We start from the raw sequence: 72089 nt of genomic DNA on the forward strand, positions 1-72089 counted from the left end.
GATATGTGTGATAACATGTGAGATGAAAGTTCATGTTACGATGAGTACCTATGCTTGTTTGATATTCATATGATATTGTGCACTTAACTTGTTTGAATAAGTGAATGTGATAAAAACAAATTCATAAAGGTATGAATAAAGGTTTACAATATCATGTTAGGATAAAAATGTCATTGTCCTGATTGGAAATTGAACGTTGATGGATTGCAATGATATCCATGAGTGACATAAAGGGATATATTATAATGAGTTTATCTATGTTTAATTGATAGCCCTACGATGTATGTGACTGATTTGCTCGAGTGAACGTATGTATTTGAGTAACTCACCAACCTTATTGATAAAACGAATGTTCGTGTATGCTCGTTTGAATAAGTATGTTTGGCAAACTCGCATAGCTTAAATAAATGTGCTAAGTTGATTGAATCAAGTTATATGACTATAATGATATGTATATGATAATATGCTGGATGAGAGCTTAGATTGTAGTACACTCATCTATGTTTGTGAAAATGTTACTATAATGATGAAATAGTGTCATATGTATATGCGTATAAGAGACAAGTTAAGGATCTTATGACCCCACCCCCTTACCAGAGTGATGTTTATAAAGGATTTTACGAGATCTGTGGGATAAGCTCCCAAGTGTTAAACCAAAGAGTTCAGCTGTGGAACGATTATAAATATGGTCATAGTTTGTGAATGAATTGATAAGTAAAGATAGAACTAGAAAGGTATCAGGTTGATTTAAAGATTATTCGGTTTACGAAATATCGTAATGAGAGGAGAAATTAACTTTGGTAAATCAACTGATTCAGACATGATGTTGAAAGAATGTGGTAACCAAAATTCCTTTTGAACTTATTTTCTTCAGTGAAAGAAATAATACGGGATTAGTGATGACAGAAATAGTTGAAGAATAATAATTAAAATGTATGACATTTGAGTGTAACAGCTTACAGTGAGTGGATTATGACTGTTTCTCATGAGGTACCCTCAGGATTCATTTGTTCTCGGAAGTGTTATTATGACTATCTATCTTCTGATAAATTGTTATTGTACAAGGATGTTTTCTAATCTTGATGTTTGACGAAAGAATTGATAACCTGATTGGTTTATAATCAGTGTTGTTCTATTTCTCTCGAGTATTCTGTTACATTTCGTTTATTGAGACTTTATGAGAATATACACATGACGTTATGATTCTATTTCTTCTAATTATTACTCTATCTGATATATATACATATATGGAAAGTACATTGTTCTTGTCGTATCAATTCCCAGTTGGTCTGTATGATGTATTCTTCTGGATTTCTTGTCTCTAAGGAATTATCAAGATCTTTCATGTTTTCTTATGAGTTTTGTCCATGATCTACTGATATGGTATTGTAACTTGGATTTCTGAATCTTGAGAGTTTCTTTATCTTGGATTTCTCTGTCTCGGACTTCTTTATTGGGTTTTATTACCATAACTATTCCATAATTTATTAATCATAGCTCGTTCCTAAAGTGCATCCTTTGGCTTACGATAACTATGTCAATTATGATTATGTTTCTAGTTTGATTATAGCAACATGATTATTCCAGTATATGGATTTCTATTCTCAAGTAAGTTAATCAAGTTAATACTTTTAGTCGGGATATTCTTGTAATTATGAGTTAATACGGTTGAAAAGGACTTTGATTGGCATGAGAAGTGAATTTTGAATGATTTCATGTTGAATCGTTCTATCGACTAGAAGGGAGGATTTCTTGAAATATCATCATTGATGATTGAGACTGACTTGGTTGTTAAATCGGTATTGGTTATTATTTGAAAAATTAAATAGGATATTAACGTCTAAGAATGAGATTTTATTTCTTTTTAGGTAAAAAAAAAAGTCTGAATGAAAAGTGTATATATCCTAGAAGATTTCGATATGATTAAAAGCTGCTTTGAATGATAAAATTTTCATTTTGTGAAAGTCGCAAGGTTTATGACATGTTAGTAAAGCTTTGAATAGACGAGAACATTGTTAACTGAAGCCTTAGAACTAGTTCTGTCTGCATTGGGCAGAGACTTCTGGATTTTCAGCGATATGTTGTTAAATGGTATATGATGCATTATAAAAAAAAAGTAGTGTAATAACTCATCATATCTAATGTTATAGCCAGATTTGAGTTGTGATAGCGAAGATGACTTGAGTTAGTTATCGTAAGGTCTTTGAGAAAAGAAAATGTGATTTCAAGTGCTTGGACAGAAAATCCCGAGCTTATACAGAGGGTTTGCAAGAAAATTCACAAGAGTGATGTGTTGGTGCTCGAGTGTGGAACTCGACATTTCTGATCTTTGTATTTGGATACATGAATTGTTATTAGGATTATTCTTATCTTTGAAAGAGAAAGATATTTTGCGGTTGTTGTTGAATGTTTGATGAAATCTGCAAATCATTTCGATATGTGTTGAATTCTCTCTTAACGAATCAATGGAATCATGTATCTTCGAGATTGTCTGATTTCCTAGTATGTTAGTTCTCTTTAACCAGATTGAGATCAAGATCCAGTTGATGTGTCGTAATGGTGAAGAATTGCTAATGAATCTAGTATGAGAAATTAAAGAGCGAAGTGTTAAGCATAGCCTGAGTAAAAGTTCCTTAGCAATGATTATGTGATAGTGGAGTTTATGTGAAAACCAAACCACTCTTTTGGTAAGATTTTCGAGGACAAAAATCCCTAAAGGGGGGAGAATTGTAACATACCGAATTAGGGCCTAGTCGAAGCAGCGGTTTGGGGACCACAAATTCGACATAAAAAAATTTATTTTTATTATATTTTTATGGTCTATGTTTTTATGGAATGATTTCGTGAAAATTTCGTTCGAAAATTTTGACGTTTGGGCACTCAATTTGGTCAAAATGACCAAATTGTAAAAAGTGCAAAAGTTGAGTTCCACATGTTAGAAGTGTCCAATTGTTATGATTTTTTAAATTGGAGGTCTTTAAATGGTAATTAGACCTTTGGCTAATTTTTGGACAAAAATAGACATGAAATGGGTGTAATAAAATATTTTTAAATTAGGGGCATTTTGGTAGTCTAATAATTAAAAGAATTAAAAAGGGAAAATAAGCCAAAATTGGCCATCATCTTCTCCATCCAACCGAAACTAGCATGGACACCATAGCTAGAGTCTGGTTCAAGCTTCCAAGCTCATTTGTAAGTGATCCCCAGCCTCGTTTTTAATGTTCTTTACATTTTTGAAGTCCCGTTAATATGAATTACTCATTTCTACCATTATTTTGAGCTAGGGTTTATGTTTAAAAATTTACCCATGAGTGACGTGATTCTATTTTGATGTATAATGGTAGAAAATGAGTGTTGGGTGTTAAATAAATGACTTTTACTAAGCGATTTTCGACGAAAACGTCTGAAAGGACCGTTTTGTAAAAGTTGTAAAAATGGTATAAAAGGGTGTTATGATGAGAATTATAGTTTGCTATAGTTATGAAAATGGTTTGGCTAGGCCTGTAGAATGGTAAAATTGAATAAAAATTACTTTACGAGCCTAGGGCAAAAGTGTAATTTTGATAAAGTTTAGGGGAAAAAATGTAATTTTGCCAAAATATGATTTTGGATCAATTTGAATAATGTGAGTCCTAAATAGACTATATTTGAAATGATAGATCAAGGAAATTGAGATTCAAACATAAATCGGGAAAATACAAGTTTTGAACTAAAATGGTAATTTTGCCTTTTCCGTAATCGAGGTAAGTTCGCGTAATTTAATAAGCATATTATTCATGTTATTATTGTTATACATGAAATATATCTTGCTATGATTGTATTGAATTTGACGTTAATGGACATTTGATGGAAATTGACATTTTAAATGAAATAAATAAGTTTGTATGAAAACTAGGTGATATGTTAATTTTATTGTATGGACTAATACCCAAATAAACATTAGAATGTATTGAATTGAATGTACATTGCATGATCATCTATGCATATTGATTTACTTGATGAAAAAAGAAAATTCCCGGTTGAATAAAAAGGGATATCTAATGGATAAATCATTGTTTCATGATATGAGATCCTGCATGTGTTGTAGAAAAGGGTTTAGCTGGGACGGGTAATCTGTTGATCTCAATATAGAAAGGATCTAGCTTGGACGGGTGTTCCTTAAGTGGTCGAGCCTCCCGAAGAATATGGGTGCATTAAGGATTTAGCTCGGACAGGTAATCCGATTAAGGACTGAATTTAGCCTGGACTGGTGATTTAGATCTGAGCTTATGAGAGTGTATGTCATTGTAAGAGATTTAGCTTAGATTGGTAATCCTGACAACACTTTGTGAGTTATGATATAGGGGATTTAGCCTAGACTGGTAATCCCGCCGTAATGAGTAAGGTTTGCGAGAGTGCATACTTGAAATGATCACTTGCATGACTTGATGATAAATGTGATATCCATCGAGATTCTAAGGAATTCAACGAGAATTAATATGAGAAATGGAATGGAAATACTGGAAATGATAAACTCATCTATGCTTAGATGATACTAGTATGATGTATATGATTGTCATGCTTGGATGAGTAGTTGTGCTAAAAGATAGTACAAGTACGTACTCGAAACCCATGAGCATGTGTTTTCCATGTGAAATGAAATGGACTTGTTATAAGAGTGCAAATGAATGAGTGATATTTATAAGAATAATTTCTATGACAAATTTGTGTTGGTTATCATTATGTTGCACTAAGACAGATTAGTACAATAGCAATGGTCCGAATTTGAAAATCCACCAAAAATATTAGAAATTGAGTTAGTGGCTGAGTAAAATATGAAAATAAATCTTATCGAGTCTAGTTTGAGATAAAGGAACTGGTGTAAGCAAAGGAATCTCATATGATGAGATATTCAAATTTTTGTTAAATAGGGTCAAAGTGATCTCAGATTCCCCTGTCTTAACTTTGGAAAATCATTAAAAATTTTAGAAAAATGATTATGGGTTATAATTTATATGCTTAAAATCCTTAATGAGTCTATCTTCAAGGAAAATAGACAGAAGTGTCATCTGAGTCCCGTACTATGATATAATTAATTCATAGTGAAGAGAGGTCGGAACTGCCAGACATCGAAAGAGGGGTAAATTTAAGGAATAAGCTGTACTAATTGGCTAGACTAAAAATTTCGAAAATTTTATGGTACAAAGATATGTGAGTCTAGTTTCAAGGAAAATTAACAGTTCTCAATTCGAAGCCCTGTAGCTCCTGATACGAATAATTTAGCGGCCGTGACTATGGAAATCAGCTTGACTGGACTTTGAATAAATAGAAAGAAATTAAAAATAGCACATTATCATATTGCTTATTATTTTTATGCGAGCTTACTAAGCGTAAAGCTTACTCCCTCCATTCCATTTCCTTAGTGTTTTCAAGTCGGCTCGGGATTGGAGATCGTCGGAGGCATCATCACACTATTGAGATATCATCTTTGGAATATTAATATATATATGCTAGCAATTCCAAGTGTGGCATGTGTAGGGACTTAGTTTTATGATAGATGTTGTTATGAGTAGCCAAATGTATTGGCTTATAATGATTCATTGTATATAGCCATGAGATGTGGCTTGTAATGATTACAGCATGTAAGCCTATTTATCCATGTCAAGTCCTAATGTTTGTGATGTGGATATGCTTGTTGAAAGTGCATGTTGGTGTATAACATGTGTGTATGATGAATGCTTCGTGATCAATCGAACTAGTCATTGCTATGAGAAAATGCATGATATAGAAAAAAAAAGATGATGATGTTGATTGAACTTTAATGCTCAAGGTCTAATGACACAAATGATAAGTGAATAATTCTAGACTATTAGTAAAGGTGGTGTAATAGTAAGATTAATGGTCATGGATGTTTGCATCTAGACTTAATATTGCACGAGTATGCGAAATACGCTAATAATGACAGGTTAATGTTAAGACTATATCTTAATGAAGGTGGTTAAATAATTAAAATGATGCCATGATAGGTGTCCTTAATATATGTAATGAATTGTGAAATTTAAGGGTAACAAAAAAGGCTTGGAAAATAGCCTAAGTGTTAGTCACACGAGCAGAGACACGACCATGTGTCTCAGCCGTGTGGAGGGCACAGCCTAGCACACAGGCGTGTGGCTTGGCTGTGTGGTTCATTTTGCGTGATGACGTCATGGTCAGAGAGTTACACGGCCTGAGGACATGGGCGTGTTGAAGACACACGGGCGTGTCCCTGTGTCCACACGGGCATGTGGTTCTGCTTCATGCAAAAAAATTTCATAAATATTCCTGAACTTTCTAAAGTTCCCGATTTAGTCCCTAATTACTTTAGTAGCACGTTTAAGGCCTCGTAGGCCGAAATTTGGGACTTTAAGATAGAAATTGAATAATTTTAGATTTGAATAAAATTTTATAGCTCGGATTGCTTTATTGTTTGCGTTTAAGTCCAATAACGCCTCGGATCCTGTCTCGGTGTTGGACACGGGTAGTGTAATACCCGAATTAAGGCCTAATCAGAATAGTGGTTTCGTGACCACAAATCTGAGATATAAATAATTATTTTATAATTATTTTGAGGTTTATGATATGATTGCATGATTGTGTGAAAATTTCGTGATGGAATTCTATGTATAAAGTGCTTAAGTTTAAACTAGGGACTACATCGAATAATTTGAAAAACTTGTATTCTAGAAGTTTTTAGTATGAAATTGCTTTGGAATATTAATGAGGAGGTCTTAAATAGCAATTTGACCAATTTCTAAAATTTTCAAAGAAAGGTATTAAGGGTATTTTAGTCATTTTGTAATTAAAATTAATAAAAATGGAAATTAAGGCTAAAATGTGTAATTGAAAAGAATCCCGTTTGAACCTTGGGAATAGATTAGGGTACAAGTGACATGTCACTAGGATGGTTGAGTTTTGAACTTGTGGAGTTGACTCCGAGTTCGTGAGATGTAACTAGGCATCCGAGCTCGTTGAGTTGAGTCCGAGTTCACTTATGGATGCGAACGCCCGAGCTCGTTGAGTTGAGCCCAAGTTCGTTTATGGACGGGTTATATGGTAGCTTGGCTACATAGATTTCAAAAGCTATTGAGCTTGTTCAGTTATGAGTATAGCACTTACGTGCACACTATCCGCATAGCTGAAATTATATTCCGATGTGTTCAACAGGAGAATCCTAAGAGAATATGGAGAATACTTAAAACGAAAGTGATTCAATGATGAATGTGTTGAAGAAGTGAAAATGGACAGGTATGAGTTTAATTCTTGGTTGAGAACTTGGTGAGACAAAATTGTCGTAAGATATTAAGTATTCTTATGTTATGTGTGTCTTAATGATGTTTATGTTGGATTACATGATCATGTTACTTATTATTTGCATGTGAACTTACTAAGCATTTATGCTTACTCCTTCCTTTTCACTTATTGTAGTTTTGACAAGCCGGCTTGAGAATCGGGATAGGTCGAAGGTTCGTTCACACTATCCGAAGACCTAAATTGGTAAAATGGCTTGTATATTTTGAATGTGGCATGTATAGCACTATACTCACTTTGTGTAAATGATCATATGATATGGTTATGGTTTGGTAAGAAAAGGGTTTGTAAATGATTAGCTATTGGAATGACTGATCAGGTTTACATATGATAACATGTATGCTTTATGTCTTAACTAAACCATGAAAATCCTTGGAAAGGTAAAATTGGCCACAAAATAGAATCAGACTGCAGCAGTGACGTGAATTTGAAAAATCACTAAAAATAGTAGAAATGGAATTAAATGATGAATAAGTTATGAAATTTAAGCTTGATGAGTCTATTTTAATATGGATGGAACAAAATAGGTAAATGAGTTATATTTATGAGATATTTAAGTTTTGGTGGAACAGGGTCAGAGTGGTCTCTAAATCCCCTGTTTTGAATTTAAAAATTTACCATAAATTGTACAAAAATAATAAGGAGTTTTACCTTACATGTATAAAATCCTTATTGAGTATAGTTTTATGAGAAACAAACGGCATAATCATTGAAACTCTGTAAAGGGAGATATCTGATTCGTAATACACAGGGGTCAGAGTAGTCAAACCCTGAAATAGGGGAGACTTTAACTAATAAAATTTACTAATTGGCCTGAACAAAAATTCTATAAAAAATTTAGTAGATAGATATATGAGTCTAGTTTCAGTAAAAATTTACGGATCTTAATTTTGAGTTTCATAACTGCAACTGTGATGCAGTTAGCCAGCTTATCTGGAAATTTTAAAAATAAATTGTTTGAGCTATTTAATTAATGAATTAAGTTCGTTAACACCTCGTGCTTGACTCTAGAAATGGTCTAGGGTACGAGGGCGTTACAGGTAGGGGGTGTTACATTTAGTGGTATCAGAGCTATGGTTTAGTCGGTTTTCGGACTAACCTAGCATGAATGAGAGTCTAGCTATACATGCCACCGATCTGTGACAGTGTGATGTCTCCCGGCGTGAATGAGAACCTTCTTGTTTGGACAGAGGTCCAATCGAGCTACACCGACCATGTTAAATGCGATGCTAAGGTATTCGAGTAAAGTATAGTCATGATAAGCCTGGATTCAAAAAATTATGAATAAAAGTTTATGATATGTGTGATAACATGTGAGATGAAAGTTCATGTTACGATGAGTACCTATGCTTGTTTGATATTCATATGATATTGTGCACTTGACTTGTTTGATTAAGCAAATGTGATAAAAAGAAATTCATAAAGGTATGAATAAAGGTTTACAATATCATGATATGGATAAAAATGTCATTGTCTCGATTGGACATTGAATGTTGATGGATTGCAATGATATCCATGAGTGAGATAAAGGGATATATTGTAATGAGTTTATCTATGTTTAATTGATAGCTCTATGATGTATATAACTGATTTGCTCGAGTGAACGTATGTATTTGAGTAACTCACAAAACTTATTTATAGAACGAATGTTAATGTATGCTTGTTTGAATAAGTATGATTGGAAAACTCGCATAGCTTAAATAAATGTGCTAAGTTGATTGAATCGACTTATATGACTATAATGATATGTATATGATAATGTGCTATATGAGAGCCTAGATTGTAGTACACTCATCTATGTTTGTGAAAATGTTACTATAATGATGAAATAGTGTCATATGTATATGCATATGAGAGACAAGTTAGGGATCTTACGACCCCACCCCCTTACCAAAGTGGTGTTTATAAAGGATTTTTCAAGATATGTGGGATAAGCTCCCAAGTGTGAAAACAAAGAGTTCAGCTGTGGAATGATTATAAATATGGTCATAGTTTGTGAATGAATTGATAAGTAAAGATAGAACTAGAAAGGTATCAAGTTGATTTAAAGATTATTCAGTTTATGAAATATCGTAATGAAAGGAGAAATTAACTTTGGTAAATCGACTGATTCAGACACGATGTTGAAAGAATGTGGTAACCAGAATTCCTTTTGAATTTATTTTCTTCAATGAAAGAAATAATACGGGATTAGTGATGGCAGAAATAGTTGAAGGAATAATATTTGAAATGTATGACATTTGAGTGTAATAGCTTACAGTGAGTGGATTATGATTGTTTCTCTTGAGGTACCCTAAGGATTCGTTTGTTCTCGAAAGTGTTATTATGACTATCTATCTTCTGATAAATTGTTGTTGTACAAGGATGTTTTCTAATCTTGATGTTTGATGAAAGAATTGATAACCCAGTTGGTTTATAATTGGTGTTGTTCTATTTCTCTCGGGTATTCTGTTACATTTTGTCTATTGAGACTTTATAAGAAAATACACATGACGTTATGATTTTGTTTCTTCTAATTATTGCTCTGTCTGATATATATACAAATATGGGAAGTATAGTGTTCTTGTTGTATCTATTCCTAGTGGGTCTGAATGATGTATTCTTCCGGATTTCTTGTCTCTAAGGAATTATCAAGATCTTTCATGTTTTCTTATGAGTTTTGTCCACGATCTACCGATATGGTTTTGTAACTTGGATTTCTTAATCTTGGGAGTTTCTTTATCTTGGATTTCTCTATCTTGGACTTCTTTATTGGGTTTTCTCACCATATCTATGCCATAAATACAAGTTTTGGACTAAAATGGTAATTTTGTCCTTTCCATATTCGAGGTAAGTTCACGTGATTTAATAAGCATATTATTCATGTTATTATTGTTATACATGAAATATATCTTACTATGATTGTATTGAATTTGATGTTAATGGACATTTGATGGAAATTGACACTTTAAATGAAATAAATAAGTTTGTATGAAAACTAGGTGATATGTTATTTTTATTGTATGGACTAATGCCCAAATAAACATGAAAATCTGTTGAATTGAATGTACATTGCATGATCATCTATGCATATTGATATACTTGATGAAAAGAGAAAATTCCCGGTTGAATAGAAAGGGATATTCGATGGATAAATCATTGTTTACATGACATGAGATCCTGCATGTGTTGCAGAAAAGGGTTTAGCCCGGACGGGTAATCCGTTCATCTCAATATAGAAAGGATCTAGCTTGGACGGGTGTTCCTTAAGTGGTCGAGCCTCCTGAAGAATATGGGTGCATTAAGGATTTAGCTCGGACGGGTAATCCATTTAAGGACTAAATTTAGCCTGGACTGGTGATTTAGATCCGATCTTATAAGAATGTATGTCATTGTAAGTGACTTAGCCTGGACTGGTAATCCCACCGTAATGAGTAAGGTTCATAGGAGTGCGTACTTGAAATGATCACTTGTATGACTTGACGATAAATGTGATATCCATCAAGATTCTGTGGAATTCAACGGGAATTAATTTGAGAAATGGAATGGAAATACTTGAAATGATAAACTCATCTATGCTTAAATGATACTAGTATGATGTATATAATTGTCATGCTTGGATAAGTGGTTGTGCTAAGAGATAGCATAGGTACGTACTCGAAACCCATGAGCATGTGTTTGCCATGTGAAATGAAATGGACTAGTGATAAGAGTGCAAATGAATGAGTGATATTTATGGGAATAATTTCTATGACAAATTTGTGACGGTTATCATTATGTTGCACTAAGATAGATTAGTACAATAGTAGTGGTCCGAATTTGAAAATCCACCAAAAATAGTGGAAATTGAGTTAGAGGATGAGTAAAATATGAAATTAAAGGTTATCGAGTCTAATTTCAGATAGCGGAAACAGTGTAAGCAAAGGAATCTCATATGATGAGATATTCGAATTTTTGTGAAACAGGGTCAGAGTTATCTCGAACTCCCCTTTCTTAACTTTGGAAAATCATTAAAAATTTTACAAAAATTATTATGGGTTATAATTTATATGCTTAAAATCCTTAATGAGTCTATTTTCAAGGGAAATAGATAGAAGCATCATCTAATTCTTGTAATATGAGATAATTAATTCATAGTGAAGAGAGGTCAGAACTGCCAGACAGCGAAACAAGGGTAAATGTAAGGAATAAACTATATTTATTAGCTTGACCAAAAATTTTGAAAATTTTATGGTAAGAAGATTGTGGGTCTAGTTTTAGGGAAAATTAACAGTTCTCAATTCAAAGCCCCATAGCTCTAGATACGAATAATTTAGTGACCATGACTTAGAAAACAACTTGACTGGACTTTGAATAAATAGAAAGAAATTAAAATTGCACGTTATCACATTGCTTATTGTTTTTCATGCGAGCTTACTAAGCTTAAAGCTTACTCCCTCCTTTCCATTTCCTTAGTGTTTTCAGGTCAGCTCGGGGTTGGAGATCGTTGGAGGCAGCATCACGCTATCGAGCCATCATCTTTGGAATATTAATATATATATGCTAGCGATTCCAATTGGGTGGCATGTATAGGGACTTAGTTTTATGGTAGATGTTGTTATGAGTGGCCAAATGTATTGGCTTATAATGATTCATTGTATATAGCCATGAGATGTGGCTTATAATGATTATGGCTTGTAAGCCTATTTACCCATGTTAAGTCCTAATGTTTGTGATGTGGATATGCTTGTTGAAAGTGCATGTTGGTGTATAACATGTGTGTATGATGAATGCTTCGTGACCAATCAAACCAGCCATTGCTATGAGAAAATGCTTGATATAGAAAAAAAAAAGAGATGATAATGTTGATTGAAGTTGAATGCTCAAGGTCTAATGACACAAATGATAAGTGAATAATTCTAGACTATTAGTAAAGGTGGTGCAATAGTAAGATTAATGGTAATGGATGTTTGCATCTAGACTTATATTGCACGAGTATGTGAAATACATGAATAATGACATGTTAATGTTAAGAATATATCTTAATGAAGGAGGTTAAATAATTAAAATGATTCCATGATATGTGTCTTTAATATATGTAATGAATTGTGGAAATTAAGGGTAATACAAAGGCTTGGAAAATAGCCTAAGTGTTAGTCACACAAGCAGAGACACGACCATGTGTCTCAGCCGTGTGGAGGGCACGACCTAGCATATGGGTGTGTGGCTTTGTCGTGTGGTTCATTTTGCGTGATGACGTAATAGTCATAGAGTTACACGGCTTGAGGACATGGGCGTGTTGAAGACACACGGGCGTGTGGCTCCGCTTCATGGAATTTTTTTATTATAAATTTTCCTGAACTTTCTAAAGTTCCTGGTTTAGTCTCTAATTATTTTCATAGCATGTTTAAGGACTCGTAGGCCCAAATAAGGTACATTAAGATAGAAATCGAAAAGCTTTAGATTTGAACGAAATTTTATAGCTCGGATTGCTTGATTGTTTGTGTTTAAGTCTGGTAACGCTTCGTATCCTGTCTCGGTGTTGGACACGGGTAGGGGGTGATACCCACCACTCTATTCTCGGAAGATCACTCTTGTAACCTGCATAGCCACCGCGGACAAAACCATCACAGTCACGAATAATAACCCCAAAACCAGATTTGTTATTGCAAACAGTGGCATCCATATTAACCTTCATAAAACCAATCAAAGGCTTCTCCCATTTCTATGGATTAGGGGACCAATGAAGAATCAAGTTATGAATTCGGAAGTCCTCACCAAGCGTTTTTGCCCTTTCCCACACAATTTGATGAATGAACCCTTAGTGGATTGAAAATGAACTCTTATGGGAGGATGAGAGAGTTGTACTCTTAGTGAAATGGAATAAAAATGAACTTGTAACAAACCTTGCTCGACCTGATAATTGGATCCGAGTATGGTATGCCACAACTTAAAATCATAGAGTTTAATAAAAGTATTTGTAATTTATAAAATCTTAAGATATATGCCAAGAAAAGTATTTTAGACAAAACATTTAGCGAAAACCTTATAAAAGTCGTTAGAATTATTCCCTTTACAAAAGTTTCAAGTGCATCATTGGTAGTTAGCCTTCATTCCAAATAGTTGGCATACAGGCCTAAAATATTATATCACAAATCATAGCTCATTGGATAAAAAACACATATATAGATACTGATGGAGTTTACAAAAGATTTCATAAAACAAAGTTTAACAAAAAAATTCAAATCAGTACAAGAGGTAATACAAAACGTTTCTACATACACCCTACCCACGATATGCATGATGTAGAAATTAACAGAAGGTTCACAATCAATAGTGCTCTGGTGTAGTCCCTTCAAAATTCTCTCCCTTCAATCAACATTCCTGATAAGGAAAAGTTAACAAAGTAAGTTCAAATGAACTTAATGAGTTCCAGTGATAAAGAAAACACATATAAATCATACATAACAACACCCGAGCTGATATCAAACATTTCAGAAGCGTTTAAACGCAATGATCATAATACCCCTACTAGCGTTCATAGAATACAGATAGATTCAATATATCCACCAAACATTACATGTAACATCTCGAATTAGGGCCTAGTCAGAATAGTGGTTTTGAGACCACAAATCTAAAATAAAAATAATTATTTAATGATTCTCATGAGGTCTATGATATGATTGCATGCTTGTGTGCATGTTTTATGGAGAAATTCTATGCATAAAATATCCAATTGAACTTTAGGGAACAAATTGAATACGATGCAAAACTTATGTTCTAGAAGCTTTTAGAATGAAATTGTTTTAGATTATAAATTAGAAGGTCCTAATTAGAAATTTAAACAATTTCTAAAAGTTTGGACAAAAATGGACATGTGTGGGAAAAATTTTAAAGAAAGACCTTAAGGGCATTTTGGTTATTTGGTAATTAAAAGAAAAAAAGGAAAAATAAAAGCAAAAATATGCTCATCTTCTTCACACTTAGCTGAAACTCTCAAGACACCATAGCTAGGGTTTTGTTCAACTGTCAAGCTTGATTGCAAGTGCTCCCGAGACCCATTTTTAATGTTCCTTACATTTTTGAAGTCCTCGTAGCTTGATTTACCTATTTCCACCCTTATTTTGAAGTAGGGTATATTTATGAAAATTTACCCATGTGTGACATGTATGTATTTTAATTATAGAGGAATATGAGAGTTTAGTGTGTGATAAACATCTTCTACTAGGTGATTTTCATGAAAACACCTAAAAAGGATCTTTTTGTAAAAGTTATAAAATAAGTGGTTAAAAATCTAATTTGAAAGAAAATGTGGGCTGATATGAGTGTGTTATAAGTTCGGCTAGGCTTGGGTATCAAAGATAATGAACACATTTCATTTTACGAGCCTAGAGACTAAGTTGTAATTATGTGAAAATTGAAGGGCAAAATTATAATTTTGCCAAATTGTAATTTATGGATTACTATGAACAATGTGATGATTAAATGAGCTGAATTTTCTATTATAGATCAAGAAAAACGGAGTCTGAACCTAGACCAAGGAAAGAACAAGATTTTGGACTAAATCATATAAATTATCCATATTTTGTACTGAGGTAAGTTCATGTGTAAATAATGTAATGATATATCATGTTTTTATTATTTTGTTAATGTATGAGTTTATATGATTACTTATTATGTCAAGTGTATGAATGATGTTGTAACCTATGAGCATGAGATTGTGAATAAATTTGATGAACATGAGATGTTGAGAAAATCCCGTTTGAATCTTAGGAATAGTTCAGGATACAATGTGACATGTCACTAGGAACTATATGGATATAAGCTCATGAATATGTGTGTATATGTGATATGTGAATCCGGGTGCTAGTCTTGTACGTCCTACCAGTGACTGGGTAGCCCAGCATGTGTTGCGGGTACCTGTCAGCTTGTGTGAGCAGTTCGAGTAGTTACGTCTTGACTGTCAGCTTGTGTGAGCAGGCCCGTGAGTAGCTCATGAGCAAGCAATATGTGATTGTGATATGAGGTAGCATGTAGCTACATTTGATACACTATGTGCAAGTCTTCCGTCTATCCAATAATATTCCGAGTGTTCAATGGGTAAACTTGTGAGTTAATCGACAAGTAAATCAATGAAGAGAGAATATGGCAGTGTGATTTGAGTTGGTACAGGTATGTATGATAAACTCATCTGAATGAGCTCGATATGTGATGAATGTTTGGTACGATTGAAAACATATAAGTTATGTTTACAAATTTGAGTTATATCTATGAATTCATGATAAAACTTAAGTAAATCTAGGTTATGTCATAAATGTGTATATATATATGACCATGTTGTTATTTATTTGCATGTAAACTTACAAAGTTTTATGCTTACTCCCCTCCCTTTCTTACTTTCTTATAGTATCAGCAAGCCAACTCAGGGATCAAAGGACGTCGGAAGCTCGATCACACCATCAACTGGACATTTAGGGTATAGTTAGTTTCAATATTTTGAGTATGGCGTGTATAAGGACTTGGTCTTTTTGTTATATGTCATATTGGTCTAGTCAAATGTGTTGGCTTATGGAAATATTTGATTTATTTTGTATATGGCCAGTGATATGGTCCATATTAATCATTTGGGTTGTAACCCTAATCAATTATACATGCATGTAATGTTTTATGTTTGATGTGTTTGTTTGTGGATGAGATGCGTGATGAATGGCACATATGCTAAGTGAATGAATCATGGTTAATAAGTATGCCAAATCTATGGTATGATTAGGTAATTTAAAAGTAGGGTTAGCCTAATGAATGAATATGAAATTAGTGTGGAATGCCATCTGAAAGTATGATGTTTTGGATAAGTGACATGTTGTCATTACAAAGGCATGAAATAATCATGTTTATGAGTTTTCAAGTGACTAAATATACTAGGTTGCATGTCATCTTAGATGAATAAGCAAATGAGCATTTAAGGGTGACAAATGGCTTGGAAAATAGCCTAAAATTTGTCCACATGGGTAGACACACGGGCGTGTGTCTAGGTCGTGTGTGACACACGGTCTACCCTATGGGTATGTGGTTAGACCGTGTGTCCCCTTCACCCTAATTAATGCAAAGAAAATGCCCAGTAGTAAACACACGGGCAGAGACACGACTATGTGTCTCAGCTGTGTGGCAGGCACGACCTTAGAACTTGAGCGTGTGCCCAGGCCGTGTGAAGTCTACACTTATTTTCGAGAATTTATTTCACCTCACGGCCTAAGCACACGGGTGTGTGACTTGGCCATGTGACCCTAATTGTATGATGACGTCATAGTTAGAAAATTGCACGGGCTGAGGACACGGGCGTGTCCCAAGCCACACGGGCGTGTGTAACCACATGGCCTACCCACACGGGAGTATGACTCCCCAAAGTAGCAATTTTTTCTAAGTTATCCTAAAAGTTTCTAAAGTCCTCAGTTTAGTCCAGAACCACTTTCGATGTATGTTTTGGGCCTCGTAGGCCTTTATAAAAAACAATTTGAATGAAATTGAAAAGTTTTAAAAATTGAACAAAATTTTATGGCCAGTTTTGTGTGAATGTTAATATTTTAGCTCGGTAATGCCTCAAACTCTGTCCCAACGTAGGATACGGGTAAGGGGTGTTACATTTAATGGTATCAGAGCTACAGTTTAGTCGATTCTTAGACTAACATAGCATGTGTACGAGTCTAGATATACATGCCATACATATATTAAGATAGTGTGATGACTCCTGAAGATTTTAAAATGTGTTTTCATATAGTCAATGGATCCCGATAGAGTAGTGGCGGATGATGTAGAAAGTAACGCACTTGGTCCCGTTGAAGAGGCAGTGCCAGCTAAGAGTAGACCCAAAACTGTTATTAGAGGAGAAGGAGGCAGAGAAACCTTTCTCCATATGATGGACACTTGATATACGGAGATCCTTTGAACGAACCCAAATGCTCAACCCCCTCCACCCCCACCTATTCCTCAACCTATCCCTGTAGCACCTCAAGGTATGGACTTTGTGAGACTGAATAGACCTCCAGTGGATAAGATTCGAAAATAAGGAGCCGAAGAGTTCCGGGCTAATAAAGATGATGACCTTGAGAGGGCAGAGTTCTAGCTCGAGAATACCATTAGGGTGTTTGATGAGTTATCATGCACTCTTGAGGAATGCATGAAGTGTGTTGTGTCCCTCTTGAGAGACTCGGCCTACCAGTGGTGGAACACCCTTGTGTCGGTGGTACCAAGGGAGAGAGTTAATTGGGAGTTCTTTCAAGAATAATTTCATAAGAAGTACATTAGCCAAAGATTTATTGATCATAAAAGGAAGGAATTCCTCGAGTTAAAGCAGGGCCGAGTGACGGTAACAGAATATGAGTGTAAATTCGTGAGACTAAGCAAATGCGCTCGAGAGTGTGTATCGACTGAGGCCATCATGTGTAAAATATTTGAAGATGGATTAAACTAAGACATCCTATTGTTGGTGGGTGTACTTGAACTAAGAGAATTTGTTGTGCTCGTGAATAGAGCCTGTAAAGCCAAGGAATTAGCTAAAGAGAAGAGAAAAACATAATTAGAGTTTCGAGATTCAAAGAAGAGACAGATGGGTAAATCATTTCAGTCCTCAACTAAGAAACCAAAAGAGTTTAATACTCGATCGAGTGTTTCGGATGGGTTTTCAACCAGGAACCATGGGAAACAGAATTCGAGTCATCAGGCCCAGACAACCTCAATAGCGAGTGTGGGTAACGCTCGACCTAATAGATCTGAGTGCAAACATTGTGGCAGACGTCACCCCGATGAATGCTGGATGAATAACCGGGCATGTTTTAAGTGCAGTTCACATGACCATTTTATCAAGGATTGTCATGAAATGGTTGAAAAGGAAAATTTTCAAAGTGCGAGGTCGGGCAATACTGCTTTTAGAGGAAGACCACAGAAGAATTTGGGAAATGGAACGAGTAGTAAGGGTGCACTTAGAGAACCATCTGGGAGACCTGAGTGAAGAGCACCTGCAAGGACATATGTAACACCCCAAACCTGGCCCAGAGATCACGATCAGATCTAGCGATGTTACATTGAAGCGTTTTTCAAAATCTAAAACTCGTCATTTAAAAACCTCTTTTTTAACTAGACTTTTTATATAGTCTGAAAAGCCGATTTAAAGTCTTATTGCTAATTGATAATGTGGGACTTGTACTTTTAAAGGTTGCTTTTTATTAAACCGTTATTAATTTTGTAAACAGTTCATTATTTGCGGAAGCTTTGAAAATGAGTTAAGTATCTGTGGTGGTTTTCAAAGGTTTGACTTTTTGAAAACTCGTGTTTTTCCTACTGCTAGCAGTTGTAAATCACAAACAAATTTGAGTAAAATACCAAAATTAAAAATAAACCCAAGAGGCCTTATTACATAATGAAAAGCACGAATAAAACCTTAATTACAATATTAAAAGATAGCTAAGTCGAGTGGCCACTACTAAGTCCTCCGTCGCATCGATCCGCCTAAGTCTGAGGATTACCTGGACAATTAACAGATGGGTGAGTTCACGAAAACTCAATGTGTAATCCCATAATAGCAATCAATTAGAGTAAATACAATTTCGGCCTAAGCCGTTACAGTGTCAGTACAGTATGCAACCAGAATATCCTACCCAATCCAGCCTCTACACACCATCTCCGTACCAACCTTACACACCATATGGGGATAAAATCGACCCACCCATCCCTACACTCCAAGTAGCACCGGTTGCGGCACTATAATAGTATTTGCAGTAGAGCTGCCAATAATAGGCTTATAGCCTTTCAATATACTTCCTCCAAAATCATATATCCCACCACATGCAATGCAACATAATATAAATGTATATACAGTATAGATGGCATGCTCAAACAGTCATACATCACATAGGGGTATATCAGTCATTCACAAAAGTAAGGGTCCAGGTACACTTACCAGCCCAACAGTAGGTCCACAGTCGTCTTGGGCGACCTGTGCAACCTTAACAGTCAATTGGTGATAATGGGCCCGTGGCTCATATTACGGGCCCATGTGGCCCACACGCTCGTATGACCTACAAATCATAAAAATGGCTTTGGCCGTGTCGTTTACACAACCTAGCCCAATATTTAGCACCATTTTGTGCGATTTACCTGTGTGGGGCCCATAGGACCATTGGGCCCACTTGACCCCGTTCGGCCCAAAATAGCCCAATATCATTTCGACCCATGAAAATGCTCATGGTCATCACATTGACCCCAGGGCCATTTTTTGTTTCACGGCCTGCCATACGGGCGGCCACACGCCCGTGTGGTGTCGACAACCCACTTTTCGACTTTTCAACTTCTCAGCTTTTGCCGTTCCACATCTAATGGTAGTGTTACACACCTGTTGTGATGTCGTAGCTGAACCACTTATGAGATCGAGAACCTATGGTCAACTATAGCCCCTCATTAGACTAAATCCATCGTTATTCTAAACCACAATATTGAAAAGGTTTCGATTGATTCATTGACACTTACCAATCCAACAATTGCAGAACCTCACTAACTTAACATCCACGTACTGCTCCAAAACTTTGACCTTCATAAGAAACATTTGATCGACTGATAAGTATTTAAAATCCAATATTAAATACATCGCACTTAAAGCACTCACCCCAAAAGTGGATAGACCACTTGCAATGAGAAGAGTAATCGGCCTAAGCTTCTATAATAGAATCCACACTCTAGCATGATTTTGCAGATCATAAGTTGTTAGATGAAAAACATATATTCGGCACCAAAGAGAAAGAAAAGGGAAAGCCGAAACTTGATAGTAGAGCCAAAACAAATTCGGCTAGGAAAAGAAATAATAAAGCGATTGTAACACACACTTACCGATAAATCAAATTAATTTCGGCAACAGTCAATCAAGGAGATTCGACCAAAGTAAGAAGAACAAAAAGATTTGAGAGAGGGAGAGTATGTGTATTCAGCCCAGCAGAGAAAGGAAGAACAAAATCGAAAAAGAAGTATTCGGCTTCAGAGAAGAGGAGAAGAAGTAGAAGGAGGAGGTACTCAATCAGAACAATCGGGCTTCATTAATGTCAGATAATTGGTTTGAAGAAAAGAAAAGATGAAGAGAAAAGGTCACTAAGGTATTCTGCCAAAAAGAGAAATCAAGAGATTGAGAAAAGTTTATAGGATTATTCAACTAAAGAAGATAAAACAAAAGAAATGAAGTTGCCAACTTGAGATATTGAGAACGAAGTCGGCACTCAGTTAGCTAATACACAAATGGACACCCAAAACAGAACCAATTTCGACACCCATTTACTATAGCCTAATTTTTGACCAAATGAACTCATCAGATTCGGTCAGTCTTTAACACACTAAACACCTGCCAAACATTCCTATACTATCGAAACACTAAGTGCCAGGGTTCAAACCCGGTATGACTCTCCTCCAAATTCGAAGTTACTAGATTTCCTCTTTAATTTCCTCCTGAAAACCCTCCTGCTCACAAACCTCAACAATTGAAAATCCCCCTTTTTACTCCTCAAATTCAGCTAACAACAACCCTATTCAAACTCATTCAAACTCCTCGGTGTTTCGGTCAAACACAACTTCCTCCTATGGCCACCAGTAAAAATAATCTTTATTTACACAAGCAGGGATTCGAACCTCAAACCACTAGCTCAGGGTCCAGAATACATCGCTCACCCAGCTCAATCCAACATGAAGGACTACGGCACCTAGGACTATATAGTGTTTCATAAGGTGCCGTCTGTATGCTAGACTGGTAGATATTGTTGTAAGCAAACTCTGCTAGTGGCAAGTAATCCTCCCAACTGCTTTGGAAGTCAATCACACAACTCCTTAACATGTCCTGCAGTATCTGAATTACCCTCTTTGACTTACCATCTGTCTGAGGATGGAGCACAGTACTGAAGTCCAACAGTGTACACAGAGCTTCATGTAACTTCTTCCAGAACTAAAACATGAAGCGAGGATCTCTGTCAGATATTATGGAAACTGGTACCCTATGCAGTCTCATTATCTCGGATACTTACAGCTTAGCCAGTTTCTGTAACGAATAATCATTGCGAATCGGTATGAAATGGGCAGATTTGGTCAACCAATCCACGATGACCCATTTCGAATCATTCTTAATAGGCGTTAAGGGTAGCCCACTCAAAAAGTCCATAGTTACTCTTTCCCACTTCCACGGTGGAATCTTAACTGGCTGAAGCAACCCAGAAGGCAACTGATGTTCTGCTTTAACCTGCTGGTAAGTCAAACATTTCCTCACAAAGTCGGTAACCTCATTCTTAAGACCTGGCCACCAATATAACTCACGAAGATCTCTTTACATCTTATTTCCACCTGGGTGTATAGCATATGGGCTACTATGCGCCTCTCGCAGTATAGACTGCCTCAAATCAGTATCCTTAGGTACATAAATTCTACCTCGAAACTAGAGTACCCCTTCACTGTTCAGCCCAAAATCTATAGTATTACCATTTTTGACCTAACGGAATCGAAGACCGAATGACTCTTCCTCCAACTATTTATTCTTAATCTGTTCAATCCACAACGGTCTCACTTGGAGCTCTGCCAACAAAATCCCGTCGTCAAATAAACTAAGGAGAGCAAACATCACCCTCAGATCAGTCATGGCTCTACCACTCAACGCGTCAGCCACCACATTGGCTTTCTTAAGATGGTATTCGATCGTACAGTCATAGTCTTTAGGCAGCTCAATCCATCTATGCTACCTAAGATTTAACTTTTGAGTGAGGAGGTACTTGAGGATTTTGTAATCCGTGTAGATGATACACTTCTCACCGTACAAGTAATGCCTCCAGATTTTTAGTGGGAATACCACCGTAGCTAACTCCAAGTCATGTTTCAGGTAATTCGCCTCACGAGTCTTAAGTTGTCGAGACGCATACACTACCACCTTACCCTTTTACATCAACACACATCCCAAACTGACATGTGATGTATTGCTGTACACGGTGAACTCCTTCCCAGACTTTGGCTGTATTAAGACAGGGGCCTCTGTCAGATTTTCTTAAGCTTATCAAAGCTCTCTTGCTGCAAATCAGTCCAGTTAAATGGCATACCCTTACGTAGCATCTTGGTTAAGGGCGCGACAATCAGTGAAAACCTCTCTACAAAGTGTCTATAGTACCCCGCCAATCCTAGGAAACTGCGAACCTCAGATACCGTCTTAAGTGGCTTCCAGTCCAACACTGCCTCAATCTTTCAAGGATCAACCCTAATCCCCTTAGCAGATACCACATGACCAAGAAGCGTTACCTCATGTAACCAGAATTCACACTTCCTGAACTTGGCGTAAGTTGTTTCTCCCCCAAAATTTGCAGAACTACTCGGAGATGTTTATCATGTTCATCGTCAGTCCTCGAATACACCAGTATGTCATCGATAAATACTACAAAAAATCGATCTAGATAAGGCTGAAACACTCGGTTCATCAGACCCATGAAAGCTGCCAGTGCATTTTTCAATCCAAATGGCATTACTAGGAATTCGTAATGACCATAACGAGTCCTAAATGCCATCTTGTGCACATCGGCCTCTTTAACCCTCAGTTGATGATACCCCGATCGAAGATCTATTTTGGAGAATACCGACGCTCCTCGCAGTTCGTTAAACAGATCATCAATCCTTGGCAGAGGGTACTTGTTCCTATAATTGATGCACATTCTCATGGATCCATCCTTCTTTTTCACGAACAAGATTAGTTCCTCACGGAGACACATTAGGTCGGATGAACCCACAGGCCAGTAGCTCTTGAATCTAAGCCTTAAACTCCACAAGCTCTTTCGGTGCCATCCTATAAGGGGCAATGGACACCAGAGCTGTACCAGGAAGGAGCTCAATCCCAAACTCAACTTCACGTTCTAGAGGTAACCCAAGTAGCTCTTTAGTAAAGACGTTCAGAAAATCCTTAATTGTTCTGATATCCTTTACCAAAGAATCCCCAACATTTGAAACACTGATGTATGCCAATAACACCTTACAACCCTTGCGTACCAACTTGTCGACCCTTAACACTGAAATCACATTCTACAAATAGTTTTGGCATTCTCCAATGACAACTACCTCGTTGTCATCATCAGTTCTCAGTTTCATCCTTTTAGTTGCACAATCCAAACTCGCTTGGTGTTTGACCAGCCAATCCATCCCTAGTATTAGGTCAAATTCTACGAAAGGCAATTCTATAAGATCATTCGGAAAGACGAATCCTTGCATCTCTAAGGGAACATCTTTAAACATCTTGTTTACCAGGACAGACTACCCTAACGGACTTAATACAGTAATCTCGCTCGAAGAACTCTCAATCATAACCCCCAAGTTTTCAGTAATTGAGTAGGCAACATAGAAATGAGCAGATCCTATTTCTATCAATGCAATGTAAGGTACATTGTAAATAAAGAACGTACCCGTGATGACGTCATGAGCGTCTGCCTCCTCTCAGCGACGAGCAGCATGCATTATAGCTAACTACCTCACTTTAGCCTGACCAGCTCCTCGGGCCGGTGCTCTCTGACCATGGCCTATACTATTTCCATATCTGGCCAGTCCATGGCCTGTCGGTAGCTGCTAAAAAACCCTCTGAGGTGCATTACCAAAACTAGTAGCTAGCACCTGATCCGTCCTCCACAGACAATCTCTGATACGGTGCTCCATAGAACCACACCTCAAACAAGCCCCAGTCCATTTCCAGCATTCGCCCTGATGGCATCTCCCACATTCAGCACAAAACTACGGTCCAGTAGTAGTAGCAGGGGCCCAATTCTGATCGGCACATCAACTCTAGCCTTTTTCCTAGGCCTCTGAAATGAATTTGAGGGCTCAGCATCCTTCTTACCTCTGCCTTTCTCTCTGTTTTGGTGCTCAATGCGCTTTACTTCCTCAGTGATCTTCACACTATCAACTAGTGCTACAAAATCTCACTCCCTTTGAGGAGCCATCAGAACCCTTAAGCCATCCCTGTGGCCATCCTCAAAACGAACACAACACTCATATTCAGTTGCCACCATCCCGCATGCATAGGGCTTAGTCGTAAAAATTCAGCCTCATATTCAACCACTGCCCTATCTCCCTGAGTTAAATTCAGAAATTCCCTCCTACGGGTATCTACATGACTGGCACCCACATACTTAGCCTGGAAAGTAGTCTTGAAAAACTCCCAGGTTAATCAATTGGCTTGAGTGCCCTCTTTGATAGTAAGCCACCACTGGTAGGCCTTATCTCTCAACAGTGATACTGCACCCTTTAGTTTCTATTCGGGGGTACAGTCGAGGTCATCCATGATCCCCTCTATGGCCTCAATCCAATATTCAGTCACATTAGAGGCCACTCCAGCAATACCCCTGAATATCTCAGCGCCATTAGACCGGAGTCGTTCTGTAACTGACCCACGACCTACTATACCAGTACTAGGCCTAACAACCCTTTCCAGAATCCTCAACATCTCTTGGGACAGTGCGTCGTACCCAACAGCTCAATTTTGAGACCCTATCTCAGTCATAGGTGAAGATGATACCTCTCTAGCTTCCTCATTAGGCTAATGTCCAGATGACGAAGACCCGGCCCGAGCACCTCCACGAACTCTTCTGTGGCCTCTTCCACGAGTACCTCTGGTGCTCAATATCAAATGTGCTTAGTCTGTATTAACAGTTTTATGCCAGTCAGTTTATTGTTCCAGTGCTTATTACAGATATTTTATGAACAATATTATCTCAGAGTTTGTTTTCACAGTTCGCAGTCTTACTACGGTTTGTAGTTTACTCTAACTAGAGAGTTTCAGTACAATTTTACTACTTAAAGTAGTCTCAGTAATAACATTTCAATATAATCCTTTTAGTATAAACAATCAAAAGACTTTAAACTATTTGAAACAATTTTGTTAAAATTTCCACGTTTTTTACAAAAGCCCAAATCCACAGTCAAGTTTTACAACCTGGCTCTGATACCACTAAATGTAACACCCCAAACTCGGCCCAGACGTCACGATCGAATCTAATGATGTCACATTGAAGTGTTTTTCGAAATCTAAAACTCGTCGTTTAAAACCCCCTTCTTTAACTAGACTCTTTGTATAGTTTGAAAAGCCGATTTAAACTCTTATTACTCATTAATAATGTGGGATTTGTACTTTTAAAGGTTGCTTTTATTAAAACATTATTAATTTTGTAAACAGTTTGTTATTCGTGGAAGCTTTAAAAATGAGTTAGTATCTGTTTTGGTTTTGAAAATGTTTGACTTTTTGAAAACTCGTGTTTTTCCTACAGCTAGCAGTTGTAAATCACAAACAAATTTGAGTCAAATACCAAAATTAAAAATAAACCCGAGAGGCCTTATTACATAATGAAAAGCCCAAATAAAACCTTAAGTATAATATTAAAAGATAGCTAAGTCGAGTGGCCACCACTGAGTCCTCCGTCGCATCGATCCGCCTAAGTCTGGGGATTACCTGTACAGTTAGCAGATGGGTGAGTTCAGGAAAACTCAATGTGTAATCCCATAATAGCAATCAATTAGAGTAAATATAATTTGGGCCTAATACATTTCAGTTTCAGTTAGGGCCTTAGCCCATTTCAGTAATAGTAGTAGTCTGGGCCTGAGCCCATTTCAGTAACAGTATTAGTGGGGCCTAAGCCCATTACAATGTCAGTACAGTATGCAATCAGATAATCCTACCTAATCCAGCCTCTACAAACCATCTCCGTACCAATCTTACACACCATGTGGGGATAAAATCGACCCACCCATCCCTACACTCCAAGCAGCACCGGTTGCGGCACTATAATAGTATTTGCAGTAGAGCTACCAGTAATAGGCTTATAGCCTTTCAGTACACTTTCTCCAAAATCATATATCCCACCTCATGCAATGCAACATAATATAAAAGTATATACAGTACAGATGGCATGCTCAAACAGTCATACATCACATAAGGGCATATTAGTCATTCACAAAAGTAAGGATCCAAGTACACTTACCGGCCCAACAGTAGGCCCACAGTCGTCTTAGACGACCCGTGCAACCCTAACAGTCAATCGATGATAATGGTCCCATGGCTCATTTTACAGGCCCATGTGGCCCACACACTCGTATCACCCATAAAGCATAAAAATGGCTTCAGCCGTGTCATTTACACAGCCTAGCCCAATATTTTGCACATTTTTGTGCGATTTACCAGTGTGGGGCTCATAGGCCCATTAGGCCCACATGGCCCCGTTTGGCCCAAAATGGCCCAATATCAATTCAGCCCGTGAAAATGCTCATGGCCATCACATCGACCCCACGACCATGTTTTGTTACACAACATGCCACACGGGCAGGCACACGCCCGTGTGGTGTCGACCGCCCACTTGTTAGCTTTTCGGCTTTTTAGCTTTTATCGTTCCACATCTAATGGTAGTGTGTGTTGTGATATCGTAGCTGAACCCTTTCTGAGATCGGGAACCTATAGTCAACCACAACCCCTCATTAGACTAAATCCATCATTAATCTAAACCACAATATCGGAAAGGATTCAATTGATTCACTGACACTTACCAATCCAACAATCGCAGAACCCCACTAACTTAACATCCACGTACTGCTCCAAAACTTTGACCTTCATAAGAAACATTTGATCGATTGATAAGTATTTAAAATCCAATATGAAATACATCGCACTTAAAGCACTCACCCCAAAAGTGGATAGACCACTTGCAGTGAGTAGAGTAATCGGCCTAAGCTTCCACAATAGAATCCATACTTCTAGCATGGTTTGGCATATCATAAGTTGTTAGATGAAAAACATACATTCGGCCCCAAAGAGAAAGAAAAGGGAAAACAAAACTTCATAGTAGAGCCAAAAGAAATTCGGCTAGGAAAAGAAATAATAAAGTAATTGTAACACACACTTACCAATAAATCAAATAAAATTCGGCAACAGTCAATCAAGAAAATTCGGCCCAAGTAAGAAGAACAAAAAGATTTGAGAAAGGGAGAGTATGTGTATTCAACCCAGCAGAGAAAGGAAGAACGAAATCAGAAAAGAAGTATTCGGCTTCAGAGAAGAGGAGAAGAAGAAGAAGGAGGAGGTACTCAATCGGAAAAATCGACCTTCACTAATGTCAGATAATCGGTTTGAAGAAAAGAAAAGATAAAGAAAAAAGGTCACTAAGGTATTCTGCCAAAAAGAGAAATCAAGAGATTCAGAAAATTTTACTGGAGTATTCGGCTAAAGCAAATAAAACAAAAGAAATAAAGCTGCCAACCCGAGATATTGAGAACGAAGTCGACACTCAGTTAGCTAATACACAAATGGACACCCAAAATAGAACCAATTTTGGCACCCATTTACTATAGCCGAATTTTTGACCAAATGAACTCATCAGATTCGGTCAGCCTTCAACACACTAAACACGTCCCCAACATTCTTACAAAGCCGAAACACTAAGTGCCAGGGTTCAAACCCGACATGACTCTCCTCTAAATTCGAACTTGCTCAATTTCCTCTTGAAAACCCTTCTGCTCACAAGCCTCAACAACCAAAAATCCCCATTTTTACTCCTCAAATTCAGCTAACAACAACCCTATTCAAACTCATTCAAACTCCTCGGTGTTTCGGTCAAACACAACTTCCTCCCATGGCCATCAGTAAAAATAATCTCAATTTGCACAAGTAGGAATTCAAGCCTTAAACCACTGACACACTCCACATGCCACTATCCACTAGACTAGCAAGCTCATTCTGTCATGTTTTTACCAAAATAAACTTATAACCCTATTGGCCAAAGATAGGGGTTTTATCCTTAAAAAGCAAATTTTTTGTGGAAGCCAAGGCTTGAACCCATGACTTCCCAGACACTTCCAGAGCACACAACCACTAAGCTAGACATACTTTCACATCACAAAGACACATAAAATTTTTTATCAGGGATTTGGGGATTTAGGGCGTTACAACTTACGCCATTTGCGCTCGCGAAGAGGCTTCATCCCCAAATGTGATATACTGGTACTTTTTCTCTCTATGATACTTCTTTTGTTGCTTTGATTAATTTGGATCTACCCATTCGTATGTATGTGTGAAATTGGCTTCTAGTATCAATATGCCTGTAGAATCTACAACATTTGTGGTAAAAGTGTCAAACCCTCTTAGTAAGCATGTGATAGTTGACCAAGTATGTAGGAATTTCCCTTTAATGATTAGAGGTCATTATTTTTCGGCTAATCTCATGCTTTTTCCATTTGATGAATTTGATATAATACTTGGTATGGATTGGTTGACCATGCATGATGTAGTGGTAGACTGTGGAAAGAAGATTATTGAGTTGAAATGTGAAAGTGGTGATATCCTTTGGGTAGAATCAGATGAATCGTATAGCTTGCCTGTAGTAATTTCTTCTATGACTACTCAGAGATATATGAGAAAAGGTTGTGAAGCATATCTTGCATTTGTGTTGAATACGAAGGAGTCTGAGTTGAAAATTGAGTCAGTACCGGTAGTATGTGAATATCCAGATGTATTTCCGAAAGAGTTGCGCAGATTGCCTCCAATTAGGGAAGTTGAGTTTGGCATCGAATTAGTTTCGAGCACTGTACCTATTTTGATTACTCCATATAAGATGGCTTCAATGGAGTTAAAGGAGTTGAAAGTTCAGTCACAAGAGTTCACGGACAAAGGTTTCGTGAGACCCAGTTATTTTTTATGGGACGCACCGGTGCTATTTTTGAAAAAGAAAGATGGTTTGATAAGATTGTGCATTGACTACAGATAGCTCAATAAGGTAACCATAAAGAACAAGTACCCCTTACCAAGAATTGATGACTTTTTTGACCAATTGAAGGGGCCACAGTATTTTTGAAGATAGACTTAAGGTCCGGTTACTACCGGTTGAGAGTTAAAGATTCAGATGTACCGAAGACTGCATTTTAGACGAGGTATGGCCACTACAAATTTTTGGTTACTCCTTTTGGTTTAACAAATATGCCCACTATATTTATGGATTTAATGAATCATATTTTTCGACCATATCTAGATAAATTTGTCATTATTTTTATTGATGATATCCTGATTTATTCTCGTGATGAGACTGAGCATGCCGAACACTTGATAACAGTTCTGCAAACCTTGAGAGACAAATAGTTGTATGCTAAGTTTAGTACAAGTGAGTTTTGGATACAAGAAGTCGAATTCTTGGGGCATATTGTTTAGGGTGATGGCATCCGAGTCGATCCGAGTAAGGTTTTGGCTATTATTGAATGGAAATCGATGAGAAATGTGTTAGAGGTTAGAAGCTTTCTAGACTTAGCTGGTTACTACAGATGGTTTGTTAAAGGATTTTCCATAATTGCTATTCTGATGACGAGACTGTTACAGAAGGATGTTAAATTTGAACGGACAGAAAAATGCCAACAGAGTTTTGAAAAGCTAAAGGTATTGTTGACTGAGGCTCCAATTTTAGTACAACCTGATCCGGGAAAGGAATTTGTGGTGTATAGTGATGCATCCATAAATGGATTGGGTTGTGTGCTTATGCAAGAAGGTAAGGTAATAGCTTATGCCTTGAGGTAGCTGAAACCGCACGAGAAGAATTATCCAGCACACGATTTGGAGTTGGCTACCATTGTGTTTGTGTTGAAGATTAGGAGATATCATTTGTATGGTGAGAAATTTCGGGTGTATACTGACCATAAAAGTCTGAAGTATTTGATGACTCAAAAGGACTTGAACCTACGGCAACAGAGATAGTTAAAGTTGATAAAAGACTATGAGCTAGTGATTGATTATCACTCGGGAAAGGCGAATGTGGTCGTTGATGCCTTGAGTAGGAAATCCTTGTTCGCCAAAAGATATTTATGAAGCTCAACAAAGTGACAGTGAATTGCAAGCCAAAATTGTCCAATGTGAATCGGATATAGAATCAGGTTTTCAAATTAGTTTCGATGGTTGCTTAATGTTTCGAGATAGGATTTGTATTCCTAAGAATAATGAGTTGATTCAGAAGATTTTGCATGAGGCCCATAGTAGTTGTTTGTCTATGCACCCGGTAGTACGAAAATGTACAATGGTTTGAAGAAATTTTATTGGTGCCCAAGTATGGAAAGAGATATTTTTGAGTTTGTTTCGAGATGCCTGATTTGTCAACAAGTAAAAGCTAAACACCAAGTACTTTTAGTTTTACTTCATCCTATCATGGTTCCTGAGCGGAAATGAGACCGTATTACTATGGATTTTGTGATGGATTTGCCTTTGACACAAAGAAAGAAAGATGTCATATGGGTTGTGGTTGGCAAATTGACTAAATCGACTCATTTTATACCGATACGCATCGACTATTCACTTGACAAGCTAGCCGAGTTGTATATTTCTAAAATAGTGAGGTTACATGGAGTGCCTTCATCGGTTATATTGGATAGAGATCCGAGGTTCACTTTGCAATTTTGGAAGAAGTTGCAAGAGGCTTTAGGTACAAAATTAAATTTTAGTATCGCTTTCTATCCACAAACCGACGGTCAGTCTGAGTGAGTAATTCGGATCCTTGAAGATATGTTACGATGTTATGTCCTTGAGTTCCAAGGTAATTGGGAAAAGTATTTACCGTTAGTAGAATTTGCCTACAATAACAGTTTTCTGTCGAGTTTGAAAATGGCGCTTTATGAGGCATTGTATGGGCGTAAGTGTCGAACGCCTTTGAATTGGACCGAACTCAGAGAGAATCAGATTTATGGAGTTGAATTGGTTAAAGAAACCGAAGAAAGGTAAAAGTGATTCGAGCTTGTCTAAAAGTAGCTTCGGATAGACAAAAATCGTACGCAGATTTGAAATGGAAAGAAATTGAGTTTCAAGTCGGTGATGAAGTACTTTTGAAAGTTTCCCCATGGAAAAATTTTTTTAGGTTTGGTAAGAAAGGCAAATTAAGCTCACACTTCATTGGACCATATGAGATTACAGAGAGAGTAGGGCCAGTTGCCTATCGGTCAGCCTTACCATCTGAATTGGAAAAGATTCGTGATGTGTTCCATGTGTCTATGTTGCACTGACATCGATTCGATCCTTCGCACGTGATTTCACCAACAAAGGTTGAGATCTGACCTGATATGACTTATGATGAAGAGCCGATTAAAATTTTGGCTCGGAAGGTCAAAAAGTTGAGAAACAAAAATATTACCCTTGTGAAAGTTTTATGGCAAAGACATGGGGTTGAAGAAGCTACATGGGAGACCAAGGAAAACATGAGAAACCAATACCTGAATCTTTTCACCGGTAAGATTTTCGGGGATGAAAATCCCTAAGGGGGAGAATTGTAACATCCTGAATTAGGGCCTAGTGGAAATAGTGGTTTTGAGACCACAAATTTGAAATACAAATAATTATTTTATGATTCTCATGAGGTCTATGATATGATTGCATGCTTGTGTGCAAGTTTCATGAAGAAATTCGATGCATAAAATGTCCAATTGAACTTTAGGGACGAAATTGAATAGGATGCAAAACTTGTGTTCTAGAAGCTTTTAGCATGAAATTGCTTTAGATTATAAATTATAAGGTCTTAATTAGAAATTCAACCAATTTTTAAAAGTTTGGACAAAAATGGACATGTGTGGGAAAAATATTAAAGAAAGACCCTAAGGGCATTTTGGTCATTTGGTAATTTAAAGAATAAAAAGGGAAAATCAAAGCAAAAATATGCTCATCTTCTTCTTGCTTGGCCTACACTCTCAAGACACCATAGCTAGGGTTTTGTTCAACTTTCAAGCTTGATTGTAAGTACTCTCGAGCCTCGCATTTAATGTTCTTTACAGTTTTGAAGTCCTCGTAGCTTGATTTACCTATTTCCACCTTTATTATGAAGTAGGGTTTATGTATGAAAATTTACCCATGTGTGACATGCATGTATTTTGATGATTTTTGGAAAAATATGAGAGTTTAGTGTGTGATAAACATCTTCTACTAGGTGATTTTTCATGAAAACACCTAAAAAGGATCTTTTTGGTAAAAGTTTTAAAATAAGTGGTTAAAAATCTAATTTGAAAAAAAATGTGGGCTGATATGAGTGTGTTATTAGTTCGGCTAGGCTTGGGTATCAAAGATAATGAACATATTTCATTTTACGAGTTTAGGGACTAGGTTCTAATTATGTAGAAGTTTAGGGGAAAAATTGTAATTTATGGATTACTATGAACAATGTGATGATTAAATTAGCTGAATTTGCTATTATAGATCAAGAAAAATGGAGTCTGGACTTAGACCATGGAAAGAACAAGATTTTGGACTAAATAGTATAAATTATGTACCGAGGTAAGTTCATGTGTAAATAATGCAATGATATATCATGTTTTTAATATTTTGTTAATGTATGAGTTTATATGATTACTTATTATGTCAAGTGTATGGATGATGTTGTAACCTATGAGCACGAGATTATGAATGAATTCGACAAACATGAGATGTCGAGAAAATCCTGTTTGAACCTTAGGAATAGTTTAGGATACAATGTGACATGTCTCTAGGAACTGTGTGGATATGAGCTCATGAATATGTGTGTATATGTGAATGTGAATCCTGGTGCTGGTCTTGTACATCCTACCGGTGAATGGGTAGCCTAGCATGTGTTGCGGGTACCTGTCAGCTTGTGTGAGCAGCCCAAGTAGTTACGTCCTGACTGTCAGCTTGTGTGAGCAGGCCCATGAGTAGCTCGTGAGCGAGCAAATTGCGATTATGATATGAGGTAGCATGTAGCTATATTTGATGCACTATGTGCAAGTCTTCCGCGTATCCAATAATATTCTGAGTGTTCAACGGGTAAACTTGTGAATTAATCAAGTAAATCAATGAAGAGAGAATATGGCAGTGTGATTTGAGTTAGTACAGGTATGTATGATAAACTCATTTGAATGAGCTTGATATGTGATGAATGTTTAGTAAGATTGAAAACGTATAATTTATGTTTACAAATTTGAGTTATATCTATGAATTCATGATAACACTTAAGTAAAGCTAGGTTATGTCATAAATGTGTATATATATATGATCATGTTGCTATTTATTTGCATGTGACCTTACGAAGTTTTATGCTTACTCCCCTCCCTTTCTTACTTTCTTATAGTATCGCCAAGCCAACTCGGGGATCGAAGGACATCGGAGGTCCGATCACACTATCAACTGGACATTTGAGGTATAGTTAGTCTCAATACTTTGGGTATGGTATGTATAAGGACTTGGTCTTTTTGTTATATGTCATATTGGTCTAGTCAAATGTGCTGGCTTATGGAAATATTTACAACATGTTTGGTTCAGTGTATTACCTAATACAATACAGGCCGAATACGCGCGTATTACATGACGCCTCTAATCCGGCGTTTGGTTCGCTGTAATAGGCATTACGGGCGTAAACCAATCCCGACCTAATCCCCTTTTTCGCTGCTTTTGTAATCCCTTCCCAAATCCCTGTAATACCTATTACGTCCGCCTTCCGTCCCCTGCTCTCTGTTTTACCCTCCCTCCCTACCCGACCCTCTCCTATTCTGTCCTCAAAATTTCTCCTTCCATCTCCCACCGTTTTTGTTTATTATTCTGTCCTCATCGTTTCTTCAGTCTCTGTCTCCTCCCATTTCCTCCCAACCCTATCTGCAACTCTCTACTGCTCTTCAATATTTTCACAAAATTGGAAATACCTGATAGCTGAATCCATTGAAAAAAGAGTGAAGCGTTTTTCGGGTCATCATCTTTAATCCAATATCGGGTGAGTTTTATTTCGGACCGAAATTAATCTGCCAATTCTTTTGTTCGACAATCTTTTATCAAATATTTTTGCATGGTTATGAATCTTTAGTCTTCAGTAGTTTCTGTTGAAATTGCTATTTTATTTTATGAAATTGTTGCTGATTTCATTGGAATTATTGTATAATTGCACTTGTGGCTTTTTATTCTTCAGTAGTTTAATGCTGATTTCATGGTTATGAATCTTTTACTCTTCTGTAGTTTTAGTTAACGAAAGTTTTTCTGGGTTTAATATCCCTTGCTTTCTGATGGTGATTTCATATAAATTATGTGCGGTGTAATTTATAAATCCTGATTTTTGAAAGAGCAACATCAAAAAGTTTAAAGCATATACTTCTTTCAGTAAATCATATTTCCATTTTCGTATGACAAATTTTACATTTTGCTGTATAAAATTCATTACAAGATGAAGAAAAGTTTGGAGGTTTTGTTCTATATTCTTAGGTTCCAAGATTAACTAGAAGCAGCAACAGGGTTTTTGGATTAGTTTATCTTATTTCTCATTTTGTTTCTTCCAACTAAGCTTGTCTTTGTTTCTAAGTTTAGCTTCGGTGTATTGGTATTATAGGGAAGAATTTGGATGACAAGGGCGTCGAGGCTGCGGTCTTCAGTTTGGAAAGTCAGCCATAAGCATCCAGGTTCACCTCTGTAAATGTTAGTATCTTCATCACCTTGTAAGTGATAATTTCCTAATTGTTTGAAATTTGCTGTTTGCTGTGGTGGGTCTTTTATCAGGTTATAATGCGAGTGATTCAGATTCGGATGAAATCAAGGGTGATTCGTGAGTTTAACATACTTGGTCTCTGCATTTCGAACATTTAGAATCGTGAGTGCCTTATTGCTCTGCTCTGATCTTCGTTTCATTAATTTGTGTTCTTCACTGCTGTGAATGTTGTATAAGAATAATCCTATAAGATTTAGAGGTGTGAGTGCCTCATTGCTCGACTTTGGTCTTCATTTGTGTAGCTCACATTTTTCACTGCGCTGAAGATTGTATAAAGAATAGTCATAAGTTCTGTTGCTGCTAGTTTGGTCACACAATTAAGTCTCTATCCCTGACTTTTGGGTGTGTATTTGACCAGAGAGTGCTGAAGTTGCACATTTTATATTCTTAGGTTTAGGACTCGGTCCTGTTATGTAATCATTGAGCATGGATAATTTATAATCTAGTTATTTCATATTATTTGCTACAAATTCACCCAAATCTGCACATGTTCTGTGATGAAACTATTTATATCGTAGGTTTGGACTATGGTCAGTCTAGACTATTTTCGTACCTAAATTCATATTCTTCTGTTAGATGATGTTTGTTTTATGTCATTCAGGGACGTTGGTTCTTGTGCTTGAGCCAGCCATGGATTAACTGTTATTTTTCCCCTTATCCCACTCATAGGACACTTTACTAGGCCTGATATGAATAGCACTTGTTTAATGGGATTTACTTGACTAAAGATGAATGGCAAGAGCCTCCATTACTTGACTTGTTTAATGAGCAAACATCTATCCTCATTCTAATTCCTTTTGAGGAATGTAGGGAAAGGGGAATGATGGGTTTTAATTGTGATAAGTCAAGCTGAGCTCTTTCATATACTTGTATTTTGCTCATTTACAAGCTAGATCAAGTAGGCTTACTATACTAAATAGCTTGACTTCATGCATTAGTGATCTCAAATAATGAGGTGAGAACTAATTACAAATAATGAGGGAAATGAGGAGGTTGTTCTGTGCTTTGATATACTATATTTAGCTATAGCATAAATATTTTCCCCAAAAAAAAAAGGTTGATCCGAGCACTTTTCTCATTACAGGTAACATTTTTCCAACACTTCCACATCGCAGTCGTCCCAGATTTGAGCATTACAGGTTAGTATTGATGTAGCAGGTTCTGTTGTTTCCCAAATGAATATGGTTTTGTTTGTATGTTTGTAATGCTCATTAAAGCTTTTGTTCGTATGGTTATGGTTATTGTTGCATGACCACTGTTCTTTTTGAATTTATCAGCCAAGTTATATGTTTTTACTATTAGGTAACATTTTTTTAAAGAGCATTATGCCTACAAATAATGGGCTTCAAATCACAATTATTTGTACATGTAAATACAATATTGTTAATAATAAATTTGTACATGTAAATGAGATAAAAGTTATATATTTTTTATGAAATTATATTACCATATAAATGCTCATGGATTATAATTAACCTTTTATGCACGCAATACATGTTATTTAAAACAAATGTTAATTGATTCAAACATTATTTTTCCCCTATAATGGAAATAATGTTATCTTAATTATAAAAATGGATAAATGGACTGAAATTTATTATTGTCTAATTCTATCTTAGATTTTAAGTCAATTACATTATACATAAAATATTCCTCATTCATAATATGATTTCCCTATAATACATAAATTATAATTGTGAAAGTGTAAGGAAGTTTTTAAAATTAACGTATATATAATATGATAAATAAAATTATACAAATTTTACTTAAAAAGTCAAATTTGGCTGTTAAATTAATAAATTCTATAGAATTCTGAAATTTTAATAATAATAATTTTTTGATGAAAAAATGCTAAACATGTATTTTAAACTTGATACTAGAAAGATAAGTAACAATTCTTGTAAAAAATAAGTCCTCTTCAAAGTTATATATATTTTTACAAAATGAAATTACCATTTAAAATGTTATAAAAGTTATAAAACTTCAATTTCATTATTAAACCAAATCCTCATTCTTCATTTTACTTATTTTGAAATAAGAAAACCTTAATTAAACTAATCATCAGTAATTAAATATACTCTTTCATTATTATTTGGGTGATTGATAAAGAAATGAAATTAAAGTTGCAACGATATCATTTAGTAGATAATTTTTTGCTTCGTGTGTTCTAAATTTGTGCTGTTTATTTTTATTTGATAATGTGTAATTGCAACTTCAATTCTTTGATAGTGTGTTCTAATTTTAAAATGTTGCAGTAATGGCTCGTCTGCCTTTAATTGCACAAAGTGTGAGGCGTAAAAGGATTAGTATTGCTGTGACAATATGGTTGGAAATCTGTAGAATCGTGATTTGGTTCTTATTTAGAATGGGTGCCAGCCTTAGCCTACATAGACCAAGGATTAGGTCCTATACCGTAGATTTTTATGCAAAACGGGATTATGTGAATAGGCTTGTATATGCTAGTGACGAGACCTGTATTGAACAAGTTAGGATGAATAGAGCTGCCTTTTTTAAATTATGTGAGATGTTAGAATCGATAGGGGGATTGAAGTCGACAAGGTTCATGCTTGTTGACGAGCAAGTAGCAATGTTTTTACATATCATCTCCCATCACCTGAAAAATCGAGTTATCAAGCATCACTTTAGAAGGTCCGGGGAAACTGTTAGCAGAGCATTTCATAGTGTTTTAAATGCTGTCATACGCTTGCAAGATGTGTTATTTAAAAACCCGGAGCCAATTACAGCCGATTCTTCTGACACAAGGTGGAAATGGTTTAAGGTATAGGACTAAGTTTTATATATAGCTTCAACAACATTTACTTGATTTAGATTTAAATTAGTATTCTAACTCAAGGTTTTATATCATGTGATATAGAATTGCTTAGGTGCTCTTGATGGAACCCACATCAAGATTAGGGTTCCAACAGTTGATAAACCTAGATATCGGACGCGAAAAGGTGACATAGCAACAAATATGCTAGGTGTTTGTACACCTGAGATGCAATTTGTTTATGTTCTTCCTGGTTGGGAAGGTTCAGTTGCTGATGGACGGGTTCTTCGAGATGCCATTAGTAGAAGACATGGATTAAAAGTTCCTCATGGTAAAGTGTATAGTTAGAGGACTTTGATTTATTCATTAAGATCACACTTTGTGTGCTGAATTAATCATTTTTTAATATGAAACTTATTTTATAGGTTGTTATTATCTAGTTGATGCTGGATACACAAATTGTGAGGGATTTCTTGCACCATTTAGAGGACAACGATATCATTTGAACGAGTGGCGTCAGGGTTATCAGCCAAGTTCTCCGCAAGAGTTTTTTAATATGAAACATGCCTCAGCACGTAATGTCATTGAAAGATGCTTTGGCTTATTAAAACTTAGATGGGGAATACTTAGGAGTCCATCGTTCTATCCTGTAAGGGTGCACAATAGAATTATTATTGCATGTTGTTTGCTCCATAATTTTATTCGAACCCATATGAGTAGTGATCCCATTGAAGTGGAGGTGGGAGAAGGATTACCTACAATTAATGTGGTGGATAACGATGAACCGAATATCACAAATATTCATCCATCGGATGCTTGGGCTACTTGGAGGATGGAACTAGCCAACCAAATGTTCGATGAATGGCAAGCATCTAGAAATTAGTTTGTGAAACTTTTGTGAAACTTTTGTATTGATTTTTGTATTGTACTAAACTACAGAAATTATAATATAATTTCTTCTAATTCAGCATGTGTTATAATTTTAAATTTTTTGTGCTATGGAACTTTTGATTCATGATATTCAACTTAATTACTTAGATTTTATAAAGTGTTGACCTTTTGAATCATGATATTAAAATAGTAATTAATATAATTTGTTTTTTTTTTGTTCTTAAGATCATTATGTCAGGTGTTCCAGAATCAAATGCTCAAGCTTCTCGAGGAAGCAAAAGAAAATGGGTTCCCGAGGAAGATACAGCATTAGTTTCCAGCATGGTAGACCTGCACAATGTTGGAACATTTAATGCTGATACCGGGTTCAAAGCCGGTTATTTGAACGAGTTGGAAAGAATGCTACAAACGGTTTTACCAAATGCAATGTTGAAGGCGAAACCTAATATTGAATCAAGGATTAGGTTACTTAAAAGGGAGTGGTCAATCGTCTACGACATGCTTAATGGCCAAAACAATAGCAGTTTTGGTTGGGACGAGCATAGGCAGCTCGTTGTTGCTGAAGATGCGGTTTGGGAGTCCTATTTAAAGGTAAGATTTTTTCAAGTCTTTATTATATTATTTTTACCAAACTTACGACTAATATGATTTCCTCATTTTTTTAGAGTCACAAAGAAGCCACCCAATTCAGATTTCGTACTTTCCCTTACTATGACCAGCTTACTACCATATACGCAAGAGATCGAGCAACTGGGAGAGATGCTCAAACAGCTGCTGATGTTCTTGAAGAAATACATGCTGATGATGAACGTACTACAGATATGAATGAAGAGAGAAACACATTCTATGACTGCGAAGCTGACGTCTCTTTAGATGACATGGATGTTTCTGGTACGGATCCGCGAGGAGATCGAGACCAAGGGGGTTCCTCATCTTCAAACAAGAGAAAGAAGAAATCTGATGCTCGTGATAATGTGTTTTCTTCATTTAATGAGGCTGCCACTTTGTTCGGGGAGAAAATCCAGGCCGTTGGCGATCAAATCAGTAGGAGTTTTGCCTCCGAGGTGGTAGTTCAGCAGAAGTCAGAACAACATATGGAAGAGAGAGCTTCAAATTTATATTCAGCCTTATGGTCAATTGAAGGTTTAACCGACGATCAGCGGTATGATGCATTGAGTAAAATTCCCGACCATCCAACTCAAATGATCGTTTTCTTTAGTTTACCTTCAGTTGCCCGATTGGAATGGGTTAGGAGATTTCTTTCTTACCATTAAATATCAATGTTCAAACTTTTTGATGTTGTAAAACTATATAACATATGGATTTTAATGTACAATTTCATTTTCATCTAACCTTTTCTTAATATAAGTTAATTATGTTTATGCATAATATAATTCTCAAGTTATATATTGATTTTAGTAAATTCATATAAGAACATTTTATTATTAAGAATTTTATGAAATTATATATCACTATATAATTATATTTAATATTAATTATTTTAAATTGTATAAATTCATATAAGAAAATTTTTATTATCAAGAATTTTATGAAATTATATATTATTATTAAATTATATGTAATAATTATTATTTTAAATTATACAAATTCATAAACTATAATCATATTAGTTATAATAATTTTAAATTTTATTAAATCATATATTTAATTAAATCATATTTAATATTAATTATTTGAAATTTTCTTTTATAGTATCATATATTATGATTTGAGTAAATTCATAGAAGAATTTTATTTATTAAGAATTTTATTAAATTATATATTTTAATTATAATATATTTAATAATAATTATGTTAATTTATATTTTACAGTATCATATATTATGATTTGAGTAAATTCATATAAGAATATTAATTTTTAAGAATTTTATTAAATTATATATTTTAATTATAATATATTTAATAATAATTATGTTTAAATATGATTAAATTATTTATTATTGATATTAATCTTATTAAAATTTAAATAACAATAACAATAATAATTTACCAAAACAAATTTATGCTAATTATTAAGAATTTTATTAAATTATATATTTTAATTAAAATATATTTAATAATAATTATGTTTAAATATGATTAAATTATTTATTATTGATAATAATAATCTTATTAAAATTTAAATAACAATAACAATAATCATTTACCAAAACAAATTTCTGCTAAGGGTATTCTAGTCATTTTAGTTTTTTCATTATGCTATTACACCTCTATTACACTCAACCAAACACAGGATTACTATTACGCCTCTATTCCATTACATTCAACCAAACAGTTGATTTGCTATTACACAGCTTTTCCATTACACCTCTATTCCATTACACCTCTAATCCAATACACCTCTAATCCAATACAGCGAACCAAACGTGCTGTTAATTTATTTTGTATATGGCCATGTGATATGGTCCATATTAATCATTTGGGTTGTAACCCTAATCAATTATACATGCATGCAATGTTTTATGTTTGATGTGTTTGTTTGTGGGTGAGATGTGTGATGAATGACACGTATGCTAAGTGCATGAATCATGGTTAATAAGTATGCCAAATCTATGGTATGATTAGGTAATTTAAAAGTAGGGTTAGCCTAATGAATGAATATGAAATTGGTGTGGAATGCCATATGAAAGTATGATGTTTTGGATAAGTGACATGTTGTCATTACAAAGGCATGGAATAATCATGTTTATGAGTTTTCAAGTGACTAAATATACTAGGTTGCCTGCCATCTTAGATGAATAAGCAAATGAACATTTAAGTGTGACAAATGGCTTGGAAAATAGCCTAAAATTTGTCTACACGGGTAGACACACGAGCTTTGTCTAGGCCGTGTGTGACACACGGTCTACCTCATGGGAATGTGGTTAGACCGTGTGTCCCCTACACCCTAATTAATGCAAACAGAATGCCCAGTAGTAAATGCACGGGTAGAGACACGGCCGTGTGTCTCAGTCGTGTGATAGCCACGGCCTTAGAACTTGGGCATGTGCCCAGGCCGTGTGAAGTCTGCACTTAAATTTAAAGAATTTAATTTGCCATACGGCCTAAGCACATGGGCGTGTGACTTGGTCGTGTGACCCTAATTGTATGATGATGTCATAGTCAGAGAGTTACACGGGCTGAGGACACGAGCGTGTCCCAAGCAACACAGGCGAGTGTAACCAGACGACCTACCCACATGGGCGTGTGACTCCCCATAGTAGGAAATTTTTCTAAGTTATCCTAAAATTTTTTGAAGTCCTCGTTTAGTTTCGAACCACCTTCGATGTATGTTTTGGGCCTCGTAGGCCCTTATAAGGGACAATTTGCATGAAATTGAAAAGTTTTAAAATTTGAATGAAATTTTATGGCCGATTTTATGTGAATGTTAATGTTTTAGCTCGATAATACCTCGAACCCTGTCCCGACGTCGGATACGGGTAAGGGGCATTACACTACACATGAGTGGTCACTATCTGTAAGCTTAACCATAATAAATAGTCAACCCATCCAATCATAGTCATATACATACATCCCCTTAACTCATATCATTTATGATCAGCCAAGTACGTTTTCTTGTTATTTGCCTATCCGGTTTGCAATATAGTTGCCCTACCAGAGGCATCACAAATATAAACCCGCTTCTTCAACATCTTATCTCACATATCACATATCGATGGTACTAGCTTGTGCAGTAAGGAGTGTATTTACTTTGTAGCACAAACAGACCATACTCACTTTGATGACGTTGGATAACCACCAAAAACACATACACCATTTATATTTTATTGAGAAGGATTACTTACCTTACACAATATATACAATAATGGAATTTATAGCACATGGAAGTAAGAAGAAACTCCCTAGAAAATCTAGTACAATGATCTACTTAGTAGGTCATTTGCCCTCGTTGCTAGAACCTTTGTTAGCTTCTTAAGCAAAAAGAAAGATAAATATTGTTAGCATGAAATGATCAACTTGAAATCATTGATAGGCAAGTTGAATTGGCCTTTGAGAAATTGTGATGGAAGCAATAAAAAATATGCAACAAAGAACACAATGAAAGTGGTTCGGCCCCAATTGCCTACTCCACTACCTTAGCTTACCACTACTAAGGATTTTCCCAAATTCACTAATTTGGTAACCTTTGAGGACAAGGTTTAACCTTACAATCTCTCTTAATATTTATGCTCCAAAATCTTAAGATACAACTCCTTTAAGATTTCAACCCAAACCTTAAGAATTAAGCCTCTTTCAAAGAGAAACAAATAAGCAAACAAAGAAACAATCCTTACAAGATTAGTATATTTTCCAATTAAGCACAAATACAAAGAAGAACACTTGAGCTAAATGAATACAATGAAAGCTTACAAGTGTTTACAAGAAAAGGTATGAAAGAATTAAGCTCTAGGTTGTTTTGATTGATCTTTAAGCTTTGCAACTGTTTCTTGTTGTTGCTAAACCTTTGAAAGATGGTATTTATACTCTCTAATTGATTTCCAACCATTGTGGTTGTTGTAGAAGTGAATGTAGCCAATAGGGATAAAATACCAGGTCATTAACTTCACTTACAGCAACGAGTATTGATACCTACTAAAAGGGTATCGCTATTTTTTGCAATTAATGCTGATTTTAGTGACCATTGGTGTAACCTCCTAAACCTGACCTAGACGTTATGCCTAATTTGAGAAGGCTACATTAGCGACTGAAATGGCTAATCTAACTTACTTTACTTTTGAAGACCTTAAATAACTCATTTTAGAGAACCATAGTAGTACTTTGAGTTAGCTTAAAAGCATTCACTCATTAGGTCGTGTATATTTAGGATTCATTTTATTGTTGATAGTGTTGTTCTAGAAAAACGTTTGCTTGTTACTCTTCTTTTAAAAAATTTTGACGTTAAACTAATGCAACAGAAAAACCATTTTTGAAGTCATTTTGGAAACTTAGTTGCCTTACTGATTTGTTTTTCAAAAATGGTTCATTTGCAAAGCAACGAAAACCAGGGCACAATATCAAAATTTGCTTAAGCTTGATATCATGCATTATCCGGTTACTATGCTTGAGTAATCCATGCATGCAAAAATCTTAGAAGAAAAGTTACCAAACCATAGACCAGAAATCATTAAAAATTACAAACCAAAACCAATAGAGATTGATTAATACTTATTAAAAATAGTTCGAGTTCCAAGTTGATTCTCTGAATAACGAGTCTGATCCTAATTTCAAGATTTACCTGAAAAGTTAAATACTATTGGGGGTGAGCTTATGAAAATCTCAATGTGTGTCGAATAATTATTTAAATGGATAAAAACATCGAATACAATAAAACATATTAGCTCTAACAAAAGAAAACATAACCACCATAGGAATTTCGTATCAGTACATAGCTATTATCAAATTGATGTCAAACGGTGTATGAGCACGGGACATCATTCGTTCGAGTAACAATCATTAATTTTGATACCATTCAATACAACACAATACAACACATATCATAAATCAATAACATTTGAATATGTCGTGAGCATGATGCAATGCAAAAAGGCTCTTACCTATACCATCCGCTACACACCACAGGTTCCCCAGAACCCGTCATCCGAACTCCAAAACATTATGGGCTTAAGCCCGTTGTGGTTAAAACCACCAATAACAGTATGCAAAAAATTCTGCCAGTAAAAATGTAGACAAGCTGCCAGTAAAAATGCGATAAATTGTCATTCCCCTCAGTACTCCAGGTGGAGTGCACTGACTATGAATAATGCGGACTTCATATGCCATCGATACTCCACGAAACTCCTCCATCAACTATAAAATCCCAACCCAATGCAAATGCAATATGTCACACAATCTTATACATAATCATATATGAATACTTTTTACATTCATTCGACATGCTCAGCATGTCCTCAACAACCACTGACTTTAGTAAATGGAAATAGTGTTCCAATCTTTGAAATTACCATTGTGCTGGTATCAATCAATATCGTTCAATTTCACGAACTGTACAGATTTTCATTATGCGTAAATAGCACCCTTTTCAGTAGACAATATAACAAATATCTCATATGTTTAAATCATAAATAAGCTTAATATCTCAACACATTATATCATTCAGTCAAACATTCTCATATCTTATAACTCAAATATGCAATTACAAACCCAATCAAACATTCATACTATCAAACTGGCAATTTTGCCAACATGTCAATCTTTTAAGGCTCGAAACATACCTAGTTCAGCCACCCATAAAATAAATAATTTGGATATTAAGCCATTCATATCAGAAAGCTAATTTATCACATATAACATGATATTTAACATTTTCAAACAATTTTATGAGTTTAGGACCCATACCTTATTTTTCACTTTCTCGCAATACATTAACGAATCTTCCAGTTTTCCTTAATAATTCCTTAAACAAACCTAGACTAAAATTTAATATAAATTCAATAAATTTACCATTAAAAAAGCTCCAAAACACCCACTCATGAGTTCAAACCAATCATTGATATTATAACTATTTTATGAATCCAAACTAGTTAGATTCCTTACACTGTATCATGCAAACCGTACGCACAATCGTTCTTCACCTTTATGGATGATTTGGAGCATTTGGTTCAAAACCTAATTCAATAATATATTGGAAAATAGTAATCTAATTAATGATTAAATTTCTTCATTTAATCAATTCATAACCTTTATCTAACAACTATGTCAAAATAACAAAATAGTTATCCTTAATTGCACTTACGCTTCACGATTTGTAGGATTCGATTGGCTAATTGATCAAGAACGCCACTCCCTAATTAACATGTGATTAAAGGATGATTAGGAGGGTTTAAGAACACAATTTAATGCTGGAAAAATATGGGCAAGACCTAAGAAATGAAGCAGTCCCCTTTCTTGCACATAGGCGCGCGCACCACCTCCCATAGTGGCCAAAATTGGGGTTGAATTTTAAAACGGTTTGAGATCTCATTAAAATATGGAAAAATACCTTTGAAATAATTTAAAATCTGAAAAATTCTAGATCTGGAAATTTTGGTTTTAATTGACAAGATTAATCGAGAGATTGAAGAGAAAAGAGATTACCCAAGCTAGTTGAGAGAAACGACAATGACACTTTCTTGGCAATGTTCGGGATCGATCTTGGGGTTCAAGATTTCAGATTTTGGGCTGATTTAGATGAGGGTAAATGGAAGCAATAGAGTAAAGGATATGGTGCACAATCTTGATGCAAAAATAATAAGAAAGAGATGATAAAAAGGGAGGTGTAGGCAACGACAACAATGGAAGAAAGAAAGAAAATTGAAGAGAAAAGAGGAGAGGAAAATGGTGAACGGCTAGGGTAGGGAAAATTTGAACTAACGGCTGAAAAATAAAATAAAAAATTGTATTTATACTTAGGATTCAAGGGTATGAATGGCACATACATTAAAAAAATAAGGGATTTTACAAAATTTAATTATTTCTTAAGGGAAAGGATTCGAATTTGGGACCTCATTTAATTTCCATGTTTTCTCATATTTCTTTTAACCATTAGGATTTTTCCTTATTCTTGAAATAATTTTTCAATATTTATTTTAAAAACAAGGCATGTCATATACTAGGGTTTAAGGAAAATTTTTCAAAATAATAAAAATGGTGAGAGAGAAGGGATTTGAACTTGGGTTTCAAGGAATGTTTCACTAACAGTTAACCAAAAACAATACCTCATTTATTTCCTAAAAATGCATAGATAATTTCAAAAATTAAGGCATGAACACTCTCTTTCGATTCGCAAACCCGATTCTACTAACCCTTAATTTTTGGGATGTTACAGTTGGAGTAGGAATTTCGATACCTACCAAGGTTTGAAAATGACAGAATGTCAATTTGGTATCAATTATCAGAGGGGTATCGATATCTTGTAAATTATCGATACTTTTTGTCCTAGAGCAATTCTAACTTGTTTGAAAATGGTTAAAATATATTTGAAAATATTTGACTCAATTGAAACCATTTCAACTTGATTTTTATGAAATTGATCAACTTAAATTTTATTCAAAAACACTTTAATTTGTTATATCAAAACATATTATCCAATATGGATTAGTTTAACAAATATCCCTATCAGATCATTAAATTATTAAAACTTAACATGTAAGCAAGAATTGTTATCAAATAATCGGGATCAGGAAGTTTCCTCCTCACGAATAATTATAAGGTCTATGGATGAAATATTTATAAACACATGAATCTATTTGATAATAACATAAGGGTTTACCAGAAATTTCCAGTAAGCTGGCACAAACGTAAGTGCTCACTGAACATTGAGAACTCTCTTCATTGAAGCTTTCTACACTAAGGTTTTTCAAAAACTTATAGAATAATTCTGGGAAGAAGAAAATGTAAAGTTGACTCATGATAGCCAACGATATCCTTATATACTCATGCAACATAGACAAGTTTTAGTGGGAAAATCAGATAATCCCACCAACACATTTGATTCCCATGATTAAACGCACTTAACAAGTTTTAAGTCTAAATCATCTACAATATTCTAGTTTAGTTTTAACTAGGACTAAATTAAACCCCAACATGACTAACTAAGTCATCATAATATGCACTAAATATAGACATAAACTAAATATAGACATAAATCTATTAAAATTGCGAACTTAACGAGTTCACTCAAAACATCTGGGGTGGGCGGATATTTAATAAAATAGCCCCCTAAACCCTAGAGTTCGTTAAAACTTGGAATTCGCCAGAAGGTGAATCCAACAGAGTACGCCACTCAATAAAAAAATACTGTACTTACTCAAAATATAGACATAAGTTATCATAATATGCACTAAATATAGACATAAACTAAATATAGACATAAATCTATTAAAATTGCGAACTTAACGAGTTTGCTCAAAACATCTGGGGTGGGCGGATATTTAATAGAAGAGCCCCATAAACCCTAGAGTTCGTTAAAACTTGGAATTCACCAGAAGGTGAATCCAACAGAGTACGCCACTCAATAAAAAAAATACTATACTTACTCAATTAACCAGCTTATATGCCAAACAATAACTTGATATTGGGCCTCTTCTGAGCGGGCTGTTATAGAACTCTAGTGGAAAAGTGTACGAGTTGTACCCTTAGTGGAATGAAAATGAACCTTTAGTGGAAGAATGCCTTTAGGAGTCATACCATTTATGGTACTGTGAGTGGTACCGTTTAGGGGTACCTTCAAGAGTCATACCACGGGTGGATACTAAAGTGTGGATGGTACTATTGGTGGTATTGTGGATGGGTACCGTTAGGAGTTGTACTATGGGTTGATACCTTTAAGTGTCATACCGTGGATGTTACCATGGGTGATAATGTGGAGGGGTACCTTTAAGAGTTACATTGTGGGTTGTTTAACTTTAAGAGTTGAATCATAGATGGTTACCCTTAAGAGTCGTATCGTGGATGGTTACCATTAGGAAAAATGCAATGGATGTGTAACAGCCCATAAACATGTCGATAAACACTTTCTTAGCTTATACAAAAAAAAAATATTTTAATAAAACACAATTTTAGGAATTAATAAAAATTCTTTACAATAAATTTTTAATGTTTTGAAAGATGAAATACATTTTTTTTAATAATTTTGAATCATTTCCTAAACATATTATATTAATAATTTCCTAACATTTCATGTAACACCCCAAACCTGACCTAAATGTTATGGCCGAATCTAGAGGTGTCATATGGTAGGGTTTTGAAAATGGAATCATCACGTAAAAACTTTCACATTTCAAAATTCCTACTCGATTATATCAATTTACGAAAGTGTTACTTAATCCATTTATTTGCCAAAACACAACTTACAGTGGAAGTCTTAAAACCATTATATTTAAAAAAATGCAATTTGTGTTTTAAGAAAACCTTTGTTTTAGTGAAAATCGTGTTATTAGCGAGTCGTCCAAATAAAATACCAAACAAAAATTCAAATCCCAAAGAATAAATCTACAGTCTGGAGAGTCCAATTAATACAAAGCTCTCAGAAATAATCTTTAAATAAATAACACCTTTAATAAAATTCAGTTCGAAAATTAGTGGTCACCACAAGACTCCTTGCACCGATCCACTGAAGTCGGTGGATTACCTGAGCAGAACAAACAAACAGAAGTGAGTTTATGAAAACTCAGTGTGTAACCCAATAGAATTAGATAAGCAAAGCATACAAAATTTTATACAATCAACTACAGATTCAGACTCATGTCCATCTCAATCACAGATAATAGATACGAATATGCACATCAGATAGACAGAATCTTACCCCCATCCTCTACACGCCAACTCTGACCATCCCATCATACCATGTAGGGTTAAAAACACCCATCCATCCCTACACACTGTATTGTGCCATTATGACACATATTAGATTATGTGCGGCCGTGCTGCCAGAATATAGGAAAAGGTCGCCTTTTAGAACACTTCCTCCATATATATAATCCTACCCCCAAATACAGATACAAAATACAAATACAGTATTCAGAATCAGATATAGATATAACATGCTTATGTACGGATATCATAGTAGTCAGACATACATAAAATTGTCCTACTCAAAGTATGCTATCAGAATGTCAAATCACATAATCTAGGGTTTGGTTAACCCTTACCGACCCTACGGTAGGCCCACAGTCGATTGGAACGACCCGTGCGACCCTAGGGAAAATTTTAGAATTATGGCCCACATGCCCATGTGGCCCACACGGCTTGGCCCAGAATCCACACGTCCAACTTGGTCTAGCCCCTTGTGGCTCACATGGCCAGACTCCAGCCACCATACGGTCATGTCTTGCGCACGGCCATGCCTTCGTCAACCACACGACTAACCACACGGGTGACCACATGCCCGTTTGGCGTCAATAGAGCAATTTTTTGGCTTTTATCGAAGTTTGATTTTCTGCATTTCAAGTACACACCTAGTATTAATTTGATGTGAAAACTATCCCGAGCCTTCCAAGACCTAAAAATTGACATTCCAAAGCACAAATTTAGTAACAATAACAAAAACTCAACCAAAATTATTTCACAATCAAAGCCTTACAACATCACTCAACGCACGCGAAAACTTACCATTATCGAACTGAAACCCCAAACACTTAAATTGCTGTGGAGCCCCAGCCAAATCTTGTCCTTCGCCTAAACCGAGAGTAACAAAAAACAATCCCCTCATCAAACACTTAGCCAAAAAGTGTTAAGATTAAACAAAACAGGGCTTACTGAATGAACACAACGTAGATTTGCACAAAAAGAATTGAATTGAAAAGTTGAAAAGGGTAGGAAAAAGAAGAAAAATTGAACAGAGGAGATAAGGGAACAAAAGCGTCAAAAGGGAAAAGGAATTTTGGGAAGACAAAATAAAATAAAACCAATTTGATATCCCCCAACTTCCAACTAACACCTCAATCTCAACCACTTCAGAATTTTAATTCCACCGAAACTTTATAAAAAAATTGAGCAAAAATAATACCCACACTCACCCAAGAATTTGAACAAAAGACCTCCAACACACTAACTCCTTACCACTCTAACCAACAACCTCATTCTGATATGAATTAACAGACAATTTAATAAAAATCCACTCAACAAGGGTAAGGCTAGGATTAGAAAAATAACAAAATTGACAAAGATGAGACTTAAACCCAAGACCTCACACATACACTCAAAACACTTAACCACTAAAGTAGATACTTATTTATGTTAGATATTTACAGAAGTAGAAATAAATTATTCAGGGCATTACATTTCAAGTCTTATTTAAACATAGTTTCAAATCTCAAACATGAATAATTCAATTTAAGAATAAATGGCTACATTAACTTTCAAATAGGATCCAAAAGACAATTAATTTCACAATTCAAAATATTTACAAACTCATATAATAGTCTAAGCCTTTATGTATATGCCAAAATACATGTAACAATTACAGCCTCAAAATCTCAAATGGTGATGCGATGATCCCAAGTTAGAGTCACAAGCTTCTTGTCAAGTCCAAACAACTAACGTGTGAGCTCGATGAGCTTAGTAAGTATACAAGGAAAAACCTACTTATCCTATATCTTCATTAAGATTGAGCCTTTTTTATGTGTTTGATTCATAAATCATTTGTATCACATTTTAATGATTCTAACAAAATTAGCTCTTATTATTAAATTACATAAGCTTAATTTATAAATAATTGATTCATTAGTGATCACATTTCGAAGTTCGAATATATGAATCTTAATGAGTACTCACATGGTATTTAAACTAACACATGTAACCCCTTTTAAGCCTTTTTCTCATTTGTCCAAGTTAAGTATTATGTTTCATTAGCAGCGAAATTAGAAATTTTAATCTCAAGAAATTAGTTTATAACTTATATACTTATGAATTAACCTACAGTTTTCCTTTATTATTATACACATAAATCATTTGGCTTAATTAGCAAATTAGAAGATCCGATTTATGCTACAAATCTTTGGAACATGATATCAAACATATTTATTCATGGTATGTTCATTTATTCAATTTCTTTTTTTAAACCTATTAACTTATAGCTCTTAACGCATACTATTTTAGTTCACATACAATAATTTATATTTATTGACAAATCTCATTGTCAAGATTTTAATTCATTTAATCTTTAGTAAACTCTAGTAAAATTTGTTGGGGCCGCTAGTAAGCCCGTGGTGTAGCGGAAAAATTATTCAAGTGATCCACAACCAAGGATCCATGTATGAGGAACGAATTGGGTTGAAAAAGGGTTGAAAATGTACCTTCTTTACAGAAAACGTTGAAAGAATGCTACTGATTCGATGTTGATTCCAAGCCACAACGAAAAATGTCCCGGCCTCTATGTAGTCCACCTTGTAAAAAATGAACAGCCACTTTCTTTTGAACTTTTTAGAGAGAATTAAAAATGGTTGCTAGACCTTTTAAATTATTAAGTTGGTAACCTTAACACACTGAGGGATTATCATCTTTTTATCCTCTTTGATATCACACATTAAAAAAAGGAAAACCATGATTATTCCCTTATAAATAGAGAAGACAAATGGAAAGTTAGAAAAATGAATTATATTCTTTCCAAAAGAATATATGATTATTCTCTTATTAATAGAGAAGACAAATGGAAAGTTAGAAAAGAGAATTATATTCTTTTCAAAGGAATATTAATTTCCATGTCTTATATATTTTGACCGAAATTAATTAATATAACTGCTTATATTAATAAATTTGGTAAAATATATACAACTAATATCTTGTATGAATCAAATTCATATACTAATTATATTCTTTCCAAAAGAATATTAATTTCCATGTCTTATATATTTTGATCGAAATTAGTTAATATAACTGTTTATATTAATAAATTCTGTAAAATATATACAAATAACATTTTATATGAATCAAATTCATATATTAATTACATTCCTTCCGAAAGAATATTAATTTTCATGTCTTTTATATTTTGATTGAAATTAATTAATCTAACTGTTTATATTAATAAATTCAGTAAATAAATATACAATTAATATTTTGTATGAACCAAATTCATGTATTAATTATATTCTTTCCAAAAGAATATTAATTTTTATGTCTTTTATATTTTGACCGAAATTAATTAATATAATTGTTTATATTAATAAATTTGGTAAAATATATACAATTAATATGTTGTATGAATCAAATTCATAGATTAATTATATTTTTCCAAAAGAATATTACTTTCCGTGTCTTTTATATTTTGACTGAAATTAATTAATATAACTGTTTATATTAATAAATTTAGTAAAATATATACAATTAATATTTTGTATGAATCAAATTCGTATATTAATTTTATCTATGTTCTCTATATTTGTATAACAAGTTTGTAAATATAATGTGTTTAATATTTAACTATCAAATTAATTTAATTTAATTCATTTGACAACTAAATAAGATACCAAATGTATCTGGATTCTGTTCGTTTCAACTATAGGGTGTGACCCTAGAGGCTCTTATAATGTTGTTAGTAATACTAGAACGTTTCTAACATTACAAGCAATGAGTGGCATCTAGCAATGCATCATTGCCACCCAAGTTAGAAGAAGTTGTGATTCGACATAACCTTTCTTTGATAATCTAGACTGGACAGAAGTAATGGAATAATCACACTTGTATAGTCCAATCTCATAGTTCTGGAATTTCTGAGCAAACTATAATAAACAAATAAGTGTGATATCTCATATCAACTTATTCGAGCATGGCCATGCATTTCTAGTCTCACTCCACAAAGAGGCCTAAGATATCACCTCCATTATGTAGGAGGGATAAATCCTATCTTGATCAACCATATCCCACTACATGGATTGTGGTATATCCAACATCAGTCTTTATAGTACAACCTGCTACAATAGACATTTTGATTGTATCAAAATATACGACTCACGATGTTGGGACAATGATGATATCAAGTATGAGGATCATATACATAGTTATCACTATGAGTAATATTGTGACTATTACATAATAATCCAAGAAACATACTCATAGCGGGTCAGTCCAATATGTTGTTTTCTAACACATACTCATGTATTGATTTTGACATCCCTATGTCAATAAGAACTCTTTGTTATCAATCAACTACACATTAGTCTCAATGCATTATTGTTGTCCAAGCCCACAATAATACTTGACTAAGGACCTTTTAAGATTAATAATATTTTCTTAGGACTTTCTTACAATTCAATTTATATACATAGAAAAAGAAACTGAAATAATAATGGTAATGCCTTTTATTAAAAAACAAGGTAAAATGAGTATGTGATTATAATAATCTCATGATTGGTCTTTGGGCATACTCTAACAATCTCTCACCAGCACTAAGACCTATCAAACATATATCTAATGTCGAGTGACTTAGTGTGACGATCATGCTTCTGCTATGTTAGAGGCTTCATCAATGGATCAACGATGTTGTCATCTCTTGGTACTGTGCATATTTCCACATCTCCCCGATCATTGATTTCTCAAATGAGATGAAAATGCCTAAGTATATGTTTAGATCGCTAGTGAGATCTGGGTTCCTTTGCTTGTGCAATAACTCCGTTGTTGTCACAACAAAGTTCTATAACATCTTATATGGTAGGCATAACCCTTAGTTCAAATATGAACTTCTTGATCCAAATAGCCTATTTTGTAGCCTCACTAGCTGCAATGTACTCGGCCTCCATATATAAGGAATGTATCTATAGTCCTTCTTAAGTACTTAAGAATATTTTTAACTATGACCCAATGGCCTTCACCAGGATCTACTTGGCACCAGCTCGCCATGCTTAAAGCATATGATACATCTAAATGAGTACATAGCATGGCATACATGATACATCTAATATTTGAAGCATAAGGAATCTTACTCATACATTCTCTCCCTTGTCAAGTTGAAGGATACATTTCCTTTGAGAGTGTAATACCATGTCTTATAGGTAAGGGTGAAGCTAGAAAATTTTTTTAGGAATGCCGAAATGAAATTTTAATTTTTAATAGTCTAAATCTTTATAATTTTTAAAGGACTGAATCAAATTTTTATAATTTTAAGGGGCCAAAGTGCAAGTTTACCTTTACTAAATTAAAGTTTTAAAATTTTTAAAGGGCTTAAATAGTAATTTTCCATTTTAGGGGGGTTGGGACCCTTGCCAACCCCCTAGATTTGCCTTTGCTCATAGGTAGGAATCCTCTCTTAGATTCTTCCATACTGAACCTTTTCAGTACTTTATCTGTGTACGTACTTTGGCTTATACCTAGGAGTCGTCTTTATCTATCTCTATATATTTTGACTTCTAAAATGTATGTAGTCTTGCCCAAGTCCTTAATAGAAAAACAACTTCCTAACCAAGTCTTAGCAGACTATAGGGTAGGTATGTCATTCCTATGATAAATATGTCATCTACATACAATACCAAGAATACTGTAGTGCTCCCTCTAATTTTCTTATAAACACAAGGCTTATCTTTATTTTTGATAAAACCAAACCCTTTGGTTGCATCATTAAAATGAAGATTCCAACTTCAAGAAGCTTGCATTAATCTATAAATGGATTTTTGTAGCTTGCATATCTTACCAGCATCTTTTGGATCAATAAAAACTTTAGGTTGTGTCATGTACACATCCTTTTCCAGTTTCCCATTAAGGAAAATTGTTTTGATGTCCATCAGTTAGATTTCATAATCATGAAATGTAGTTATTGTAAGTAAGATCTGGATGGATTTAAATATAGTAACAAGAGAAAATATTTCATCATAGTCTACTGATAACTCTTGAAAAGAGTTATATTTCATGCCTTTAGACCTAGTCAATTGCTTGTACATAGGTACATTTAGTAGCATTTTAGGACATTTCACCAGTATTTTTATCATTACATGAGGAGCTTGGACTGTATTTAAATATTAGATACTTTTAATTGTGTAACACCCTAAAAAAATCTAAGTATTTATTTTTGTGTGTTGTGACGAATAAATACATGCTTGCCTTAGTGGTTGTGTGTCCTGAGGGGTGTTGGAGAAGTCTTGAGTTCAAGCTTTGGCTTGTACAAAATTTTGTTTTGCTTGAATAAACCCTGGCCTCTTGACAATAGGGTTCTTAAATAAATGTGGTTAAGAGGTGTCATAAAAAGCTTGCTAGTTCAGGGGATAGTGGCATGTTACTTCTATTAGGAGACCTGAGTTCAAGTCCTGCTGCATGCAAAGGGTGTTCATTTTGCTGCTGTGTCGTGTAAGAGATTGAGTGGCAGTGGAACTTTGAGGCTAGTAGGCAGTTGAAGAGTTTGAAGAGCAGTGGAGTGTGTGGTTGAATCTTAGGAGGAGTTTGAGAGGGGTTTGAATTGGTTGGTTAAGGGATGAGAGGAGAGATTTGGGGAGAGATTTGAGGAGTGGATCAAGGAGTGGGGGAGTGGGAGTAGTTGGCTGAAAGTGGGATTCCTCATTATGCCAATTCGGTCATAGGCTAGTGGGGTGCCGAAATTGTAAGTTTGTTTGCTCTCATTTTCATCAGTTTTCTTTCTTGTCTTTCCTAGCATTTTTGGGGTTGAGGCCGAATTGACCATTTGGGATATTTTCCTTGCTTCTCTAAACCCTAGCCGAATAACCCTTTCTTTCCCCATCTCTTTTCCTTTGGTTTAAGCACCTTTCTCACATTGCTAAGACTGAACATTGTCGACATTTCCCTCATCTATTTCTATTGTCTCTATAGCTATTGATTGTTTCTCTTTTCTTTGTCAGATCAGTTTGTTTATCATATCTTTTTAGCTAGTATTTTAGCCGAATACTACTTCACCGTCTACTCTCTCGTCTTTACTTTTATGGTTGGGCTATTGAGGATTCACTGACAATCGATAAGTGCCCTTGGTTTTCATTTTTTTTTGTTGTTTCTCCTCTCCATTATGAACTTCTATTAATATCTTTTCTTTTCTGCCATTTGCTGCTAGGGGTATGATTGTACCAATTTCACTTTGTCCCTATCACTTGACGTTTTTTCGGCTTCCGTGACGTGTGTAAGTTGACTGTCCTATTCTTTGAAGTGATCCTGTGTTTTGCGGTAGGTCTTTGTTTGGTTTCTATACTTTAACTTTCGCTTACTTTCCCTCTCTACTGTGTTAATCCTATAGCTAACACCTCCTTTTACTATCGATTTATTAGGAGTGTTTGGTAATCAATTATATTCAGCAGTTTGAGTGGTTTAACCACTTTTGTTCATTCAAGGCAAGTACCTAATGTTTTTGGGATTAGGTATTAAAGAAAATGATGTTTTGCATAGTTACAAATCGGCTAATGGAATGTCTTGAATGAATGTAGGATTGATGCTTGTGGACTTTAAACGCTTTTCGCTCGGTTTCACAAACAGGTGTGTAATCACATTGCAAAAACTGTTAATCTACAAAAACCGAAAAATTTGTCTATGGACTCTATACAAGCGTACGCTCGCTCGTGTGGTGACCCGAACGCATAAAACATGGGCATTCAATAGAAGAGACCACCATGAGCGATATCATGGGCCTAGGTCTTTTTGGGCCACATTGGGCCGAAATGGGCCGTGTGGGCCCCATGGGCTCGGGGGCCCCACACGGGTAAACCACACAGATGTGTGGAGATTTTGGGTCAGGCTATGTAGTCGCACGACTAAGGACATTTTTGAGCATATTGGGCCACACGGTCGTATGGGCCTACATGGGCCTATTATGGGCTTTGGGCCCATTTTCACTATTTGACTGTGGACCTACTGTTGGGGCGGTAAGTACTTTTAGACCCCGTATTGATGAAATGACTGTTATAACCCCGTATTGATGAAATGACTGTTACAACCCTAAGAGGTAACAAGATGATATACCCCTATGCTATGATTGATTGTATTCGAGCATGACATTTTGCATACATGTATTATATTATGACATAACATGTTGCATTGGGATGGGTTTGATATATTTGGAGGAAGTGTACTGTACTGGCAGCTCTGCTGCAATTACTGCTTAGTGCCACAACCAGTGCTATATTTGGAGTGTAGGGATGGGTGGGTCGATTTTATCCCTACATGGAGTGTAGGGCTGGACAGAGTGGAGAGTAGAGGATGGATGAGTAGGACTTCTGTTGCATTGCTGACACTGATACTGTAATGGGTTAAGACCCACATTGATATTGTAACTGCTATGGGCTAAGGCCCACACTGATGCTGGACTGCCACTGAAATGGGATTAGGCCCAAACTGTTCTGGTTTGATTTTGTTAAGGGATTAAACACTGAGTTTTCATAACTCACCCTTCTGCTTTCCTGTGCAGGTAATCTTTTGGCGGGTCGGGGCTGTGAGGGACTCGATGGAGGCCACATGACTGTTTGGATACTATTTTAAACTCTTTATCCTTAAGCTATTTTATTTGGGTTTTTGAAATGTAATAAGGCCTCTTTAAATTTTTACTTTAATTTGGGATTTGCACACTTAAATTCATATTTGCTTGAAGTAGGTTACGAGCTTTCAAAAAGATAAATGTTTTCAAAACACCAAGCTTATACAATATCTTTCAAAAGCTTCCCCACCAACAATGATTTCAAAATGTAATAACAATCTAAAATGATTAGACCTACTTGAGTTTTAATAACGAACAGGATACTTAAAGGTTTTATTAAAAATCACTGCGAGGGTTTTTATATATAGTACGGGCTTTCGAACAAATCATTGTTTTCTAAAACACACTCCAATGTGACATTGTAGATTTGGCCATAATGTCCAGGCCGGGTTTGAGGTGTTACATTTAGTGGTATCAGAGCCAGGTTCAAAACTCAGCTATGGATTTGGGTTTTTCTAAAAATATAAATTTTCAAAAGAACTGTTTAAATGATTGAAAAGTATTTTTGAAGTGTTATTTCTGATTGTGTGGTCTATCAAGTCTCCAGCGTCGATCCTATAAGTTCTCTGAAACTATTGTTTGATTTAAATGAAATACTGAGATTACCGTAGGAAATAGACTGTACTGAGAATCTTGTTAGGGTAACATAAAATTGTAGCAAAACTACGATCTGCGAAAACAAAAACTTTGAATTATTGATATTGTTTCTCATAAAACATCAGTTAACAAACACTGGAACTATAAAACTGATGCATAAAACTATTAATACAGATAATACGCAAATCGATAATAAGCACCAGAGGTACTCGTGGAAGGGGTACGAAAGGCCGCGGCAGAGACCGTAGAGGTGCTTAGGCTGCATCTTCAGCATCGGGTCATATGCCTAATAATGAAACTAGTGAGGCACCGACTTCACATGTAACTGAAACTGGGTCACACGATTGTGCAGCTGGGGATGACTCATTGTCCCAAGCTATGTTGCAAATTTTGGAAAGGGTCGCTGGGTCTAATACTGATACTGTAGGTCGTAGGTCAGTGACAGAACGACTCAGGTCTAATAGGGTTGAGATCGTTAAGGGTATTGCTGGAGTTGCCCCTAATGTGGCTGAATATTGGATTGAGGCCATAGAGAAGATCATGGACGACCTCAATTGCACCCCAGAGTACAAACTAAAAGGTGTAGTATCGTTGTTGCGAGATGAAGCCTATCAGTGGTGGCTTATAGTGAAAGAGGGTACTCAGCGCGACCAGTTGATTAGGGAATTTTCAAGAATGCATTCCAAGGGAAATATGTGGGCACTAGTTATATGGATGCTCGGAGGAGGGAGTTTCTAAATTTGACACAAAAAGATAAATCAGTAGCTGAGTATGAGTCTGGTTTTTTAAGACTTAATTCCTATGCGCATGGGATGGTGGCCACTGAATATGAGCACTGTATTCATTTCAATGATGGCCTCAGGGATAATATGCGAGTTTTGATAGCTCCACAGAGGGAGCGAGATTTTGCTGTGTTAGTGGAAAAGGTGAAGATCACTGAGGATGTGAAGCATGCTGAGCGCTAGAATCGGGGGAAGGACAAGGGAAAGAACAAAAGGTTTGGGAGCCTTCAAGTTCAGTTGTGGGGCCTAAGAAGAAGGTCAAATTTGATGGATCGGCTAGAGTTGGGGCCCCTGTTATTGCTACTGAACTGCAGTCTTGTGCTGATTATGGGAGACGCCATCAAGGCGAGTGCTGGAAAAGGTTAAGGGCATGTTTGAGGTGTGGATCTATGGAGCACCATATCAGAGACTGTCCACGGAGGCCCGATCAGATGCAAGCTACTAGTATGGGTACTGTTTAGCCACCGAGAGGTGTTCAGTAGCCATCAAGAGGCCATGGTCAGGCAAGAGGTGGAAATGGTGTGGGTCATGGACGGGGAGCATCGGGCAGAGGTACCGGCCATACTGAGGCGAGGCAGCCGGCATTGGTTTATGCTGCACGCCGTCGAGAGGACGGAGACACACCAGATGTTATTACGGGTACGTTCTTTATTCATAATGTACCTTATACTGCATTGATTGATGTTGGATCCACGCACTCTTATATAGCATGCACTGTGTCTGAGACTTTGGGTATAACGGTTGAGAACACTACGAGTGAGGTTTCTGTGTTGAGTCTATTAGAGCAATCAGTGGGAGTGAATAAACTGTTTAAGGATGTATCTTTGGAGGTTTAAGGGAAGATCTTCTTGGCAGATTTTAAGAAACTCCTTTTTGGAGAATTTGACTTGATACTGGGTATGGACTTATTAGTTATGCATCAAGCGAATTTGGATTGTGTAGCAAAGCAGGTGTTACTGAAAACTGCAAAGGGTGATGAGGTAGTTGTGATTGAGGAGCATCGAAATTATCTTTCAAATGTGATTTCTGCACTTAGAGCTGAGAAGTTGGTTCGTAAGGGTTGTGAGGCGTATCTAGCCTATGTCAGTGTTTCGTCTGTTAAAGATATCAGAATAGTTAAGGATTTTCCAGATGGTTTTCCCGATGAGTTACCTAAGTTACCTCCAAATCGTGAAGTCGAGTTTGGGATTGGGCTCCTGTCTAGTACAGCTTTGGTGTCTATCGCCCCTTATCAAATGACACTGAAGGAGCTTGTGGAGCTTAAAGCTTAAATTCAAGAGTTACTGGATCGAGGGTTTATCTGTCCTAGTGTGTCTCCGTGGGGGGCACCAGTCTTATTCGTGAAAAAGAATGATAGAACTATGCGTATGTACATTAATTACCGGTAACTGAATAAATTTACCATTAAGAATAAGTATCCCCTACCGATGATAAACGATCTATTCGACCAGTTCCAAGGAGCTTTAGTTTTTTCTAAGATTGATCTCCGTTCGGGGTACCATCAACTGAGGGTTAAGGAGACTGATGTTTACAAGACAACATTTAGGACTCGTTATGGTCATTACGAATTCCTAGTAATGTCGTTTGGATTGACGAATGCACCAGTGGTATTTATGGATCTAATGAACCAAGTGTTCCAGCCCTATTTAGATCAATTCGTAGTGGTGTTTATAGATGACATTCTGGTGTATTCAAGAACTGAGGATGAGCATGATGCACATCTCCGAATTGTTTTGCAGATTTTAAAGGAGAAACAACTATACACTAAATTTAGCAAGTGCGAATTCTGGCTACGAGAGGTAACTTTTCTGGATCATGTGGCATCTACTGAGGGGGTTAGGGTTGACCTTCGAAAAATTAAAGCTTTTATGGATTGGAAGTAGCCTAAGTCAGTATCTATGATTCGAAGTTTTCTTGGTTTGGCATGGTATTATAGACGATTTTTTGAAGGGTTTTCATTGATTACTGCACCTCTGACTAAGTTGTTACGTAAAGGGGTACCATTTAACTGGACAGATAAGCAGTAGGAAATTTTTAAGAAACTTAAGAAAGTTCTGACTGAAGCCCTTGTCTTAATATAGCCAGAATTTTGGAAGGAATTCACTGTCTACAGTGATGCATCACATGTTGGCTTAGGATGTGTGTTGATGCAAGGGGGTAAGGTTGTGGCTTATGTGTCTCATCAGCTTAAGATGCATGAGGTGAACTATCCAATGCATGGCTTGTAGTTGGCCGCAGTGGTGTTCGCATTGAAAATTTGGAGGCATTACCTATACGACGAGAAGTGTATCATTTACATGGATCACAAGAGCCTCAAGTATCTTCTCATTCAGAAGGAGCTTGACCTTAGGCAGCGTTGATGGATTGAACTGCTTAAGGATTGACTGTTCGATTGAATACCATCCGGATAAAGCCAATGTGGTGGCTGATGCACTGAGCTGAAGAGCTATGACTGATCTAAAAGTGATGTTTGCTCATCTCAGTTTGTTTGATGATGGTAGCTTGTTGGCAGAACTCCAAGTTAAACCGAGGTGGATAGATCAGATTAAGGGTAGACAGTTGGAGGATGAGTCCCTAGGTCCTCGATTTCTATAGATAGAGAGTGAGGAAACTTTAGATTTTTGATTGAATAACGAAGGGGTACTTTGTTTTCGTGGGAGAGTCTACGTGCCGAAAGATACTGACCTGAGGCAGTCTATACTGTAAGAGGCACATAGTAGTCCGTATATGATGCATCCAAGCGAAAATAAGATGTATCATGACCTTCATGAGTTATATTGGTGGCCTGGTCTTAAGCGTGAAGTTAACGGTTTGGTGGGTAAATATCTTACTTGTCAGCAGGTTAAGGCTAAACACCAGTTACATTCGGGATTACTTCAGCTAGTTAAGATTCTGATGTAGAAGTGGGAGAGGGTAAACATGGATTTCGTTAGTGGGCTACCCTTAACACTTACTAGGAAGGATTAAGTATCGGTAATCGTGGATCGATTGACTAAATCCGCCCATTTCATACTTGTTTGTACTGATTACTCGTTGCAGAAGCTGGCTAAGCTATATGTGTCTGAAATTGTGAGACTGCATGGGGTATCGATTTTCATCATATCCGATAGAGATCCTTGCTTTACGTCTCAGTTTTGGAAGAAGTTACACAAGGCTTTGGGTATAAGGTTGGACTTCAGTAATGCATTCCATCCTCAAACAGATGGTCAGTTAGAGAGGGTGATTCAGATACTAGAGGACATGTTAAGGAGTTATGTAATTGACTTCCAGGGTAGTTGGGAGGATTACCTACCGTTGGCAGAGTATGCGTACAACAATAGCTACCAGTCTAGCATACAGATGGCACCTTACGAGGCATTATATGGTCATAGGTGTCGTACTCTTTCGTGTTGGACTGAGTTAGGTGAGCGGCGAGTTCTGGGTTCTGAATTGATTTATGATACTGAGGATAAAGTTAGATTGATTCAAGATCGGCTGAAGGCGGCATCTGACAATAAAAAGTCATATACGGATCTAAAGTGTAAGGAGATTGAGTATTCAGTGTGAGACTTAGTTTTTCTCAAGGTCTTACCATGGAAGAAGGTACTGAGGTTTGGTCGAAAGGGCAAGTTAAGCCCTAGGTTCATTGGGCCCTACCGTATATTAAAGCGTGTGGGACCGGTTTCCTATCAACTCTAGTTACTTCCAGAGTTGGACCAGATTCATGATGTGTTCCATGTCTCTATGTTGAGGAGATATCGCTCTGATCCTGCACATATTGTCTCGACTGAAGAGATTGAGGTTACTCTAGATCTGACTTTTGAAGAAGAGCCAGTTTAGATTTTAGACCGTGAAATGAAGGTTCTGAGGAGGAAGCCTGTTCCACTGGTTAAGGTGCAATGGCATAATTACAGTTCTGAGGAAGCCACGTTGGTACCTGAAGAGGCGATGCCACTACAATACCTTCATATGTTTTAACTCGGTAAATTTCGAGGCTGAAATTTCTTTTAGGGGGTAAAGTTGTAACGCCATAAAAAAATCTAAGTAATTATTTTTGTGTGTTGTGATGGATAAATACATGCCTGCCTTAGTGGTTGAGTGTCTTGAGGGGTGTTGGAAAAGTCCTGAGTTCAAGCTTTAACTTGTACAAAATTTAGTTTTTCTTGAATAAAACCTAGCCTCTTGACAATAGGGTTCTTAAATAAATGTGGTTAGGAGGTGTCATAAAAATCTTACTGGTTCAGGGGATAATGGCATGTTACTTCTCTTAGGAGACCTGAGTTTGAGTCCCATTGCACGCAAAGGGTGTTCATTTTACTGCTGTACCGTGTAAAAGATTGAGTGGCAGTGGAACTCTGAGGCTAGTAGGCAGTTGGAGTGCTTGAGGGGGAGTGGAGTGTGTGGGCGAATCTTAGGAGGAGTTTGAGAGGGGTTTGAATTGGTTGGTTGAGGGATGAGAGGAGAGATTTGGGGAGAGATTTGAGGAGTGGATCAATGAGTGGGGGAGTGGGAGTAGTTGGCTGAAAGTGGGATTCCTCATTATGCCAATTCGATCATAGGCTAGTAGGGTGCCAAAATTGTGTGTTTGTTTGCTCTCCTTTTTGTCAGTTTTCTTTATTGTCTTTCCTTCCGTTTTTGGGGTTAAGGCCAAATTAACCATTTGGGATATTTTCCTTGCTTCTCTAAAACCTAGCTGAATAACCCTTTTTTTCCCCATCTCTTTCCCCTTAGTTTAAGTACCTTTCTCACATTGCTAAGGCCAAACATTGTCGACATTTCCTTCATCTTTTCTTGTCGGCTCTATAGCTATTGATTGCTTCTTTTTTCTCTGTCAGATCGGTTTGTTTATCATCTCTCTTTAGCTAGTATTTTAGCTGAATACTACTTCACCCTCTACTATCTAGTCTTTACTTTTGTGGTCGGGTCATTGAGGATTCACTGACAATCGGTAAGTGCCCTTGGTTTTCTTTTTTTTATTGTTGTTTCTCCTCTCCATTATGATCTTCTGTTAATATCTTTTCGATTCTGCCGTTTGCTGCTAGGGGTACGATTGTACCAATTTCAATTTGTCCCTATCACTCGACGTTCTTTCGGCTTCTGTGGTGTGCGTAGGCCGACTGTCCTTTTCTCTGAAGTGATCCTACATTTTGTGGTAGGTCTCTATTTGGTTTCTGTACTTCGACTTTCGCTTACTTTCCCTTTCTGCTGTATTAATCCTGTAGCTAACACCTCCTTTTACTGTCGATTTATTAGGAGTGTTGGTGATCAATTATATTCAGTAGTTTGAATGGTTTAACCACTTTTGTTCATTCAATGCAAGTACCTAATGTTTTTTGGGATTAGGTATTAAAGAAAAGGATGTTTTGCATAGTTGCCAATCGACTAATGGAATGTTTCAAATGAATGTAGGATTGTTGCTCGTGGACTTCAAACACCTTCCGCTCGGTTTCGCAAATAGGTGTGTAATCACACTACAAAAACTGTTAATCGGCAAAAGCCAAAAAATTTGTCTATAGAGGCTATACGAGCGTACGTTCGCTCGTGTGGAGACCCAAACGCATAAAACGTGGGCGTTCAATAGAAGAGACCACCATGAGCGATATCATGGGCTTAGGTCATTCTGGGCCATGTTGGGCCGAAATGGGCCGTGTAGGCCCCACAGGCTCGTGGGCCCCACTTGGGTAAACCACACAGACGTGTGGGGATTATTGGGCCAGGTTGTGTAGTCGCACGGCCAAGGACATTTTTGGGCTTATTAGGCCACATGGTCGTGTGGGCCAACATGGGTCGTATGGGCTAACATGGGTCGTGTTATGGGCTTTGGGCCCATTTTCACTGTTTGATCTTCAAATTTGCATGGGTCGCCCGAGACGACTGTGGACCTACTATTGGGGCGGTAAGTACTTTTAGACCCCGTACTGATGAAATAAGTATTATACCCCTAAGAGGTAAAAAGATTGATATACCCTTATGGTTTGATTGATTGTATTCGAGCATGACATTTTGCATATACGTATTATATTATGACATGACATGTTGCATGGGGGTGGGTTTGGTATATTTGGAGGAAGTGTACTGTACTGGTAGCTCTGCTGCAAGTACTGCTTAGTGTCGCAACCAGTGCTATATTTGGAGTGTAGGGATGGGTGGGTCGATTTTATCCCCACATGGAGTGTAGGGCTGGACGGAGTGGAGTGTAGAGGATGGATGGGTAGGACTTCTATTGCATTGTTGACACTGATACTATAATGGGCTAAGGCCCACATTGATACTGTAACTGTTATGGGCTAAGGCCCACACTAATGCTGGACTGTCATTAAAATGGGCTTAGGCCCAACCTGTTCTGGTTTGATTTTGTTAAGGGATTACACACTGAGTTTTCATAACTCACCCTACTGCTTTCCTGTGCATGTAATCCTTAGGTGGGTCGGGGCTGCGAGGGACTCGATGGAGGCCACATGACTATTTGGATACTGTTTTAAACTCTTTATCCTTAAGCTATTTTATTTGGGTTTTTGAAATGTAATAAGGCCTCTTTAAATTTTTACTTTAATTTAGGATTTGTTTACTTAAATTTATATTTGCTAGAAGTAGGACGTAATCTTTCAAGAAGATAATTGTTTTCAAAAGACCACGCCTATACAATATCTTTCAAAAGCTTCTGCACCAACAATGATTTCAACATGTAATAACAACCTAAAATGATTAGACCTACTTGAGTTTTAGTAACAAACACGATACTTAAAGGTTTTATTAAAAATCACTGCGAGGGTTTTTATATATAGTACGGACTTTCGAACAAATCATTGTTTTCCAAAACACACTCCAACATGACATTGTAGATTTGGTCATAATGTCCACGCCGGGTTTGAGGTGTTACAAATTGCTTGTGGTAGGGCTATGTTTGGTGGTTTGGCAGGTGCAAGTTGAGGAACAATAAATAAAGGAGTGATGGCTTGCTAAGGTAAAAGGTTGGACATTTTGTTAGTACAAATGTCGTGAATATTCTAGGAAGACCGAGTCAACTCTCAACGCATACAAGTTTTATGCCAACTATACCTATACTAGAAAAATCTGCCTAAAAAAGAGAAGAAGATAATCTTGGGTTGTTGGTTTTTATCCTAGAAAATAGAATTTAAAAAGAGGAGAAGATAATCTTGGGTTGTTGAAAAAAAAATTTAAAAAGGAGAAGATAAACTTAGGTTATTGGATTTACCCTAAGGAAAAGCCTATAAAAAGCCAAAGGAGGAAACCCAAAAAGACGAACAAAGAGGGAGAGATCCTTAGGCAAGAATAGAGGGTAGCGACTGAGCAGTGACGGGAAGAGGAAGACCAAGGCAGTTCCTCTCAGCCATTGCCGGAAACTGTGTTGCTAGAGCATGAACTATACAAGCGAAAGCTATCTTCCCGAAGTCTTCCATATTTCTTACTTTGTTCTTCCGTGAGTTGAATGATGAAAATGTGTTGGATGCTATTTTGGTTTTGAATTTTATGGCCAACCCATGAGGTAAATCTCATCAGGCTGGGATTACATGATGACACTTTTATTTTCTTTAATGGTTTAAGCATATATTTGATTCAATTTTACTATTTCATTCAATTATCTTTTATTTCTAAATTGTATGCGTGTAATCCCTAGACATAGATGACTATGTAGCATGCCCATAAACTAATTTAATTCTGAAAAGGTTGGATTAATTAGACTGAAATTGAATGATTTGAGCAAGTACTCGATAGATACTTATAGTAGACTCTAGAAATCGATCAACGTTCATACAAAAGGAAAACAATGTAGGGTACCATATTAAGGCCCATAGACATGGGCAAGGTAACTTGAGGTTTTTGCTCTTGAAAGAAGCAAACCATTTTAAAACTCTTCTGAGCAATATACTGAGTATGATTTTGCCGAGGCATTATTGACAGAAAGGGTAGATTCTTAGTAATCTTGATATTTCAAATCAACATCATATATCATTTATTCTTTGTCATCGTATCTTTACCATATCATTCTTAGTTATTTACTTGATCATTTACATAATATTCCTATAATAATTTTCATAATTGCCATTACATTTCTATTCTTGTTTTGCCATTACATTTCCAAGTATTCATTAATTCCATATATTGTATACAACATTATTTCTTTAATTGCCATTGCATACTTACCATAGCATGAATTGCATTTTATTATAATAACTTGACTACTTTTATGCCTCAATCCAATCCTCGTGGGAGCGATGCTCACTCATCACTTTACTACTTAATCTAATGTGTATACTTGTGCAATTTGAACATCATATTCACACATGACATCTACACCATGAACTTGTCAAAAACCTTTAGCGACTAATCGTCGTTTGTATGTTTGTACATTACCATCCATGTCAATTTTTTTTTTAAAACCCACTTGCACCCAATGGGTTTAACCCCTTCAAGTGGGACAACCAAGATCCGTACTTGGTTTTTTGACATGGAATCCATCTCAAACCTCATGGCCTCAAGCCATTTCTCAGAATCTTGGCTCGCCAGTGATAGCATTAGAAAGAACATAGGTTTTCTTCCTTACTTACTGGTTAAATTGTTCCCATTTAGTTATCCTTAGAATATATTTTATCAATTTCAATTTAGTAAATTGCATTTTATAACTTAGTGAATCCTAGTCTATTTTATCCTTAATTTTGCTATCTTTTTGCATTAATGTCGCTACATGAGTTAATTCTAGATTGCGTCCAGAATTGTCGTTGCACCTGACAACTGTTCGAATAAGAACTAAAATTGCGTGAGCTGTCCAGTCTGGTATAACCAACTTGTATGTACAAGGAAAAAATAATTCTGAGGAAAGGACACCTATACTGGTGTAAGAGGACATAACAGGTTGACGTGAGAAGAAAAGAAAAAGGCTTTTTTTTTTCTCTTGATCATCATTTTCATCATCCTACCTTGAAGCTTGCGGCCATGACAGCTTAAGCCTCCCACGAATGTGCCAACATGAAAACCAGATGCAGACTAGCTTCTGACAAGGAAACCTAAGTGCGAGACAAGAGGGAATAGAGAGATTCAGTCAAGTTGTCTAGAAATAGTATTCTTCGCTCGATTCTTTCTTATTTCTTTCTAAATGCTAGTGATTACTTTATGTTTTCTGTTTGTATGGAAGTACACATGAATTTTTGGTTAAATGTTATCTTATTCAATCTTGCTTTTATTGTTTAAAATTGGGGTTTGAGTGTTTCTTAACACAGAAGTTTTATTGCAGTCACTAACATTAGAATGTGCAGTGACATTCGTGTAATACCCCTATCCCGTAACCGTCACCGGAATAGGTAAGGGCCATTACCAGACAGATAGAACATTACAGATCAATACAGAATCACAGATATCACATAATATTATTGCATAAGCAAATCAACAATTCATCCCTTATGAAGGTCTCCAAGACCTAAGACATACTTTTAGAAAAGGTCGAGACTAAACCAAACACATTCAGAATTTTTAGAACTTTGAAAAATAATTCAATTCTATTGAGGTCACACATCCATGTGACCAGGCCGTGTGCCTTACACGGGCACCAGACACACCCATGTGATCTAGCAATGCCAAAATAGAGTATATATACTGACTTTTACACACTGCCAACTGACACGGCGGTGTGCCATGGCCGTGCGATACTTAGTTGATGACTGACTTAAGCCGACGGCCATATGACAAGCATGTACTCCCTGGCCGTGTGGCCCAATGCAGGTTTGGTTTAAGCCAACTTGCCACCTCTTTTTAGGTTATTCCTACAAGAAAAATTAAACAACATTTATACCAAAATTTTCAGCCAATTCCATACTTAAAACATGCTTCATTATAACTAAATCATCATCATTCAATAACCTATTCAAATCCATACCAAAACACATTAAAAATCTTATTACAACAACATGCCAAAATGCTCATTTCATAACTCACGTATGGCACCTTCTAACTCATGCTTAAACTTACCATCTCCTCAACTTGGCATATATCAAAATGACCACCACATACAAGGCCATATAACCATTACAAGCATACACAATTTGGCATCACAAACCATTTACCAAAACTAAGCACGAACATACCATTTGCTAGCCAACTCTCATGGCATAACATATATACATATCAAAGCTTAAATACAAAGACATTCTAGCCTATACATGCCATACTTAAAAATATTTACACTTTCAAAAGTACCAAAATATTGATTGATAGTGCGATGACGCTTCCAGACGATCCCCGAATCTGATTTAGCTTCGATGATCTATAAAACAGTGGAAAAATAATCACAGTAAGCTTTAAAAGCTTAATAAGTCATATACAAATAAATCATCTCATGCATCAATATATTTCTCATCAATTTAGCAAGTTATACATGAGCACATATAAATGCATAAATAAATTCACAAACCTACTTCCTGATATACACTCTCAATTTTATAATTGAAACCATTCCATACTTTCTGTTAAATGCTCAAATGAGTCTTGTGCGTACCTGAGCCACTTGATTCACTTACACTTTCTTTTCCGACTTAACTTTGCCCGTTGGACCATTTGGAATCGTTAAGGATACTCGGTAATCAATTATAACTCATACAATGCCATATCCTTGATATGGTCTTACATGTTAACACGTATCGATGCCACTGTCCCACACAGGGTCTTACACGAAGTCGATTAACAATGTCAATGTTCCACACATGGTCTTACACTTAATTGTAATACAATGCCATTGTCCTGCACAGGGTCTTACATGCAATCACATCTCAATACCTAATGTCATGACATTTGTATCCTATACTATTCCTAAGGTTCGTACGGGGCTTCTGGATGTCGCAACTTTGTCTATTCTTGCTCATATACAATCATTCACGTTCATGGCAATTCAATGACAATATAACATAAACATTTTAATGTAACGATATTTATTTGCATATGAACTTACCTCGTACGGAATGAACGAAAACGGACGGCTATTCAACTACTTTTGATTTCCCTCCATCTAATTTTGTTTTCTTTGGTTCTTGATCTAATTACAACCAAAATTAACTCATTCAATAACTTATTCATTCAAATTCACTCAAGAACACATAAATGGGCATTTTACACTTTAGCCCCTAAAGTTTCACATTTCTTACAATTTAGTTCTTATTTCATAAAAACACAAAATTATACAATTTCTTTCCAATGTAATGCTAGCCGAATTTTCCTTACCACTGTAGCAGCCCAAAACTTTCATTTATTTTACATTTCAACCACACATTTTTAACATTTCTCAATTTAATCCATAATAGGTATTTTTACCAAAAATCACTTAACAAAACTTGAATATTAAACACCAATCTTTCATTTTTCATCATCAAACATGAACACAAACACTTATCAATGGCATATCAAAAAATCATGGACACTTTCAAAAATTAATACACGGGCTAGCTAGAACACAAAGCAACGATCTCAAAAAAGTAAAAATCATAAAAAATTGAGCAAAATAAACTCACCTAATTAATCATGCAATAGCCGAATATCACAAAGCTTCAATGGTTGTTTCTTTTCTCTATAATCGGTGGAAGGTGATGATAAAATAAACATGAAATGGCCTTTACTTTATTAAATTTAACTTATTACCGTATTGCCTTTTAGTTATTAACATTAAAATTCAGCTACTATATGTCCATCAATGTCCATTACCCTTATCAATGGCATAATAACAACAGAAGGACTTTTGGTTTAATAAACCATAGCAAATAAGCACTTTTAATAATTAGCATGCAACTTTTACATTTTACGCGATTGAGTCCTTTATCTTAAATTGAGCTATTAAACGATAAAATTAGCTCACGAAATTTTCACACACATATTATCACATGTTATAAACACCAAAAATGATACTAAAATAATTTTCCAACCTCGGATTTGTGGTCCTGAAAACACTATTCTGACTAGGGTCTAAACTGGGCTATTACAACTCTCTCTCCTTTGGGATTTTCGTCCCCAAAAATCTTACCAGTGAAAAGGTTTGGGTATTGTTTTCTCATCGCATCTCTAGGTTCCCATGTAGCTTCCTCGACCCCGTGTCGATGCCACAATACTTTCATTAACGAAATTTTCTTATTTCTCAGCTCTTTGATCTCATTAGCTAGAATTCAGACTGGTTCCTCATCGTACGACATGTCTGACCGAATTTCTACTTCTGTTGGAGAAATGATATGTGATGGATCAGACCGATATCGTTGAAGCATCGATACATGAAACACGTTATATATTTTCTCTAACTCAGACGGTAAAGATAACTGGGAAGCCACTAGCCTGATTCGTTCAATAACCTCATACGGCCCGATAAATCTCGGACTTAACTTTTCTTTTCGACCAAATCTTAATATCATTTTCCACAGTGACACTTTTAAAAACACTTTATCCCCGATCTGAAACTCAATGTCTTTCCGTTTCAAATCTGCATACAATTTCTGACGATCTGACGTGGCTTTCAAACTTTCAAGGATTACTTTCACTTTTACTTCAGTCTCTCAGATCACATCAACCCCATGAATCTTATTCTCGCTGAGTTCGGTCCAGTACAATGGAGTTCGGCATTTACGACCGTATAAAGCTTCGTACGGTGCCATTTTAATACTAGACTGAAAGTTGTTGTTGTAAGAAAATTCAATCAATGACAAATACTTTTCCCACGTACTTTCAAACTCAAGAATGCAACAACGTAACATATCCTTGAGTGTTTGAATAACCCATTCGGATTGACCATCCGTCTGTGGGTGAAATGTTGTACTGAAGTGTAACTTTGTACCCATTGCATCTTGCAACTTCTTCCAAAATCGTGACGTAAACCTTGGATCTCTATCATAAACAATAGAAATAGGTACCCTGTGCAATTTCACTATCTCAAAAATATATAATTCTGCAAGCTTATCAAGAGAAAAATCCATACGTACAGGAATGAAGTGAGCTGCTTTTGTAAATCAATCCACAACAACCCATATTGCATCATTCTTTCTCGAAGATAAGGGAAAACCCGTCACAAAATCCATAGTCACTCTATCCCATTTCCACTCGGGAATCATGATTGGTTGCAACAAACCCGACAACACTTGATGCTCGACTTTAACTTGCTGACAAATCAAACATTTTGAAACAAATTCTGAAATATCACATTTCATTCCATGCCACCAATAAAGCTGCTTCAAATCATTATACATTTTTGTGCCACCCAGATGAACAGATAAAGGACTATTGTATGCTTCGTTCAAAATTACTTGTATCAACTCTGAATTTCTCGGAACACATATTCGGCCTCGGAATCTCAAACAATTATCTGAATCACCTTGAAACTCTGAATTAGG

At 36.0% G+C, this 72089-nt stretch overlaps 2 long non-coding RNA genes across 2 annotated transcripts; one reads left to right on the top strand and one right to left on the bottom strand.

Annotated features, from left to right (window-relative positions):
- Window positions 1–17802: 17802 nt before the first annotated feature.
- LOC121211333 (uncharacterized) lies at window positions 17803–36024 on the bottom strand. Its single transcript, XR_005906647.1, has 3 exons — window positions 35885–36024; window positions 23584–23586; window positions 17803–17814 (listed from the first exon to the last, which is right to left on the bottom strand). It is a non-coding gene; the product is annotated as an uncharacterized lncRNA (long non-coding RNA).
- Window positions 34574–35274, top strand: LOC107934312 (uncharacterized). Its single transcript, XR_001693867.2, has 2 exons — window positions 34574–34716; window positions 34814–35274. It is a non-coding gene; the product is annotated as an uncharacterized lncRNA (long non-coding RNA).
- Window positions 36025–72089: the final 36065 nt, after the last annotated feature.

This window comes from Gossypium hirsutum, chromosome A12, assembly GCF_007990345.1.
Source record: "Gossypium hirsutum isolate 1008001.06 chromosome A12, Gossypium_hirsutum_v2.1, whole genome shotgun sequence".
NCBI lineage: Eukaryota > Viridiplantae > Streptophyta > Magnoliopsida > Malvales > Malvaceae > Gossypium > Gossypium hirsutum.